At 46.0% G+C, this 72,089-nt stretch overlaps 2 protein-coding genes, 1 long non-coding RNA gene and 1 pseudogene across 6 annotated transcripts; 3 read left to right on the forward strand and 1 right to left on the reverse strand.

The window, feature by feature from the left end:
• Positions 1–8,825: 8,825 nt before the first annotated feature.
• On the forward strand, positions 8,826–13,320 carry LOC109744580 (hydroxycinnamoyltransferase 1-like). 4 transcript variants are annotated; one of them, XM_040401919.3, is made up of 4 exons: positions 8,841–8,902; positions 9,011–9,433; positions 10,651–10,738; positions 10,815–12,017. In XM_040401919.3, exons 1-4 carry the CDS (start codon positions 8,900–8,902, stop codon positions 10,913–10,915), a joined length of 615 nt encoding a protein of 204 aa, XP_040257853.1. In that variant the 5' UTR covers positions 8,841–8,899; the 3' UTR covers positions 10,916–12,017. The 4 variants fall into 4 exon arrangements, with proteins under 4 accessions (XP_040257820.1, XP_020159333.1, XP_040257853.1 ...); XM_040401886.3 differs by lacking the exons at positions 10,651–10,738; positions 10,815–12,017 and adding an exon at positions 12,269–13,320 and having other exon boundaries at positions 8,826–8,902; positions 9,007–9,433; XM_040401865.3 differs by lacking the exons at positions 10,651–10,738; positions 10,815–12,017 and adding an exon at positions 12,269–13,320.
• A 4,406-nt stretch (positions 13,321–17,726) lies between these two features.
• LOC120975412 (uncharacterized) lies at positions 17,727–19,247 on the forward strand. The gene is made up of 2 exons (XR_005771192.3): positions 17,727–18,243; positions 18,892–19,247. It is a non-coding gene; the product is annotated as an uncharacterized lncRNA (long non-coding RNA).
• A 3,836-nt stretch (positions 19,248–23,083) lies between these two features.
• Positions 23,084–23,791, forward strand: LOC109744578 (transcription factor Y1-like). Its single transcript, XM_020303742.4, has one exon. It carries the CDS (start codon positions 23,084–23,086, stop codon positions 23,789–23,791), a length of 708 nt encoding a protein of 235 aa, XP_020159331.1.
• A 21,243-nt stretch (positions 23,792–45,034) lies between these two features.
• Positions 45,035–72,089, reverse strand: part of LOC109744576 (disease resistance protein PIK6-NP-like) — a 27,865-nt pseudogene continuing 810 nt past the window's right edge.

Here is a 72,089-nt window from a genome sequence, read left to right on the forward strand (position 1 = left end):
AATTCCTTGTAGCTGCAGCAAGAATGACCACGCAGACAACACACAAAGTTCAAATTCTCCAAAAGCGAAGCCTCCAAGAAGGAAACAGTGCACACGCATTGACATCGCCCGATCCTAGATTTTCGCTTTTCACCCTGGAGACGATCCACGCTCTCAAAAAATGCTTTCAAGAAGGTCACTACCAGACACACCGAATTAAAGCCAGGCCTTGTGTTTTCACCCTGAAAGCTTAGACAATGTACTCGCATGTCATGCCGCCCCCACTTGCCGATGCCACTGCTACGAGTCACAAATGACCAAGCAAAGTCCTCATCGCCACGAAGACTCGATCCGCCATCACAAGGCCTTATACCTCAGCCAACATTACGTTCTCCGTAACTGTCTTCACCATGAAAATCGAACTACCGACGTGTCCCATAATTTTAAAAGATACCCAAGCTTCATGTCACACCCTCTTGAAGCCACCCAGGCTGAAATAGGGGCACCCACGACCGAATCCCATCTGATCTAGCAATCTGAAGGCGTCAAGGACCCAATGAAGACCTCTGGCGGAACAGTCCAATACTCGTCAACGGCTAGATCCATGAGGGCCGACAACCAACAGAACACCATCTTAGAGCAAAAAGAACCCAAGAACACTATGTGATGAAATCTATTCAAATTCGCAGATTTTTTTTTCAAAATCGATGATTTTTTTTCAAATTCATTGAAAAAATTCAAGTTTGATGAACCTTTTTCAAATTCCATGATTAACCTTTTTTCGAAATTGAAGATTTTTTCTCAAATTTGATAAAAAAATAAATTGGATGAACCTTTTTTTTTCAAAATTGATGAGTTTTTTCAAATTTGATGTTCTTTTTTCATATTTGATGTTTTTTTAAAAGATGAACTTGTTTCGAAATAGGTGAACTTTTTCAAATTCGTTGAACTTTTCTAAAATTGATGATCTTTTTTCAAAATTTTAAACTTTTTTTCAATTTTGTGAACTGTTTTGAAAAATTAATGTACATTTTTAGTTAACAGATTTTTTGTGAATTTGTTTTGCTTTGTTTTAAAGTGAACGGTCGATCGGTTAACCTGACAACTCAGCAGCGTACCAAGGCGACCAGTCAACGCCGAAGCGACGTGATGAGCCAGCGAATGCGCGTGTTTTGTTATGGGCCCACGAGTGTGCCTACGTGGGCGCTGTAACCCCTAGTTGGCGCCAAAGACACTGACTAGGAGGTCTCCGGAATTTGTGACTAACCTCCAGGTGAGTCAATATTGGGCGAACAAGCTAGCTCTATCTATGTCATCTCACAACCCAGCCCTCCCCTTTCTCCCTTTGTCTTTTTAATAAGTGTGTAAATACATTAGTGTGACGAAATTGCACTATTATATGCATATTATTTGTATATTACAAAAAGTGCAATTTCAATGCAAAGTTGTGTGCAACTTTATATATATATATATATATATATATATATATATATATATATATATATATATATATATATATATATATATATATATATATATATATATATATATATACATTTTGTTTCTTTTTTTAGGGAAAACCTATGTTACTCTTTCATTCTTACTTAGAAAAATCATTATTTTACTTTTTTTAGTTTTTATTTCATTTTATTTATTCTTTAAGGTTAATATCAATTCCTTATTTTTAGAAAATTTCCTTCTCGCAAAAAATCCATTATTACATCCTTATTCTTGCATACTATAGAAAAGCTCAATTTGTGTCTGAATTGTGTAAATTTTGTTATTATGTTCCTTTATTATTTTTCTTTTTCTTAAACGATAATACCAATGCCACTAATTCATTTTTCTTTAAAAACTCCATTATATTGTCACTATTAAACGATATTACACCTTTCTTTTTATTTTTATTTTATCCTTTTAAAGGGTGATACCATTGTCACTATTCACTTTACTTAGTTAATTTTTGTATTTTTAGTTTTTAGTTTTTATTTCATTTTCTTTCTTTGCACGAGGTAATACTGATGCCTTATTTGTGAATTTTTATGTATTATATGTTTAGTCTTGCATATTATTGTGTTTATATGGGACAAATTTTATCTACCACTGGTGGTAGTTACCACCACTTGAGTTTTGTATATTGTATGTAGTATCTTTCAAATTGGAGAATGTACGTGTAATATATAGTATATAAGATTGTTTAGGTAGTATGCATCGTATTTTGAGTATCATTTTTTTACGTACAAATATATACGTATTTCGCAAATATAATAAAAACCATAGGACAACTTGCAATTTTTTCATCTAATTCACTTTGGAGTATGTTATATATAATATATGAACATATTTATAATGATAAAGTAGTATATATAATACTCTATGATAGTATATGAGACATGTGGGGTAACTACCCCTGGGTGGATAGACATGCCGGGCAATGTTAGTATATATATTATTGACAAAATTTGAACATAATAAAACTTTATTACTTTCTTAAAGGATAATATCAAAGCCACTAATTCATTCTTCCTTATAAAACTTTATTATGTTACGTTTTTAATTTATATTTCTTCTTAAAAGGGCACTAACATTGCCCCTAATTAAATCTTCCCTAGAAAATTTCATTAATTTGATTTTTTAGTTTTAATTTCATTTTCCTTCTTCTTAATGGGCAATACCAATGCCACTAATCCATTCATTCCGAGAAAAGTTCATTATTTTGATTTACCTTTACTTTTAATTTTTAAGTTTTTTCTTGTTTAAGGGTAATACCAATGCCACTGATTCATTCCTTCTTAGAAATTTTCTTTTTGCTGAAAATTACACTATTATATTCTCGTTCTTCCATATTACAAAAATTCACAATTTATGTGTAAATTGTGTGGAAAATTTGTCATCATCATTATAATAATAATAATAATAATAATAATAATAATTATTATTATTATTATTATTATTATTATTATTATTATTATTATTATTATGTTTCTTCTTGAAGGGTAATGCCAATGTGAATAATTCATTTCTTCTTAGGAAACTTCATTATTTTGGTTTCGATTTTATTTTATATTATATATTTTTCTTCTTGAAGGGTATGCCAATGCCACTAATTCATTCTTTCTTAGGACTTTTTTGTTAGTTCCACTGTTAAATGCTTATTGTTGCGTATTATGAAAAATTGAAGTTTCTATGGAAATCGTGTGTACCTTTTGTCATTATTTTGTTTTAGATTTTAACATATTATTTTTCTTAAAGGGTAATACCAATGCCACTAATCAAACCGTTCTTACAAAACTTCATTATTTTGTTTTTCGTTTTGGTTTTATTTCATTATGTTCATTATTTAAGGGCAACACTCAGTTTGTTGGCACATAGTTTATAACCGGAAGGAACACAACTAAATTATTTAACGCCACCTAATCATGATATATGTTATTTGTTTAGGACTCCCTCCGTGAAGAGTGAGTAGTTTTCAAACAAGGAGCACACCAAGAAACCTTAGAAACCAATGTTTTGGTTACCAAATGACACATTTTTACCAAGGGGAACTGGTAAACGTGGTTACCACGGTTACCGAGAAATACCGAGAATATTTCGAACAAACTTTATAGTTGAATTTTGAATTCAAATTAGTGAATTAACGAACATTTGAACCAGAGACCTCTCAAAACAGGAATTAGGTTGCTACAGACATGCCAGAACCAACTCTCATGGCATTAATTAAATACTACGTATGTACTTTACTATAAATCGAGTGTTTAAATTCGAAAAATTCAAAAAACTTGTTATTTTTTGCTCGGTATGGGGATTTACCGAGGTGCACGGAAATACACGGTAACCATGGGAAATCTCAAAATTTTGACCAGTAACCAAAACCTTGGAAGAAACGTTCTCAGGGTTGGATATTGCTACACCGAGCCTAAGAATGGTTTTATCGATGTTCTTTCATGTAATTTAACAGTGGACCTGTTACGTTTTATTCCAGTGATCTTTTCTCACATTCAAGCGATCTTAGAAGTAGACAGTAGCTATCCTGCCGTGTTGTGCAGGTTAGTTGTACGATCAGCTAGCCCAGTAGACACAGGCGAGCTTAATTAGCATGGCTGTCCCGATCCACGTACGCACAAGTGCTTATCTTATGCTTCCTTCGTTTCTAAAATAAGTGTTTTTAGACATTCCAATATGGACTATATACGCAGCAAAATGAGTGAAGCTACACTTTAAAATATGTCTATATACATCCATATATAGTCCATACTGAAATCTCTAAAAAGACTTATATTTAGGAACGAAGTGAGTAGAACATGTGCATGCATAGGCTAGACATGCATGCATGGTTGGTGTTGTTCCAGGTCTCCAGCTCGACCCGCAACCGTCTTCATCACAATTAACAACTGGCATCATGCCCCGCACGCTGCTACCGGAATCTTAGTAAAATAGATGCATAAATAGATGTTAAAAACCTAAAGCTATTACAAAAATAAATTTAAGAATGCTCTCGGAAATATTTTGAAAACAATAAAGTATTTGAAGCATGTCTCAAAATGTTGTTTAAAAAGAGAAATCTATCGGATGAAAGTCAAACTAGGTACCAATTTTAACAAAAAATGTTCAACATGACCTACAAATATTTGCTTCAAGGGTCAAACCTACAAACATTTATAGGTCATGCTACAAAAATGTGTAACATGACAGTCTATACTACAAACACAAAAAAGCGAAACAAATCCATGCATGATTGCTGAGGTGGCATAGTTGCATGAAGAGATTAATGCATAAACTGTATCTTATGACCACATGCATGCCTTGATTATCGGAGCTATCATTTACTTACCCCGCAAAAAAGGAGCGGTATCATTTACTTTATATGCTCTAGGGCTTCTCTACTACACTACTAAATGTCTAAACCAGTTACGTTGAATGCTGCTATGTCCATTGATTCTTATTCATTTTTTCTTTGGGTTTATCTCTGCTATAAGCTTGCTCCCCAAACAAATGATCGATGCATATGAATCAAGGACAAGGAGAAATAAGCTATGCTCGCAACTTCACTATTCAGGTATATTTTCTCTTCTCGGTTAATTCACAAGGAATTAAGAGTGAAGAAGTGGATATTTCCGCTTGGTGTGCATAATCTATGTCGAACTGCTAGAATATCAATGACCCGTTGCAACGCACAGATCCTTTTGTTAGTCCTGAAGAATCAAAACAACTATCACTGTCACTCGTAACCTTGAAGTTCCTCACTACTCTCACTGACATACCTTGTAATTTTCTAGGTCGGAAAGAGTAACACGTCATCGCGTAGTAGTACATGGAGGATTTATCCTCCATCTCAATCGATTGACGTAGCATGCTACCATAGTAGTGCAAGTACGTGCCGTAAGTCCGTGTCTATCAGATTTATGGGGATATCTGAAAAGGATGGCTCCTCCATGTGTTTTCTAAATCATTCGTGTCATCTTCCTTGGCACGATGAACAATAGAGCAAGAGGAGGCGTTTGGCGTGTGGTCTGATGTAGATCTGTCATCAACCACCACTTGACAGGGGCTGTCCGAGCATCTCGTATCTGAGATTTTGGCACTACCAGTAACTTTCCTCCCTCGTTAAAGACTTTGTCGTTATGGCAAGCTTTTACCATGCGTGTACGCAACTTCTTGTAATTGCAGTGGTTGGAGCTAATGGTCATTGTTCCACTACGTCAATCACTGTTAACATTGGCGGAGCTCCCCTTAGGGTAAGGTAGGGCAGCCGCCCTACCTTGAGTTTCAACCGATGCCTACATAAGCGTAGTCTGTTAATCGCTTCATTTTTTTTTTCTTTATATTTTCTTCTAATATTTTCGTATGAGCGGCCTCGCTGTTTTGAGATCGTGTCGTTGCAGATGACGGGTGTACTAAAATCAACCTGATATTAATATATCGCCCTTTATCAAAAATAATATACTAGATGCATAGCATAGTGGGCTATCAATCAAGCTCAGCCAAATTCTTAGAAATTCTAATGCTGGTCATGTATAACAGGATTTGTTCGTGTGTACACATACGTTCTTCAAATTGCATCTTCAGCCAAGTAGAAAAAAATTGTATTACAAAATCATGGTATATGGCTTTCATCATTTACATGTCGCAGGCAAGTGGCAACTTTCTATAAGCTCATCATCTACGGACACAAACTTTTGGGACATTATTCAAGTGAGGATGGTAGTTGGTTTACATTTTGAGGTATGCGGTTAATATAGTGTTTGAACAAATACCGTGACAAATACATTAGGGATAACTAGTAAGTAAAGTATAAAGTATGTTTTTGGTCCACCATGTTTACCAAATGTATTTATCTGGTCCCTAAATATTATTTGGGCGACACTTAGTCATTCATGTCTCCATACCAGACAAGCCCAGTCCAAAACCAGATAAGAGAGGAAAACTGGCCACGTGCCATTGTTTTTCTCTCTCCTCTCTTGACACATCAGACTAGCATTTTTTTTGAGCTCTATCTCCTTAGACCTCTTCCAATGCAAAGGTGCTTAGATGAGGTGCTAAGTGCATTAAATACCTTAGCAACTCAACTCCCCAATGCATAGGTGCTTAACTTGTTGTTGCTAAGCACACTTTATTTAATGAGTTAGCACCTAAAGTCTTTCATGCATTGGTCAAATTGTTTTATTTAAGTGGTTTGCCTAGGTTCTCGCGCTTGGCAATGGTTCTTCCTGGGGTCACCAAAGTACTCTCTCCCCACCTTAAATGTTATGCCATGTCATTTTTTCGCTTATGTAGCATGCTTAGCACCTATCCACGGTGGAGCACGGGGAAGGGCCTTAGAGCCGCACGTCGCTTCACCACTGCAGTGGCCCCACCTCCCTGAGTTCACCCCACTCGTGCCACTCCTTGCCTCTGGCCGCCACACACTTCTCGTGCTCACCTCACCCAAGCTCACCTCACCGCTAGTCGTCGCCCCGTCTCTCACATCGCACCCATCCTGGACGACGATGGAAACTGCACTTGTGGCATCGTAGCCAGCCGTGAGGCCAATTGTTTCACTTTGAGCCATGTTCTTACTCTCACATCAGAATCAACATCACTTAAATGACCCTGGGCGAGCTGGAGTGGCATGGAACATCGATGTATAGGCTGTAGCTTAGCTCATGTTTGAGCAAGCATGGGGAGACAAACATGGTGGCCGTCATAGTTGGCATGGATAGAGGCTGATCCATCCAAAACATGGGGCAACACCCTACATGTGTGCCCCTCGAGCATCCCATCGGGTTGGCGTTGACAAGATCGTCCAGGTCGTCGCTGGAGGTGCAAAAGAAGATCCCCTCGAGCAGGGCTATCAATGCCAGCAGTGCCTGCCACCCTAGTACCACCCGTCGCCCGCGATCCCCATTTGTATGGTGAGGAAGGAAGGAGAGGTAGACGGCCGTGGGATGCCGGCTCGGATCCAACAACCTGACGGTGGATACGCTGTGCAAGGAGCCAAGATGACGTGGTGGCCATGTTGGATGCTAGGCGGGAGGGATTGCAGTGAGGAGTAACGGCAACACGAGGAGGCAAAGCATCTCTCCCTACCATGGTCGAGCTACGGTGGCACGACGGTCGGGACAATGAAGCACGGGTGGAGGATTTGGGGGTGCGGCCTCCAGTAGGGAGAGAGAGAGAGAAAGAGAAAGAGGTGACTTTGATCGCCACGTGGTAAGTCGAAATCCAAAACCAGTGGCACATCATCCCGATACAGATTTGATCTGGTTTTGGAAGATTCATGCCGATTTAAATATATGATAGACTAAATATCGCCCAAAATATCTTGACGGACTAAACTTAATCTTATGGTAAAATATAGGGACCAAAATTATACTTCTCAAACGAGTGGGCCAGGGCACTTTAATGCTCTTCTCAAACGAGTGCATTGCTTTGAGCTATCCTATGTACCACGTTCAAGGTGGGTGCTGTCAAAAGCTATTTTTTGGAGTGACTAATTTTATTTTATTTTCTAAAACAGGTGCAATTTTTTGGCCTCGTCTGTTAAGTAAAAAGAAAAGAGTTGCATGGTTTAACGGGAAACTGGCAAGAATCGGCACAAGCCATAAAATGACACAAACAATATACCCCACGCACACCGCTGCAAAGAAATCCTCATCAAAGTAACACACTGGCACTTCTCCCCGAGCAAGCGTCATCATGACCCCTTCTTCCTGAGCAAGCGACTCTCACTTTTTCGCAGATTCGGCCCCTATTGTAAAGGCCATGTCAGTGAATTACATCCCTGGTGGGAACCATGTCCCAAGGAGCACCTTTGCAATACCCATCTACTGTTTCGATCACATCTAAGGATGCATATAGTATGTTTTTTCTTGGTTGCTTCTTAGGTGTCACAAATTCTTTTAAATAGAGCATCAATATTCGTTTGGCATCACGCTGAAACAGATGTATCTAGACGTATTTCAGTGTTAAATACATCCATTTGAGCGTCAGCTTATTCCGGACAGCACTAGTACGTTTTCTCCGTTGTAAGATGCCGGTGTTCATAAAACTTGCAGGTGGAACCTTCTAATCCTGAGAAATGGGAACACCTGTAACTGACAACCTTGAAGTTTCTCGCTGACATGTATGGCGGGTAGAGCAACACGTTGTCACATAAGAGTACATTTTAGCGCAGGACGATGTACGATGGAGCTAGCTATAGGGGCCTGGTCTAAGCGTCCGTCTGTGTCTCCATAATTTATGGTGCAAGCAGTGCCCCACGCGGAGCATGTGGACAAGGTACAGAGCGCCATTGACGATTGAGCCTCTTTCTTCTATCTATATATAAAGACTATTGCGCACCAAGGCGTACGTACCAGCTGTTGTGGCCCAACCGTCACCACAGTTTTGCTCCCTCTTCCAAGATCAGCCTTTGCCCTACCTTTTCATCTGGTTCCTGCATATGGTGCTCTTTTCCTTGTCTTCTGTTGCAACTTTACAGTGCCCGTGAGCACACTTGTTCCCATTCAATTTTAGGGGATCATTGACAAACTTTGCTGTTTGGGTCAGATAGATGGCGATCATGGTGCGACAGTCAACGATGGTGAGGCCGGCGAGGGAGACGATGCCGACTCGGCTATGGAACTCCCACCTCGACCTACTGGTACCGCGCTTCCACACGCCCAGCGTCTACTTCTACCGCCGCCCCGAGGGGGCAGCGGCCACAGAAGGCTTCTTCGACGGCGAGCGGATGCGGCAAGCGCTGGCGGAGGCACTCGTGACCTTCTACCCGATGGCTGGCCGCCTCGCCCGCGACAAGGACGGGAGGGTCGAGATCGACTGCAATGGTGAGGGCGTGCTCTTCGTCGAGGCCGACGCACCGGACACCACTGTCGCTGACTATGGCGACTTCGCGCCCACCATGGAGCTCAATCGCCTCATCCCGGCCATTGACTACACCCAGGAAATTTCATCCTTCCCACTCGTCGTGCTCCAGGTGCGCTCTTCTTTTAGAAGCAATTTACAGTTACAGTGAGCTCTAGTTGGTCCTCAGTCCATTATTGGGAGCTTAGAGGCCACACAACACAACTACCTTATGCTGTTGCAAGTCGCCTTTATTAAAAAAATTTTGCGGGTGCCTTTATTAGCTAACGACATGAGTTTGCCTTGGTTGTGTTTGATTACTGTAGTCGATGACCTCATTAGCAGATACCCCCTCTAAGAATATAGTGCATAATATTTTTGTCCCAAGTCCGACTTCATAAACTCTGACAAAGTTTCTAGAAAAAAAATCGATATCTACAATACCGATGAAATATATTTCCATCTTTTATTATTTTCTTGTCTAAAAATATATAGTATTGTAAGTATTTATAATCTTTCTTGTAAAACATTTTTTTTAATATGCACTATATATTGAGACAGTGGGAGTCAATGGAGTATATATTGTCCCCACAAAAAAAGGAGTATATATTGAAATCAGGGGAGTATACAAATGGAAATTCGACAATAAATCCTAACCCTAACATGTGATTCACCAATGTCTGTTTGACTCTTTCGATATACAGTTTAATTACTAGTATGCATGCACGCGCAATGCGCGTCTTTACGTTACATAGTGATTTTGACCAAAATAAGTCATGAAAATGATGGAGAAATGATTCAAGATGAATGCCCATTGTGGATGTACTCGGAATTAGCATAAGAAAGCTTCTCGTGTTCTTACGTGGTCACCATCACATGAATATGTACTTTGCACAAAAATTGGGATACTTATTGTGGAAAACACATTTGGAAAAAAAAAGTACACATAGAAAGTTTCACGGGAAAACAAAACTTTTTTGCATGTGCAAAAAAGACAAAAGAAATACCATGAAACACTATTAGAAGCACTAAAATCTATCTTTTATGCGGAGAGAATATAGAAATATATTTTTTCGTAAAACTTTATTCCCGGCACATATTTTGCGAAGATGCATGGGTGAAATTTTGCTTTGTAATTTTTGACATTTCAAAATATGTTTAAAATATTTTTTTTTCAAAAGTTGTTTCATATATACCTCAGGTAGTGCCTACCCTACCTATTGCTTTGTTTTATTGTACTTTCCAGCCAGAAATGCATGCGAGGCAGTGAGCCCATTGTTTGCGCGATGCATTCATTTGATTTGTCTACTCTCTATTTTTATATTGTTCTACTTTTTCACATCGTGTCAGACTTGGTGGTACGGATCACACTTGTTTGCCATAGCTCTGCTGGCGTCTGCTTCCGAAAAACAATTTGTACCGCTCCAGAAGATGCGAGGTGACTTCCTTTGCTCCAACGAACTGACACGCAGTGGGGTCCCTTACCCGGCGCTAACCCATAGATGTTTCTGTAGTGACCCAGATAACACTGAACGCTACTGTAGCAGCGAATCCCTGCCCTGTAAGCCGTCGGATGGAGCCCAATGGACGGTCAGAAATGCATTTCAGTGCCTGAATTCAAAGATTCAAAACTCATACAATATATAGTAGTATAGAATTTTATGCTGTTGGCGGATGGTAGTACAATAGCTGCCTGTAAGATACGAAGAAGTTACAGTTACAGTGAGCTCCAGGTGGTCCTCGGTCAATTATTGGTGTAGGCCAAACAACCACGTTGGAGGTTGCCTTTATTATATACTCCTTCCGTCCCATGATATACACTTTTAGCTTGCAAAACGATCTTATACTATGGAACGGATGGGATAATAGTTTTGTCAGGTTTATCATAAGATTTTTTAGCCTAACTTGACTACAAGCTAATAGTACGAGTTGGTACATACTACTGTTTTCATGTTTTCAATTAATTGGTTGGTACATACTACAATTTATTGATTACATCATTGGTAGATACACCCTCCATGTAAAAATATAGTGCATACTTACTTATGTCCCAAATCAAACTTTGTATACTTTGGAAAAGGTTATTAAACAAATATTGACATCTACAACACCGATGAAATATATTCATGTCTCTTAGGTATTGGGTATTGAAAGTATCTAATATGTATTGTACATTGAAAAAAGGGAGCATAAAATTGGATATTCGAGAAAGACACCCTAACATTAAATGTGTGATTCGTCAATATTTGTTTGACTCTTTCGATATAAAATTGGCCAGTTTTTTTGGTGTCAGCGGATAGTAATACAACAGCTAGCACTCCTACATTATCTGTGAACATGTGTGCTACCACAACAGAATGTTGTCTTATAGCGACTATGTGCACTGATTGTAATTAACCTTAGTGAAATCAAGGCGCTAAATTCTTCAATGTTTTGGATAGAAGATGATGATTAATTATTACGTGATCCTCACTGATCAAATATATTTCTCACAAAGGCTATAGAGCAATAAAGAAATACAAAAGCCAAGCATAAAGAATACTATGCAGCTGGACGAAGAAAAAAAAAATAACAGCTAAACACTGACATAACTAAGGTCTAAGGATGGTGGAGAATTTCATATATTACTTTGTGTACTTATATATAGGGTAACGCTATTCTAAGCGTGAGTGTAGAATAGCTTATTCTACACCCCCTAGTAAACGCTATATACAAAATCTAGTAAAACGGAGAACCAAATGTAGCAATTTGGAAAATAATTTTTTTATTACCCAAGTTTGTAATTTACTACATTTTTATGAAAATTACTATAATTTACATATTGTCTTACTATATTTTGTATGTACCATTACTATATTGTGTTACTATATTTACATATATATATATATATATATATATATATATATATATATATATATTGAAACTAATGCGGCTTGTGTTTTGACCCTTGCATTTTTCTGTACACCAGGTGACCTACTTCAAGTGTGGAGGTGTCTCCCTCGGTGTTGCCACACAACACCATCTCGCTGATGGCATGTCCGGCTTGCATTTCATTAATTCATGGTCTGATATCTGCCGTGGAGCTAAAATTGCAGTCATGCCCTTCATCAACCGCACCCTTGTCCGCGCTCGAGACCCCCCAACTCCATGTTACCCACATGTTGAGTACCATCCATCCCCAGCCATGTTGTCATCCATACCCCAGGATCTCTCTTCAGTGCAAACACTGCCAACCACCACCGTTGACATCTTCCAGCTCACCAGATCAGACATTTGCCGCTTGCGCTCGCAGCTTCCCAAAGCCCACGATATGCCACGGTTCAGCACATACACATTGCTATCTGCACATGTCTGGCGTTGTGTCTCCCTTGCGCGTGGCTTGCCATCTGAACAGCCCACCAAGCTGTATTGTGCCATTGATGGGCGGAAACGACTGAATCCTCCACTACCAGAAGGTTTCTTAGGCAATGTGTTGTTCACTGCCACTCCAATTTTGGAGGCAGGCAAGGTGGTATGTGGGCTAGCAGATGCAGCAAAGATAATCCAAATGGAGCTAGATAGGGTGGATAATGACTACTGCCGCTCAGCATTGGACTACCTTGAGCTGCAACCTGATTTGTCGGCATTGGTCCGAGGAGCACAAACCTACCATTGTCCTAACCTTGGAATCACCAGCTGGGTGAACTTGCCCATCCACAACGCGGATTTTGGATGGGGACAGCCGGTGTTCATGGGTCCCGGCGGCATCGCATTCGAGGGGCTCGCCTATGTCCTCCCAAGCGTACAAAATGATGGGAGCTTGTACATCGCAATCTCGTTGGAGGCTGACCACATGAAGAAGTTCCGAAATTTGATCTTCGAACTTTAAGAGAATTGGCTTTACTTGCCCCATGCCAAAATTAAGTTAAGAAAATTGATTTTGGATCTGTAAGCTATTATTTTGAACTTCCCTCTTCATATGCCAAATATGTTACGCAGGACCTCTTGCACAATAAAATACCCATGTTGTTGGCTAGAAAACATATGTCTACACCCTATTTGGGCCTTCTTTTGAGAAGTTGCCTAATATGCACCGTTTGTCCAATCATTGCCAATTTTAGCTACAAATAATGAAAATATTCCTCTGGTAGCCATTAATTATAGTCGACTACATGTAACAGAAAAAATATGTTTTATGTTTCATTGCATGGCTAATGGCAAAGCAAATTAATAAAATCATCTCACCAAAGATTTGCCGGTTATAACACTTAGAAAATGTATGTATGTTGGGAGCTAGACACTCGACAACTGGTAACTCTTTGGGGTATTTGTCGGGCGCCACCCTGCCAGACTCAGTAAAAGCCGCCACATGCGGCTCTCTAGTACCATACCAGCCAAAAAATAGGCCTAGGTTTGGAACTTGGCAGAGTGACTGTGTGTTTGGTCGGTGACGGGGATATACCTCGCGGCGTAAACCGGCCAGAAGTATAACCCGGCCGGACTTGGCGGTTTACTTGAGACCCGGCTGAAACTTAACGATTCACTGGCGACCCGTTTGGACCTGGCGGTTTATGATTCATTGGTAATCCGGCAGGCGGGTCAGAGGAGCGACAAGACCCGGTGTCCCAACGGGCGGTTCATACTATGGTGGGCCGGTTTAAGAGGAAAGGCGTTAGGAATATTTGTCTTACAAGGAGTTAAGACCTGGACTTGTATCCGGTTTGTATTAGAGATATACTAGTCCTAATCCTAATATGACTCCACATGTAACCCGCCCCTTCATCATATATAAGGAGGGGCAGGGCTCCCCAAAGAGGGACAAGAAACAAGCAAGAAGAAACAATCTCTAGGGCTAGACACAAAGAGCCGGTTTACGGCGACTCCCTCGTGATCATAATGAGACCTAGCCTCAAACAGCATGTAGGGTTGTTACCAGATGATGTTTCCCGGGGCCCGAAGCTGTCTAAATCCTTGTCTTGTGTTGCGTCTCTCGATTCCGCTCAACCCCTCTCAAGCTACCACATAGATGCGTTGGCCTCGCGACTAAGTCCTGACACTAAGGACATCTGCCGTGACAAAACCACGACAGTCGGTGTCCGCACTCGGCAAAGAGGGGATGTGGCTTTGTCGAGTGTCAGCGCTCGTCGAACGGGATGGACAGGTTTCGCTCTCATTTTAGGCTACACGGTCGACTTCCTATTGACTCTCTATATATATTCTTCGGCCAAGATATTGTAACATATGTACTCTTTTCTTCAGAATAAGTTATTTTTTCCGTTGGTAAGGTGCACGCAAATAAATAATGCTTGATAAAAGTTTTTACGCAAATCCAATTTATACTTCGTCAATTCCAATGATGTGCTACGTTCCGATCCCCTTGCGTGTTATAAATGCCCGAGACAATCGAAATCCCCTACAGTGTAAACTTATTCGCTACAGGGTAAACTAGTCTATAGTTTCCCATTAAACCATACAGAAAAGTTAACTGGTGTAACACAGGTCATAATCCAATCAATCCACACATGCACAAAGCCTAATGCCCCAAGCATACTCCTAAAAAAATTTCAATCCACCCGATCATACACTTTAGTAAGATCAAGTTTGTGTGCACAGAATCCTCCCCCCCCCCCCACCCCCTCCATGATCTCTCAATGTACTTCACAAGTGGATACATTCAAAACCTATGAGAGCATTATGAGACATTAATCTGCCTGGAATAAATGCACTTTGGGTATGGGAGATCATACCATCTAGGAGAGGTATCAAACTGTTGCAAGACACATGGACATAAGCTTGTAGATAACATTGCATAGACTAATTGGCCGAAAATCTTTAATTGACTAGGGATTCCTCTCTTCAGGAATAAGAAATATAATCATATTTTTACCACATTCCAGATATGAAAAACTGTTGAACTGCCCAAACAATATCATCTTTGATGAAACCCCAATTCCGTAGGAAAAACCTAGCTGGAAAGCCACCCGACTCTGAAGCTTTTAACAAACCAATTTGGAAAAGAGCAAAAATACACAAGGACAAAGGCAAAAAAATCAAATATTGTTGGATTTAATACGACGAAAGGTCTATGGAGATACATAATTGTTGGTTCATCGTCATCTAATTAAGCATTTTGCTTTCATGATATCTATTCCCTTCGTCCGTGTTTATTAGGCCCAAAGACCACTTTGATAGGACCAAGACAGTGCTAGAAAAAAGACGCTTGAAAATTAGAGCTGGAATCGGCCAATTAGCAGGCTCACTTCTAGCTTAAAGTAGATCCTAAATTAATCAGCCGCAGCAGCCTCCACGCGCATGCAAACGCCGATGCGGGAAACAAGGCACTGCATGGGGCGGCTTGCAGGCAAAGGATGTCATGTCCAGGTCTCGGGTACTAGGGGGAATCACATCTATAGGCACAGTGACGTACTAGACCCAGGTTCATTTGAATTACAACAGACCGCCTGCGTTTAGCGATCAGTAGCCTTGCTAATCGTCTGCTAGCTACAGTTTATGGCACGTATCCCTATGAGCTGGATTCTGGACCAACGGTGAGATAAGGGGGTGCCTAGGCCCCCGGGTGCTAAAAATCCATTCTCCGTCAAACAATCGCAGTCGTCTCCAAGGTCGACGCGCTGGGATCACATTTGCTTCAGTCAAATTAAAGAGCCATTGCACATAGACTATGAACTACATGGCATTTGAAGTCAGCATTTCAATGCTCAAACTTTTGTTCTTCAAGCTTGACGTTTTTTATCACTTCTCTAAAAAATTGTCAAGTTATCCCATGGGGAAAGCATCTGCATCATCTAGTCAGTAGTTAATGGTTTAAATAATAGAATACGGTAGATTTTAAATAAGTGGAGTAGCAGATGTACTCAATCTGAACTATCATTTGGCTATAGAACTTTAATATCAAATCCAATGAATTGGAACTAAAGAAATACAGTAGAAAATAGCTTATAGCTCAATTTGACCTCTCCATTCAGCTTAAGAAATAAGTGCCAAATCAGACTTCGATGCATCTATTAACATATCTTATAGATACAATCAACACTATTAGAAAGAGAAAGAAGAAAAAAGCACGTTGGTGGTGGTCGTGTTTCAAATTGACTCACCTTTTATTTCCTAGGCTGTACCGCAGAACCTCTTTGAGCTGAATAGAAAATTGAAGATAAAATCATGTGAGTTGATGGTGCTCCTCCTCAACCCCTGGTGGTGAAAGAAGAGAAGGGTGGGCTGACGAATCTCGACGGGGCTTGTTGAGGTCGAGGCGGTTGGGCCGGAGCACGTCGTGCTCATCAATGGTAGGGATCATGTTATCGTCGTCGCCGGCCTGGACCGCCGGAGTCGAGCTCGATGGAAGGGCTACAACACCTCTCATCCCCACCATGGTGCGTGGTGGTACCACGTACGTGGTGCCCCTCATCGCCGCGGCATTCTCCAATCTCCACCTCGTCCCACAGGGCTCCGCTCCATGGTTGATGTCGTCCCCCCGCGTTGGGATCACGTAGGCCGGTCAGGGAGGAGGGGAGACGATGGTGATGGCCTGAGGAGGAGGACGGCGTGGGCGTGAGGAGGAGCACCATTTGGATGGTCAGAGCGCAGCGGAGGAGGGCTGCGGGCGTGCGGCGGCGGCGGTTGTGGGTGGAGAAGGGGAGAGGAGCTAGGGATTGGGGAGGGATGTGTTTTTTTTGGTTTTTTGTCCACTCGTACGGCGGGGGATCGATGGGCTTCGCTCGATCGATGCGATGGGAAGTGGTGGACGGAATAAAAAAAACCTAGGAAAAAACCGGACGAAAGTGGTGGGACGAAAATTGATCGGCGGAGACTACCAACTGCTCCATTAGGAGTAAAGATACCTGGCTAGGCGCGACCCTAATTATGGTTCGGTACACTAGCTTGTACAGGATTGTCAGACATAAATTTATCATGATCAAACAAGTTTTGGGACTAGAAAATCCTGATATCTTTTTTCGTAGGGATCTCTTTGGCCCTCGCCTAGCAGCATGGAATAAATTACTCTCTCATTTGGAGGACATTCAATTATCAAGCGAACTGAACAAGTTTCGATGGAGGCTGCATCAGAAAGCCAGTTTCTCAGTCAGTACTTGTACGATGCAATGGTTCATATTGATGTTCCCGCTGATAACAAAAATAGTGGAAGCTAAGAATACCTCTAAGAGTGATGATATTACCATCATTTTTAAGCAGAGGGGTCATTTTAACTAGAAATAACCTAGCATGATGTAACTGGCAAGGTAGTAAAACATGTGTTTTTTGCCAACATAACGAGCCTATTAAACACTTAGGGCGTGTTTGCTTTCTTGTACTGCACCTGGCTCGCACCCACGATGCAGTTATCTCGTTGTTTGGTGTGCTGCATGTCCAGCTGGGCCTGGCCTGACGGATGCAAAAAGGGCCTCCCAGCCAGGCTGAGCTGAAACGCAAGTTCCGGCCGTTTCCGCGAGCCTGCACCCACGCGTGCAGTTTCACGTAGGGGGTCGCGATCCCCCTCGCATTAACCCCGTCCGCCCATCGCTCCTCCTCCCATCCCCTCCGCGGCTCTGCCTGGCCTCAGATTCGCCACCGCCGACGGCTCCTCGTCCTCGTCGCCGCCGCCGCAGATGCCGGATCCTCGTCCTCGCCGCCGCCGCCGCAGACGCCGGATCCTCGTCCTCGCCGCCGCCGCCGGCTCCTCGTCTTTGCTGCCGCCGCCTCCTCGTCCTGGCCGCCGCCGTTCCTTTTTGCAGGATCCCACGTCGAGCGACTACTGGAGGCTCGCCGCGACTGGATATCGCGACGGTGGGGGACGCTGGTCCGCGAGTAGACGAGGTCATGACGAGCGCCGCGCGACCTGGATCTCGTGGCATCGGTTGGAGCAAGATCAAGGAATGGCAGCAGAATCCAGATCGGCCATGCCCATTGTTGGTTTCTTCTGTTCGTCTGGTCCCTGTCAACATCCTTGTGAGCAATAATCCATTCAGTTTGCTTGGAATTTATTTGTTGTGTATGGAGTAGTATATATTGATAATCTAGTATTCCAATTATGTGTGGAATGATTTAAGGAATTGATTCCATATATATGTGTGTATGTTGTTGTATTCGTAAACAAAGATTGCCTGTTGATTTTATCTGAAAGAGACATGCTTCTCTTGTTTGCATCAAACAATATGACCAGTTTATCAAACAACATTTTCACTCAGCACGTGACACCTCATGCAACCTACCAAACACATATTCACCTTGGCCAGTCTCAGCCCACACAAGCAACCAAACACACATCTCAATATACCATTGCATTAGCCCAGCCAGGCCACACTCAGCCAGCATGCTAGATGCAATGCAGCCAAATGTGACCCGGGCAACCAAACACGCCCTTATCTTTTGACTGTAAGTTAGCTCGTGCAGTATGGGCCATACCGCCATAATTTAAGTAGTTTCAAATTTATATCTTCCACGTAGTACACGTAACATGTTCGGCAATTGGTTGTGCAGTATTGATAAATATTTTTCTACACATATTCTTGTGGGGCAGCTGCTTAATTTTGGGCATTGTGGCTTACCAGGAATGATGTGGTTTTTAATAATAAATGTGTTTCTTCTCCTGTATAGGTTTTTCATGCATATACGCGATGGCTCTGTACTTGGTCTACCCTGCCGAGGCCGGAGGACAGAGACTTTTTATGATGGTTTCTACCTGACTGGAGCGTACGGCCAGAAAGCTTTTCTCCCACCATGGATGACGGTGTAATGTCCGGATAGGATCTACCCCATCCTAGGCTGGATTGATTTATTTTTACTGTAAAACAATGTTTATTTTTGTGTTAAGCTCATCGTCAAGCTCCATGCCACCCTTGGCAACAGGTACGGCTCTTAGATTACTCCACTTTTAAAACAGTAATATACATGTAACGCAAGCGTTGTTGCACTCGCAAGAAGATATGTTAACCAATTAGTTTCTGTCGAAACTTTATGTGTGCGGTTCTATTGTCAGACAACTTCCGAGAGTGGATTTTTGGATCCCAAGCCCCACGGGGCTTGAAATTTTCAAAAGTTCAAAAACCAAATTTTGAAGTTTCAAGAAATTGTGAAAAGATGTACACACATATATAGTGATGTATACTTTATATCTGTAAATTTTCATGATGAAATTAGTTTTATGTGGTCTACAAAGAAACCATGAACTTTTTATAGTGAATGGTACATGTGGTAGATAGTCGTGGTTTTTTTTTTGTGTGTAGCTCACGTCATAATGTATTTTTTAATGAAAATTTACAAACATGTAGTATGCTCCCTCCCTCCCGGTTTTCGTACATGGTGAGTAGTGAAACAGTTTTCGTAGTTTGCAAAAGTACATAATTAATGGAGTCATTTTTCTTGACAAATTGCATTTACCAATGTATTAATTGCAATGCATGCGTGCATGCATGACAAAAAAAAGGCCAAAACCTTTTACATGCATTGATGAGTTTTTTCTTAATCCTTGCATGCAACGATTTAATGCCCCATAAAACCTGAACGTGTGAATTGGAGCAATAAAATTGAGACTTATAAAATGGGAAAACAATTTCTTTTGAGATAAACCCTATAAACCGGAAGGGATGGAGTACATAACTATATACGTGTGTAACTTTGTCAGAATTTGGGAGCTTGAAAAGTTGATTTTGATTTTTTTTTTCTGAAATCATGCTCCATGGAGCCCAAGCTGTATTTGCAATTTCCGGCAACTTTCATGGTATGTACATATAAGGCCATGACAAGCAAAAATGGCCATCTCGCAATACAAACCTTGACTCATTGTGCTCAAATAATTTCAAAATAGTGTACCGCTTTCACATGTTATATTGATTTAGTAAATGACGAATCGATCTAGTTGATGTTCAAACTTCAATCTATGTAATGTTAGAACATACAAACCCATAGTCCACACGGTGATCTAAACTTCAATCTCACGTGATGATATAATACCATCTAAAAAACCTTTTGGTTGTCCCACGATTCCATCTAATCTCACAATATTGATTTAATATCATGTATTCTCAATATGAAATGCCAGCTGACTCCCCTCCAAAGTTTAGTTCCATGCCATTGTTATCATGTATAATTATGCATGTAAATATTTGCATTACATAAATTGTGATTACTTTTCTACAGAAAAATGTCTGAAACTGTGTGTCAAAGATGGACATTGGAGAATGTATGAGTATATAAAACAACTTCTACTTACAAACAACGAGACTTCATTCTTGTTATGACTGAAAATTTGAAGTCGATAATGTATTATCTTTCGAAAATAATCCACCCCATCATGATCTTCCAACAGGACCAAGGCAAAATTAAGCATGCCAAGAACAAACACATATATATGCATTAATGTTGCATTCTTGTATTATTTTGCTGATTTTGCAAGAAAGCAATTAAGTTATAGATAGTTACATTCAAATTTTAGGGACTGATCTTAGTCAATGTATATGTGTTAATCCATTACCGATCTTGTATATTAATATACAATTTTAATGTTGTCCGATGCTATATTCATTTCACACCAAGAAATACTGCATATGCTTCATATCTAGTATTTGACTGAAAGTAACAATAAATATAAATTAGCGATCCCATCTTTCACTCCCTTTCACATTTAGTGGTGGCGTAATGTTCTTGCGCTATTGGTTAAAGGCTATTTCTCTCAACTATACAATTTTATGGCCGACATTAATATACGAAAATAGACATGCTATTTCCTAACCAACTTATTTCTCAAGTCTTACGCGACCAGACTTAGCCATTTTTCCTTGGGTTTTGTGTGTTTTATCTTTGCCATGTATTCATTTTATTACTATATTTTCTCTTAACTATGCGGCAAAATTCCAACAACACACACATCAACCAAGGTTGCGCTTTCACGTCAACCGAGCTTTTATTAAATCTCTCTTACTGGGGTAATAGACAGACACTTCGTTAAAATGGTAAACTCTCTCACTGTCTTTCGTAAATGCGACTCACATATTTTATTTCTGAAAAAGAGGAGTGTATGGATCCAATCGCATCTAACATTTGCACCTGTGAAGTTGATCATTGTTCAAAATCAGTATTCCATCCGATCTATATTAATTGTGGCTGGAACAGATGTATTTGGACTTATTTCAATGTTAGATACATCCGTTTGTGTGACAACTAATTGAGTCGGAGGGAATATTTTATTTTCTTTTATGTTTTGTCCATTAATTAGTTATCTTGACCCCACAAATGATATAACTCCCCTCCTCATGTACGCAAGATAGGATTTAATGTAACAGTTTGTAGTTCGCGACATATAAAAGGCAACACACACAGAAGGAAGGGTATGACGACTCCTTTCCTTCCGTAAACTAATTGATGTATCATACTGGGTGTACGTGAGATTTTCTTTTAGGAGCCGCGTTGTTGGTCTGTGCATGTGTACGTGGGATTATTTTTTAGGTCCACCCGTTTCATTGGGTTCGCATAGTTATACATGTATTTTTCTTTTCTAGGCTGTCCACACATTATAAATTGTTAGCTATATATGATTCTAAAACAACAATAATTATAAGTTAGAACAAGAATGAAAAATATAAATTGGAGTATTCATGATTGTGATGTGTCTTAGATTGAACAAGAGCGGGTCCACTAAACCAATAATTTTTAATATTTGTGGGACAGTACACCATCTGAGGTGCCGTGTTGAAGACGCTATCACTCACTCAGAAAGCTGCTCAGTGTTCACTAGAGAGGGGCGGCTGCTAGTAGTCTAGTATTGGTCCTGTACACTAGACAGCTCAGTGTACACTAGAGAGGGGCGGCGGCTCACGCCCTGGACCTCAGTTTTCAACCTCAGTATTTATTTCTCAATCTACATGGTGGGGCTGTGGACCTTGCGAAGTGCACTAAGAGCAAGTACGACAAGTGGGGCTACACTGTTAACCATTCTCTTACAAGATGAGATTGCTGTCACCTCCAGCAGCAGCTGAGGAGATTGATGCTAACCCCGCTGATGTTAGAATGCGTACTGGTCCGGTTAAAAAAAATGCGTACTGGTCCTTGTAAAGAAAATAAATCATACTGGTCCTCTCCAATGGTTCATAATCATGTGCCCATGTCCATATGATGATGGTCCCAACATTTGTGTTGGTCATATTAACTGTTTCTGGAGAAGTGGTCATATTAACCGTACCAGCCAAGAAACATGAGGGACAATAAAGTAAAGAGCTTAAAAATTAGTTCGGGCATGCACATGCAAAATGGCACTATCAGTGCCAGAGACAAACCATCTGATCCTGGAGACCTAGGATATCTTCGCTGAATTATTGCATGGTAGAATGGCGCCGGGTTCCTGTCTCCGATTAGTTCAGACACTTAAGTAGAATGGCACGTACATGATCAATGGTAGCGGCAGTTATGGGGTACAAGCACGGCGAGAGTTGGACGGGCTCTAGCTAGGATATCTTCGCCAAATTGCGTGTGAAGAGGAACACCTACAGACCTACTGTTATGCTTGAGAGTTTGAGGAACAATGAAGAACAATATGCTAGTTATACTATTGCGACTGCACATTGTCCAGTACGTGTTAGGGTCGGATCGGACGTGCAATGGTCGGTCTCTCTGTCAGCACCTGATCGGGTCCTTTCATTCCACACAATAAACACTCAATATAGTCGAGGATATATCCATATCCTAAGCTATGCTCTCTAATTAGTCTGCCCGGTCCGGTGTTTCGAGTTAGTACTATCTTAGCTCGTAGAACATTGCCTTCCCATGTAGATTTAAATATCTCTCACTAACGAGCATGCACCTTCTTGAACTGGCTGACAGATGGTCGCTGATCGCCAGTCACCTACCAGGCCGGACTGACAACGAGATCAAGAATTACTGGAACGCGCATCTCAGCCGGCGGAGCCACAGCTTCCGGCACACGCACACCGCCGGCAAGGAAACCACCATAACCATCGACATCAACAAGATTTCCGCCACTTCGAAGCGGCGAGGCGGTCGGGCACCCAGGAGCAGCATGAAGAAGCAGCCGGTGCCTGAACCCACCAAGTCAACGGAAAGCTCTAGCCCGGTCCCTGCCATATCATCATCAACATCAAGCCTACCTCAGGGCTACTCGGACAAGAACCAGCCCATCAACAGCATCCCTAACGATATGCCCTGCAGCGACCATGTAGATCTGAATGGTGGTGTCCTGAAGCCCAACTATGCGAAGGACTCAATGAATCAGATTGGGATTTTGGAGGAGGAAAGTGAGATTGAGGGCCTGCTATCAAGCATGGACGACATGCCGGCTAGTGGGCTTAATGGCCTTCAACATGGAGGCCACCTTCCTCTGGTGGAGGATCTCCTGGACATGGACTGGGAGGGTTTTGCGACCCACCTATGGGACCAGCCAGCCCAGAGTGATCAGCTCCAGCCTGCTGAGCCGCAGGCAACAATGGGCTCCGTGTCGGACGAGCTCGAGTCATTTGTCCATTGGCTCCTCTCCGACACGTGCTAAGAGAATCAATCGCAGAATAGTAGAGACGAGTAGCCATAAACCATAGAGGAAGAAGATAAAGGTGACATGTGTGCTAGTCCTCCAAGCCTCCGTGCGGCATAGTCACATCTTCAGCAGCCAGAGAAGAAGACAATGGTTGTTAGCACTACTCTTGTCATGATGTATCTGCATATTTAGTTTTGAGTTTTTGCATGTAGTTAGGTGTTCAGGTTTATTGGATTGCATGTCAGAGTTTTTAGCTTGGACCAAGGGTTTTTTTCCGTTACTTAATATAAATTGTCTGTGCCTTGTTTTAACATAGCGATGTGCCTGCTCTATTGGCCAGCCCATCTTGTTTTAGGAGCTCGCGTGTTTGAATCACGCTCCCTGCGTTAGGATACTTTGCTTTTCTAATTTTGGTAGAATTTTTTTTAAAAATTAAGTTGGCAAAACTAGGGTTTGACCCTGCAACCCATAGGGCCATGCATGTGACTCAAAACATCGTACTACAAAATACAAACACTATTGTGTTTAGAATTTCATACGGTGTCTATTTGACATATATTAGCCGTATAAATTCAAATAATTCAATTTTTTCAGGCGATATTTGAATATTTCGCTGGGAAACAGAAGGGCCGGTTTTCGACCGGTTTCCAAAAATCTCGGCCGAGAAAAAAAAACCCTGGCTTGGGCCAAACTTTCTTGATGCTTGAGAGCGATGCTAGCCCCTCAGGCTTAGAACATCTCTAGCCAATCCCCTAAATAATAGAGAATTAAATGTCCGAGTAAACCTTAGTGGAGTATCTTTACTAAGTTTTTTTTTGATAAACGGGGGATCGCCCCCGGCTCCATTTCATATAGGAAGAAACCACAGCAGGACAAAGTCTTACAAATCCAGGACTCATACCGCCTGAATTTACTGGGGTATAAGTTATGTTTGGTTCATACCGCCGTTCACACCGCAGAAGAGCTCACCCATGGCGCTGCACCCAGTTGCACCAGTCGATAAGGTGGATGTAGTCGGTGAGCACAGCGCGTAAAAGGAACGCCGACGCGGCGGCGGTGAGGATGCGGCTGCCGAGGCCACGGTTGTAGACGGAGATCACATACTTGCAGTCGGCGTCGACGGCGCTCATCTCCTGGGTGGCTCGGACGTACGCGTCGTCGCTGTCGGGCCGCACCGCCACTGGAGCTTGCCGCGGAAACATATGGTTGTTCCTCATGTCCAGGAACCCACCAGCAGCACCAAACACTGCTAGAGGAGGTCCGAGGTTAGAGAGAAGAATCCCGGCCTCACCTTGGCCCTGTGAGAGGGGCAGCGCTGCTGCGAGGACGGCCAACGAGAGGAGCAGCACCTGTGGCTTCATGGTTGCTTGCAAGGACGGGGACAGGGATGGTTTGGACTTGGACTTTGGAGGGAGGGAACTCGTGCTTTGGCTTGGCTATCTGAATGTACGCAGGAGCTGAGGCAGACGAGAGCAAATGTAAAATACACACAGTAGATAAAAAACCAACTAGTCCTAGAAAAAACACTTGAGCTTCCGTCCTCTCATGTCTATGTCGGTACTTGGCAATGCTCATCACCGTGGTCGCCTCCATTGACAAGCTTAATTGGTGGTTGGTTTAATTGCGTGGATGTCGAGAGCAGAATTTTATCCCAGGTATTTGGTATTTGCACATCGATTTCCGCACAAGATATAACCTCGGGAAATTGGTGTCTTCAATTAGGAGAGCATGGAAACACTAAGAAATATAAGAATATGAGCTGAGAATATGTTGGGACACGACAGTTACAAGTAAATTGAAGCTTCCCTGCTCTGCTGAAGTTCAGACTTGGGAGTTTTTACTACTAACTGCACAAGACTGTAACCTTCATCGGACATCCCTCCTTCCCTGCTCTTGGATGAGAGCATCTGAGATATTACTCTCCGCCAAGGGCGACTCAATTGGATCGCCAAACGACTCATTTCACTTGTCAGCCTAGAAAGATTATTAACAGTCCATGACAGAGAGATGTCCAGTTATGTGGACATACTGATACTGATTAGCAACAAATTCCAATCTATCCAGTTCTGTGGATAGCAATTTCTGAATTTGCACTGCAGTATGTACACCCTTAATTAGTTGTTCGTACTACACAGTTACCACAGAGCTGACATGATCCTAGAAGATAAACACTAAGGCAGTAAGCAGCAGACGCCAGAAGCAATTCAGATACATGCATTAAAGTTGTATTTTTTATCGGTACAAATATCAGCATCATTAAAGTTGTACTATTATTGGCAACAAGTACCCAGCAAAAACAGAAACGCATCGACTAGTTACTGCTGCAAGCAAATGGAAACAGGGAATTTACTAGTACAAGACTACCCCTGTAGCTTGGCCTTGAAATAACATGCCCGATTGACTCTATATCGAGATCAGACCCTCTTCACCATGGGTCGATTTGGATTCTTGGCAAGCTCGGTCCTCAAGTATTCCATTTCAGAGTCATCATATTCCACTTGCGGCACAACTTCCTTGAGGTCCGAGAGAGATGGTAGCCCTGAAAGTGTCTCACTGTTAACTCCCACCCAAATAAACATAAGCACCTCAAGCGTAGGGATTGCTCCTTGCTCAAACTTCACGGATACATAGCTACCAAGTTCCAGCAACACCAGGCATGGCCGCATGGGAATGCCCCCTCTTCGAAACTGAACACTTTATCCTCGCGGATTGTGTTAGAGAAAATCACGATTAGGCACCTGAGTCCGAGCCCAGGCCGAGTCGGCTGTGTATAGGTAGATAGGTAGTGCTATATATACCTGTACGTGGTTCCTCCTGTAATCATCAGATCGCAAAGTAATAAAAATCAGCAGGACCGATACGGCCCTGTAGCCATCAAGTCGCCGCTCGATCCATTCCGGCAGTTTCACTAGGTTGCCAAACAGCTTGAGGCTCTGCAGTTTCTCCGGAAATGAGAACTCTCCATCCAAGCAGCCACATAAACCTGCCTCCCCCTCTGACCGGATTGACAATGACTCGAGGCAGCTCAGGCCAACAATTGCTGAACATAACTCTTGGCCATTTTCCTTATTGACGCTAGTCACTCCCAACTTACGCAATTGGGTGAGCCTTCTTATATCCTGCAGAACGACCTTCCCTCGTCGTCCGATGTTCACAACACCCAGTCACTACTGGAATTTTCACGTACACCGGGTGTAATGCTCTTCGCCGAGTGCTAAAACACGGACACTCGGCAAAGCAAACTTTGCCGAGTGTCACTCTCGGCAAACCCAGCTTCACGGCAAACTGCCATCTTTGCCGTCACTGCCTCACGGCAAAGAGGCACCGCACGGCAAACCCTGCAGACGCCGAGAGCCACTCAGGGCAAAGAGGAGCCACGTGGTATGCCCGTCCGCAACAAACGGCTCCGTCAGTTACTGCGTACTTTACCGAGAGCCGCAGCACGATGGAGGCGACTGCGGGCGCCCCAGGCGCTGACGGTGGCGATCTCGCTCCTGGCCTTGCTCCCGGCGGCTCTGTTGCTCTGGCCTTGGAGGGAGGCTGGTCGGTGGCTGTCTCGCCGGCGGTCAGGCGGGCGGTCGTGCCTGCTCAGGGCGCGGCCAAGCGGCCGGGGAGTCGTTTCTGGGCTCTGGCAGATGAGGTTTCTCACGACGAAGAGGAGGTGGAGTCGAGTGGCGAGGCGGGGTCAGGGGCAGGCGGCCGTGCGCCTTGCTCCTTTGGCGACTTCGTGTCGCGCGCGGAGGAGCTCGGGGGCTCCTTCAAGGCCGGACGCCGGCGCGCTTTTGCGCCCGGAGGCCATGGCCCAAGGCGGGCCGCGCTGCCCGGGGGCAGGGCGCCGCGCGCATCTCCGCGGGGTGAGGGCCGAGGCAGCCCTGACGCTTCCGCAGCGGGGCTGCTCCTGCAGCCTGTGCAGCCGCTGCGCTGCACGGTGCGGGCGGCCCCCGCGGCCACGGTGGCGGCGGCGGTGGATCCGGGCGGAGCGCAGGCTAGGGTTGGGGACGACACGCCCGGGGCGTTGGCGGGCCAGGCCCATCGGGTCGCATGCGGCCCAAGTGCGGGACAAACGCGTGCGGCGGCCCAGCCTCGGGTAGAGACTGTGGCGCAGGGAGCCTCGCCCGCCCTCAGGACACAGCCTGGCCCACTGGTGGAGGCCCAGCCCAGGCCCTCCCGATCCGCGCAGCCATATAAATGGCTCTGGTTACCCCGGGAACCCTGAACACTGCGTTAGGGTTTCCAGCCTCCAAATCGGAGGTGCGGCGCTTCGGCCACTCTGCTCGTTTTCTCTCCCCCACTCCCTCACCCTCTCCTTCCCCACCTCCTCTGGTGAGATCTTTCGCGGAAGTGGTGGCGATGGGATCCAAGCAAGACCGCCGGGGGGAGAAGCCGCCCATGGAACCGCCGCGGGATCGCAACATCGGGCGGGCCGACGATGAGCGCGGATGGGGTCCGCCTCCCGCCCGGTGGCTCAAGGAGCAGGAACGTAAGAAGAAGAAGAAGGAAGAGTACAAGAAGCGCGTCCTCGAGCTCAAGCGCAAGGGGCAGCAGTCCGCTGCGGGCGGCGACCGCGTCGGCGACCCCTTTGTGAAGAAACAGAAGTTCAAGCCTGCGGGGGCGGCGGCTCCCAAACCGCCCCTCCCACCCAGATCTGAGGCACCTGGCTCGTCCAAGGGCACGGAGGAGGAGCCGATCCCCATCGAAGAAGTCGACGGCCCGGAGTGCTTCAAATGTGGACGCACGGGCCACTTCCAGAATCTCTGCACCTTCAAGCCGCTGTGTGTGTGCACCAAGGACGGGCACACATCGGCGCAGTGCCCGACCCGCGGCAAGCCCCTGCTCCTCCAAACCATGGGCCACGCCATCTCTGGCGAGGGCTTCTTCTGCCTCCAGTTCCCGGAAGAGACGTCGGAGGAGCCGCAGATTCTGCTGGGGGCCAACACGGCGGTGCTCTCCGTGCCTTCCGGTGAGCTCACGCAAGAGATCCTAGAAGTGGAGCTGCCGCACCTTTTTGAGGGAGCCTGGGACTGGCAGATTTCTCCTATCCAAGGGGGCGCGTTCATGGTGGTGTTCCCAGATCCCGCAATGCTCAGGATGGCTACGCGGAGCGGCATGCTTTTCCTCTCCCTCAACAACCTCATGGTGGACATCCGTGATGCGGTCCTCGACGCGCCCAAGGGACTGGCCATGCCGGAGGTGTGGGACAAGCTGGGTGGCGTCCCACCCAAGCACCGCCGCTCCGACCGGCTCATGGCGGCTACCACTATGCTCGGCCGTCCTCTGCTGGTCGAGGAGGAGTCTTTGATCCGTCCGGGGCCGGTCCGCATGCGTTTTGCCTGCCGCAATCCAAGCAAGCTCCGTGGTCAGGTCCAGATTTGGTTTAACGGCGAAGGCTTCAACATCTCCATCGAGCCCGAGCTTCCCCCGGCGCAACTCGCGGCACCAGCCCTCCCTTCCCCTAACCCCCTCCCCCAACCGTGGCCAGGATCCGGATGGGCCGGGGCGTGACGGTGACAAGGACCTTGATGCTAGTATGGAGGACGACTCCATCGATACGGCGGCGTGGGAGAAGTTGGGCATTACCGACAAAGGAGGGGCGGCGGACCATGTGCAGATGCCTATGATGGAGCAGCCTCTGGTGGGGGGGTCCGTGGAGTTGGAGCTCTCGATCCTGAACCAGTACGGCTCCAACCTGGGGTCGGTCATGTCCCCTCCGGCGAGGATGGCGGCTGCGGTGGTTTCGTACATGATGGTGGAGCCGCAGGCCGATGCCCGCACCCCTGGTGCGACGTCGGTAGTCTCGCTGCCTCTCTCCTCGCGTTCCCCGACCCAAGGCGGCCGCAGCAGCAACAAGCTTGGCGCGGTGAAGCAGCTCAAGAAGGTGGCGGTTCGCAAGGTCACCGCGGAGGCCGGGCGTGCAGCGGAGCTCTTAGGGGCGCCGGCGACGCCACGCCAGGCGGTGATGGCTCTGGCGGTGCCTGTCCCCGACCCGCTCGCTCAGGAGGCGTCCAAGACGGCGTCCTTCCCGAAGGCCAAGCGTTCCAAGGCCGTGGTGGAGGGGCAGGCGGCCCCTGTGCGGGTCAGCGCTCGGGCCAAGGGTGCCAAAGGGAATCTTCCGTCACTCCAACGCGCCCAACTCCTACAAGCACAGAAGAACCTAGAAACCTCAGGTAATCCCTTGCCTCGTTTTACGACTCTCGACTCCTTTTCGGATGATCATTTGAGCGAGGTCTTGGGAGAGAGTGGGGTTGAACCGATGGGTGAGGGTGGGATGAGTGAACTCATCTCGCTGGTGCGTGCGAAGGAGATGGCGCAGGCGGCGCTGGCAGCGGCGGCTGCTCAACACGCGGATCGACTGGCACTTGAGGCTGAGCCCTCGACGTCGCTAGCGATCCGGCCCGAAGGGGAGACAGCAACAGGGGTTGCTGCTCCTTCCTCGCCTCGCTGCGGCAAGGTGAGGCGTGTGGCCAAGGTGATCACCTCAAGGGGGGTGCGCCTGCATAACCGCGTCATCTAGATGCGTGCGCTTCTTTGGAACATCCGTGGCTTCGGCCACGCAGGTCGGCGCACCCAACTTAAAGAATACATTAGGAAAGAAGCCATTGATATCGTAGGTCTCCAGGAAACGATTAGACCAGAGTTTAGACACCATGATATCCTAGCCATAGACCCCCTTGAGGGCTTTGTTTGGCACCATAAGTCGGCAACGGGCCATTCGGGTGGTATGCTGCTCGGTTTCTGCAGCGCCACGTTCGAGGTGCTGACCTGGGAGGTCGGCACCTTTTTCATTGCTTCCAACATCCGCGTGCGAGCGTCGCTTCGCGAGCTTGTGATCGTGCAAGTCTATGGACCAGCAGATCACTCACGCTCGGCCGAGTTCTTGGGAGAACTTGAAGCCAAGGTGAGGGAGGTTTCGGTAGCTCAACTCCCGTTAATGGTGGGAGGTGATTTTAACTTGATCCGGTCAGGAGCAGACAAAAACAACGACAATATCAACTGGCCAAGGGTAGCTATGTTCAATAATGCTATTGCATCTATGGCACTTAGGGAAGTGGCCAGAACTGGGGCAAGGTATACTTGGACTAACAAGCAACTAGCCCCGGTGCGATCCGTCTTGGATCGGGTTTTCATGTCTCCGGACTGGGAAGTGGTGTTTCCACTCTGTTCGCTCCTTGCAGAAACAAGGATTGGTTCGGATCATGTGCCCCTCATCTTATCCTCAGGGGAGGATAGGATTCGCCGCAGCCCGCGGTTCTTCTTCGAAACCGCGTGGTTTGAGGCCCCTGATTTCGACTCCATCTTTAGGGAGAGATGGTTGCGAAGCTTCCAACTCGCAGGCCAGCAACGCGGCCCTATGGAGTTTTGGATCGCTGTCGGGGGTCGCCTCCGCGCAAGCCTAAAGGGATGGGGTGCGAACCAGGGGCGTGCTGACAAGATCCTCAGGGAGAGGCTTCTGGCTGAAATAACCCTCCTTGACAATCAAGCGGACACACGTCCTTTTTCGGAGCAAGAATGGGCACATTGATACGCCTTGGAAGGGCAAGTCGAAGCTCCGCTGAGTGCTGAGGAGGAATATTGGAGGCGTAGGGGTGGCCTCAAGTGGACGCTCAAAGGAGACGCGAACACTCAGTATTTCCACGCATACGCGAATGGCAGACGCAGGAAATGCTCAATTCTTAGGTTGCAGTCGGAGCAGGGGCTTCTTCTACAACATTCGGACATAACCCAACATATCTACGACTTCTACATAAGTCTGATGGGGACCGACGAGGCACAACAAGCACGTCTCAGCACGGATGTGTGGCTCCCGTACCAAAAGGTCCTCCATAGTGAGAACGAAGAGTTGGGGCTCGCGTTTCTCCCTAAGGAGATTGACGACGCTCTCCTTAGCATGAGAGCAGACACGGCTCCGGGGCCGGACGGGTGGCCGGTGGCGATGTTTAAGCACTTTTGGCCATTGCTGCGCGATCCCATTTACGAGGTGTGTAATGGCTTCATGCGTGGCTTCGTGGATATTGCTAGGTTAAACTACGGCGTACTCTCGCTGATCCCAAAAGTGCCAGGGGCGGACAACATACGCCAGTACAGACCAATCGCGCTTATTAACGTTCCGTTTAAAATCTGCGCCAAAAGTTGTGCACTCGGCTCTCGCCGATCGCCCATCGCACCATTAGTCGTGCTCAGTCGGCGTTCATACGGGGTAGAAACATTTTGGAGGGACCACTAGCGCTGCAAGAGACCCTTCATGAGCTTAAGTGCACGCACGAACCAGCGATCCTCCCTAAACTAGATTTCGAGAAGGCCTATGACCGAGTTAATTGGGTTTTCCTCAGGCAGATCCTCACCAGTCGAGGATTCTCGCCGTTATGGGTGCACCGAGTCATGCAATTGGTCCCGGGGGGGGCCAAATTGCGGTCTCGGTGAATGGAGAAGTAGGTCACTTCTTCAGGAACAAGCATGGCTTACGCCAAGGCGACCCCATGTCACCGCTCTTGTTCAACTTTGTCGCTGATGCGTTGGCAGCTATGCTGCGGAAGGCAACGGAGGCAGGCCACATAAAAAGGGGTGTTGGGACATCTCATCCCTGGGGGGATTTCGCACTTGCAATATGCAGACGATACACTATTGTTGTTCCAGCCCGACCTCCATAGTGTGGCTACGGTCAAAGCCTTACTGATTAGCTTCGAGCTTATGTCAGGGCTTCAGATCAACTTTCACAACTGTGAAGTGATGCCCATGGGATTGGAGGCGGATGAAGGTAGACGTATCGCGGACCTGCTCAATTGCAAACTTGGCAATATGCCGTTTACCTACCTAGGTCTCCCGTTGGATGCCAAATGCATCAAGATCGATGGGTGGGCTCCGCTCTGGACCAAGGTGGGAGAGCGGGTCTGCCAGTGGAGGGGGAAGTTCCTCTCCTCTGCAGCTAGGCTGGTGCTCACGAATGCGAGCCTCTCCTCGCTGCCGCAATTCGCTATGGGTCTGTTCCTCCTGGCGGAAGGGGTACACGTCAAGATGGACACACCGCGGTCCCGTTTCTTTTGGGAAGGAACGGGACCAAAACGCAAGTACCACATGATTAAGTGGGCTGCGGTGTGCTGTCCTAAGGACCCGAGAGGGCTTGGGATCACAAACACCAGAATCCAGAACATTGCACTTATGTGCAAATGGATTTGGAAACTCTCGCAGGGAGCGACGGGTCTATGGGTTGACCTGCTGCGGGCCAAGTACTTCCCGAACGGGAACTTTGTCGAGGGCGTGGTGAGGGGATCTCCTTTCTGGAACGATCTCCAAGCGGTCCGGCCAGCCTTCGCTCAGGGAGCCAAGTTCTCCATTGGCAATGGACGCTCAGCTCGCTTCTGGCTAGATCACTGGGTGGGAGCCCAACCCCTATGGGCCGATTTCCAGAACCTCTATACTCTGGCTGTCAACCCGGAGATTACAGTTGCCATGGCTCTTGCCTCTTCCCCACTGGCATTACATTTCCGGAGAGAGTTATCGCAAGTAGAACAAGCACGCCTAACGGAATTTCTTGATACCATTGCGCCGGTTTCGCTGTCGTCGACGGAGGACACAGTCACCTAGGCCCTCACCCCGTCTGGCAGGTTTTCGGTCAAGTCTCTTTACCGTAAGCTGTGTCAGGGCCCATCCTTCCAGATGCCAAATGGCTTGTGGAGCGCGCGCCTTCCGCTTAAGATTAAGGTGGTTTTCTGGCAACTGTTCCGTAATAGACTGCCCACTTCGGCTAACGTCGCCAAACGCAATGGGCCGTCGACCGGCCTGTGTGCGATCTGTAACGTCCTGGAGGACGCGACCCATGTTTTCTTCCGTTGTCCTCTGGCACGTTTTGCCTGGAGCGCCGTTCGTGCAGCGGCCAACACCTCCTGGGATCCCCGGTCAGCGTCCGACCTCGCTACCATAGTAGACTCGATTCATGGTGGCAACAACCGAGTGCTCTGGAGCTGTATCGGCGCCTTGACCTGGGCAGTCTGGCTCACTAGGAACAAACTAGCTATCGAGGGTATCTTCCCATCTCACCCTGCTAACATAATCTACAAATGCAACCTTCTTCTGCAGCAGTGGAGTCCGTTGGCGAAGCGCAAGGATGCTGAAAAACTGAAACATGCCCAAGATCGCCTCCGTCAGATCTACGTTTTGGCTAGGGAGCCATCTGCCACCTCTGCGCCGTGAAGTGGCCCTTTTGTCTTGCGAGCGAGCCTGCGTGCTCTATGCTCTGCCTCCGGGCCTGTATTTTGCATTGCTGCGTGCTTCTGTTGGCCTAGTCTAAACTTGTGAGCCTTTGCGTCGTCGTGGTCTGAGCCTCCGTGCTCCTGTTCGAAACATATGTCTGAGCCTCCGTGCTCGTGTTCGAGGTCCTAACAATGTCCTGTTACGCTGCCTATGTTGTGGGCTTTATTAAATTAAAGCCGGACGCTCCTAGCGTCTTCGTTCTAAAAATATATGCAACATCCTATTTTCTTTTTTTGTGTGTGTTCTTTCTAACTGACATGTGGTCCCACTGGTCACATTTATCAGTAAAAGTTTTAAATAACTTCCTAAATATTCTTGAAAAAAATGACGATATCTTTGCCGAGAGCAGCTCTCGGCAATCCTCCTGACTAGTAGGACAGCGTGGCCCACATGGGAGCTGACAGTTTACATAGCTTTGCCGAGAGCTAGTCTCGGCAATGTCGCCTTCTTTTCCGAGAGCTGCCCTCGAAAAGATGTGGCACAACAGTAGGTCTCCCAGACGACCATGTTTTCGAGAGGAGCTCTCGGTAATATATAGTTTTCCGAGTGTTGCTATCGGAAATCTTTCCCATCCATTCTGCTGTTTAAGCTATTTCTTTTCTGATCCCTGCAGATAAAAACAACTACTTGGCAGAAGGATCATATATAGGCATAATTTGATCTAGTCCACACATATATAGGCATAATTTGACCATATATAGGCATAATTTGATATAGTCCACGTATATATGCATAATTAAGGATAGTCCACATATTGTGACACACAAGTCGAATGTATTATCCTAGTAGACGTCACACACAAGTCGCAAATTCATACATATTGTCACTACTTGCAAAACACGTACACGTCACAATAGCAGTACACTTGTTCATATATAGATCATCTTGAGGAGGAGAGGCCATCGGGTTAACATTCCGGAGGAAGAGGAGGGGCATCACTTGCACTGCTTCGAGATTGCATAAGAACCTATAAGGGTAGAGTCACGTGAGGGTGGTTCATCCCTATGTAATGAATCTTCTACTCTAGTTTAGATAATGTTCTACCTGTAGTTGATCCTCAGGCAGCTTCAACCTCTTATTCGTGTCTTCCCGTTCCTTTTCTCTGGACTCCTGCTCAGCCTGCCGCCTTTGCTACTCTTCAACAGCCCGCTGCGCAATTAAATCCTGTAACATGGCATTAGGCTCATATAGGTTGGAACGGTGCTATTTCGAGGCATGGACATAAATGAAAGGTTAGGATGCTAACCTTGAGACGCGCTATCTCACGTGATGCGGCGGTTGGGAGACTCCGTATGGACGGAGTTGAGTTGGTGCTCGACGCGCGTATCTCATGCAGCTTGCGATGCGAGGAGGTGGCAATAGCCCCATTGCAAAGGAGGTGGCGTCCATGGCCCTTCCCCTCGCCAGCAATGATGAGAAGCTCAGGATCAAGGGGCTTGGACGTAGGTTCGGCTTCCTGCCCGTGCACCTCCTAGAAGACCTCTTTGAAGGTCCCCCCCCACTTCTCCTCCGCCGACTCGCTGCAGAACTCGGCGCCATCCTTCCCCTTGTGGCCTTTTTTCCAGGCTTCCAGGATGTGGACCGGGCGAGTTAACCATCAAGTTTAATGAACCAAGATGCACCGTGCGAAAAAGTTAACATCTTAATCCACATACCATGTGTTGCTTGAGAGCGGTTAGATTCCGGTCCCCTGGACATGAGCCGAGCCTGTCATTTTGGCTCGATCGTTTCCCTTCTCCACATGTTGCGCCTGCAATGCTGGGTTACACCACATGTCAACCAGGGCCTCCCAACAATCGTCCTTCATCCAGTGTTCCTTCACCTAGTTAGACAAAATCAAATAATTGAGGAACAAGAGGGATGAATCAAAGTACTAGCAACCGATGTAGTCACTTACCACTGACAGGTATTCTTCTCACGACATGTTGGTCTGGCAAGCAGTCTTCCTTGTCATCTTCTCTCCCTTCTCATCGAGCGGCCGACACTGCATCAAGGCTTTGTACCGCAGCGTGTGCTTGAGGTCAGAGAGTATCTTTCGGGCAGATTTCACGATGCCTTTGTTCGCCTTCTGCTGCTCACCATCCATGCAAGCAAATGTTTCCTACAAGAAAGCATATGGCATCTTCTCACCATCCACGCAAGCAAGGATTTGGATATGGAAAAATGCAGTAGTCGGAGCGAAGATACTTACAAAAAAGCATTGATGACCCGAGTGGCCATGGTGACATCGTGCTCATCCTTGTTGTGTAGGTAATGCTCCCAGGTTAACCTGGCGACGGCGGATCGTCATCACCAGGCTTTGACAATCCAGGGAAGTGCTTCCTCAAGAGGGAGCCGAGACGTGGTTCGGCGGGCGTGCCCCCTTAGGTTGTGTCAGGATAAATGCCCACTGACTGCATGATATAAAAGACAAGCATATGTGAGTGTCAAAGTTGTGGCATCCAAAATTGATGCAAATAAAATGCTTGCTTACCCCTCTCCTGTCGGGCAAATGACAGGACGGTTGCTGGCAGTAGTTGGTTCCGGGACCTTCCCCGGACCACGCCCGGAATTCTTCCTCTTGGTAGTGTTGCTCGAGGTATACCCCGAGCCGTCCGAGGCCTCCATGTCGCCCGACTCGGTAGTGAGCAGATCTAGTGCATCGAAGTCCACTCCGACATCGCCATCCGATGATGACGATGCCTCGGTTGTGGCCTGATGGGAGGCGGACGACTCGGTCCTACCAGTCGGGACTCTCCGGTACTTACTACCAGTGCTCCCATCAGAATCTGAAAAACAAAATATATATGGTTACGCTCAGTTCCAAAGAAAAATCTTTCTAATCTAAGTGTCATATCATATATGGCAAAAAATAACACAAATAGCTCAATCAAGTCTCAGATATATAGTTCCATTTACTAATGCCATAGAACTGACAAAGAAACAAGCACAAGTATATAGTTTCATTGATCTACTCTAGTGTTTATCTAAAAAAGCACAAGCATAGAGGTGCTGATCCTTCACAAGATGCCGAATTCTTCAGAGAAGGTGTCGATCTCTTCATGTATGTTCAGAGACAGGAAGTTCAGACAACTAGTGTACTGACGCATAGTCTCACCAAAATTTGAGTGCTCATTCGGCAAAAACAAAGCATCCACGGCCTTATCCCCACGCCAAACCACTTATCGACGACAAGCATTAGTTCAGAGACAAGAAGTTCAGAGAACTAGCTTCAACTGAAACTAAATACTTCGAGCACTCATTCGGTTTAACTCAAACTAAACCAGTCAAAACCAAAGCATCCACAACCTTATTCTGAATCTGTTCTGTATATATTGGCCATAGCACATTACTGGTATTTACAATGATCATCAGAACCAGTAGCAACTAGTCAGAACAGTAGCAACTAAACCAAACCAGTCAGAACAGTAACAACTAAACTCTTATTACTCGTTTAGTTAAACTAAAATTCAAACAAACACTCTAGGCATTACTCCAAACTTCCAAACTTCCATACTACTCTAGGCATTACTAAACAGGAGCATCTTCCTCTACTACTTTTAATCACATTTGTGCATACTTCCTACATTTGTGCAAAATATCCTACTCTAGGCATAGAATCTGATACTAACCTGAGGGCATCTCTAGCTGTCGCGCTACCGGAGGAGCTCCGCTGCGGCTGCCGTCCTTGGGCCGCATCGAAGAACCACCGCGCCGGCTGCCGGCCATGAAGCTTGGGGGCGGTGGCCGCAGTTGGGGGCGGTGGAGGAGGGGGTGGCGGTGGCCGCAGTGGGGAGCGGTGGAGGAGGGGTAGCGGCCGCAGGTGGTGGCGGTGGAGGGCGGTGGAGGAGGGGGTGGCGGTGGCCGCAGTTGGGGGTAGTGGAGGAGGGGGTGGCGGTGGCCGCGGTTGGGAGCGGTGGAGGAGGGGTGGCGGCCACAGTTGGTGGCGGTGGAGGGCGGCAGTTGGTGGCGGTGGCGATTTCGGCGGCGGCGGTGGCGCAGTCAACGGAGGAGAAGGAGAAGAATGAACAGAGAAAGAAAGCGGAACGGTTAAGATCTAGGTTAGATTCTTTACCGAGAGAACCTCTCGGAAAAGGTGGCCATTACCGAGAGCCGATAAACGACCCTCGATAACCACTGCTCTAATTTTTTTCCCTTCTCTTTTTGTATTTGTTTTGCACTATCTTTTTTGTATCTCATATCTCATATGTTTTTACGACCAAAGTTTGGAAATTCCATGAATTTTGGTGAATTTTTTTGATAAAAGACTTTTGATGCACTCAACTTTAAATATATATGCTTTTTGGGTTAGATTTGTTCAAAACTCAACTTTAAAGAGTGTAAAGTAAAAAAACATGAGAAGAAGCAGTTGTTGACCGTGGCCTACCCCCTCTCTCGGTGCCGGTCAACTTTCTAGACCGGCACCGAGAGAGAACTTTAAAGAGTGTAAAGTAAAAAACATGAGAAGAGGCAGTTGTTGACCGTGGCCTACCCCCTCTCTCGGTGCCGGCCAACTTCCTTGAACGGCACCGAGAGAGAACTTTAAAGAGTGTAAAGTAAAAAACATGAGAAGAAGCAGTTGTTGACCGTGGCCTACCCCCTCTCTCGGTGCCGGTCAACTTTCTAGACCGACACCGAGAGAGAACTTTAAAGAGTGTAAAGTAATAAACATGAGAAGAAGCAGTTGTTGACCGCGGCCTACCCCCTCTCTCAGTGCCGGTCAACTTCCTAGACCGCAGGGGCCACCGGATAGCCCATGCATATACATGCGATGGCCTCCTTTGAGAGCACAAGAAATTTTTAGGCCAACGAAGCAACAGGACACGCACTTCCTGCACAAACCGGACACATTCCCTCTCGATACCCATAGACTATCTTGAAGAACGGGCTTGGACTTGGTCTGTCATCTCGCGATGACATGCACTAACACGGAGAAGCAGTTATTCACCGTGGACTACACCCTCTCGGTGCCGAACAACGCCCTAGACCGCCGGGGCCACCGAATGGGTGCTCGATATAGAGAGCGCCCGGGGGGGAGGGCACCCCTACATGCGTGTGGCCCATGCATATGCATGCAGGGGTGGTGTGCTATTTCAATAAGAAACGCACGTCCTTGACGTGACACGTGCCTCACAAACCACACACACGGGCGGGAACGTCGAGGACCGGCTGCGTCCGTCCCCGAGACAGAGTCTTCGGTGGGTGATCCCATGACAGAACGAGCCTAGACTTGGTATGTCATCTCGCGATGACATGCACTAACACGGAGAAGCAGTTATTCACCGTGGACTACACCCTCTTGGTGCCGAATAACGCCCTAGACCGCCGGGGCCACCGGATGGGTGCTCGATATGGAGACCGCCCGAGGGGGGGGAGGGCACCCCTACATGCGTGTGGCCCATGCATATGCATGCAGGGGTGGTGTGCTATTTGAATAAGCAATGCACGTCCTTGATGTGGCACTTGCCTCACAAATAACACACACGGGCGGGAACGTCGAGGAGCGGCTGCGTTCCTCCCCGAGACAGAGTCTTCGGTGGGTGATCCCGTGACAGAACGGGCCTAGACTTGGTCTGTCATCTCGTGATGACAGGCACTAACACGAAGAAGCAGTTATTCCCCGTGGCCTACCCCCTCTAGGTGCCGAACAACGCCCTAGACTGTCGGGGCCACCGGAGGGGTGCCGGTCTCTAGAACCGGGCGAGGCCCATCTGTAGAAGAAAACACAAGACAGTAATTATGATGTGCTAAGGTTGTTTGCCAAGCATGGAATAAAACAACAAAAAAAGTATAATATATATTATCGAGAATGCACAAGAAGGAAAGAGATCTAGGTTAGATTCTTTACCGAGAACGCCTCTCGGGAAAGGTGGCCATTACCGAGAGCCGATAATCGACCCTCGGTAACCACTGCTCTAATTTTTCCCTTCTCTTTTTGTTTTTGTTTTGCACTATCTTTTTGTATCTCATATTTCCTATGTTTTTACGACCAAAGTTTGGAAATTCCATGACTTTTGATGAATTTTTTCGATAAAAGACTTTTGAGGCACTCATATATATATATATATATATATATATGTGTGTGTGTGTGTGTGTGTGTGTGTGTGTGTGTGTGTGTGTGTGTGTGCTTTTTGGGTTAGATTGTTCAAAACTCAACTTTAAAGAGTGTAAAGTAAAAAACATGAGAAGAAGCAGTTGTTGACCGTGGCCTACCCCCTCTCTCGGTGCCGGTCAACTTTCTAGACCAGCACCGAGAGAGAACTTTAAAGAGTGTAAAGTAATAAACATGAGAAGAAGCAGTTGTTGACCGTGGCCTACTCCCTCTCTCGGTTCCGGTCAACTTCCTAGACCGTAGGGGCCACCGGATAGCCCATGCATATACATGTGATGGCCTCCTTTGGGAGCACAAGAAGTTTCGAGGCCAACGGAGCTACAGGACCCGCACTTCCTGCACAAACCGGACACAATCCCTCTCGATACCCATAGACTAGCTCGAAGAACGGGCCTAGACTTGGTCTGTCATCTCGCGATGACATGCATTAACACGGAGAAACATTTATTCACCGTGGACAACACCCTCTCGGTGCCGAACAACGCCCTAGACCGCTGGGGCCACCGGATGGGTGCTCGACCGCCCGAGGGGGGGAAGGGCACCCCTACATGCGTGTGGCCCATGCATATGCATGCAGGTGTGGTGTGCTATTTGAATAAGCAACGCACATCCTTGACGTGACACGTGCCTCACAAACCACACACACAGGCGGGAACGTCGAGAACCGGTTGCGTCCATCCCCGAGACAGAGTCTTCGGTGGGTGATCCCGTGGCAGAACGAGCCTAGACTTGGTCTGTCATCTCGTGATGACATGCACTAACACGGAGAAGCAGTTATTCACCGTGGACTACACCCTCTCGGTGCCGAGTAACGCCCTAGACCGCTGGGGCCACCGGATGGGTGCTCGATATGGAGACCGCCCGAGGGGGGGGATGGGGAGGGCACCCCTACACGCGGGTGGCCCATGCATATGCATGCAGGGGTGGTGTGCTATTTGAATAAGCAACGCACGTCCTCGACATGGCACGTGCCTCATAAACCATACACACGGGCGGGAACGTCGAGGACCGGCTGCGTTCGTCCCCGAGACAGAGTCTTCGGTGGGTGATCCCGTGATAGAACGGGCGAGACTTGGTCTGTCATCTCGCGATGACACGCACTAACACGAAGAAGCAGTTATTCCCCGTGGCCTACCCCGTCTAGGTGCCGAACAACACCCTAGACCGTCGGGGCCACCGGAGGGGTGCTGGTCTGTAGAACCGGGCGACGCCCATCTGAAGAAGAAAACACTAGACGGTAATTATGATGTGCTAAGGTTGTTTGCCAAGCATGGAAGAAAACAACAAAAAAGTATAATTTATATTATCGAGAATGCACAATAAGGAAAGAGATCTAGGTTAGATTATTTACCGAGAGCGCCTCTCGGAAAAGGTGGCCATTGCCGAGAGCCGATAATCGACCCTCGGTAACCACTGCTCTAAAATTTTTCCCTTCTCTTTTTGTTTTTGTTTTGCACTATCTTTTTTGTATCTGATATTTCATATGTTTTTACGACCAAAGTTTGGAAATTCCATGACTTTGCCAAGAGGTTCGACTATCAGCACTACTTCCAGAGGGAAAGTGTGGCTGCGTGGTCCTTCAAAGCTTCCAAGACGTCCATATGTGCATAGAGACCTATTGATTAAACCAATGGGAGAGAAGTAAGTGGTTATCTCGACTCATGCCATATAAATTGTACCTTTTGTCATTTCCTCACATATAATATGACTTCACTCTTCGTAAAGCAGAAGCTTAGTAAAAGATGGTGAGAGGCATCTGCCACGGTCGCCGAGTGGCATCATTGGGGGTCTTTGTAGGTTAAATTATCCTGGACTGGTCACTTTGCGGAACAGTATCATTGAGCCAGCTTGGTCATGGGATCACTACAAGCTTGCACCGGATTTCCTGGATATGCGTAAGAGGGTTTATGATAACAGAGCCATGCGAGTGGTCAACGATTTCTGGGTAAGTCCTTTCAAACACCTAAATGTCAATACCAAAAGGTTTAAATTTTCCATAGTCATGATTTAACCCTTCTCACATGTATGCATGTTTGTAGGATTTCTATACATGCGTTGAGGGTCAGAAGGATCGTGCAAATGTGGTGGTTGAGAATATTGCCAAGAAACTAGTCCACGACATGCACTATGAGGAGCACGTCCGGTTAGTGGCCAAGTATCACGCGGACTATCCCAACCAGAGGATTTCCAAACAGGAGGCTCGAGGGACGCATCTTTCACGGGACAATTACTTCAAGGAAAGTGACGATGGATGCTTGCTATTCCCTGCATTACCGCAAAATTAGAATACCTACTAAGATGTATTTGTTTAATTTACAGATGATTCCTCGGTGGTGCGCTAACAAACGTTCGTGCTGGGAGAAGATCGTCGAATGGTGGACAGATCCAGGGTGCCAGGATGAACACAATGCAATATCTGAACGGCGTAAGTTGATGGGGGGTCGAGGACACCGTCAAGGCAACCTCACCATCCCAGGTGTCGTCTCAAAACATGTAGGCAACCACATCCTTTTCTTTTCATCATGTTCTCTTTCTTTTGTGAGCATTCCCTTCATTGTTTGGATCGCTTTCTTTTGCAGAAAGAAGACACTGGCAAGGATATCACTTACTTCGAGGCATGGACCAACAAATGTACCAAAGACGACAAGGACAAGGACCCTCTCCACCCGGAGAGGGACTGGATCAGCTCTAAAGCCCGGTCAGATGGAGAGAACTACACCAAAAAATTGAAGGAGACGTACGGGCCTGACGCTGATCCTCACGTGCTACCGTTTGACCCTCTTGTGGCCATTGCCGTGGCAGGCGGTAGACCGAATGGCCGGATGGCGGTTCACCTCGATTCTATCATAACCTCCTCCCTTCCGAGAGTCAACACGCTCTGTGCTATGAGTACTGGCTCTACTCCTACCGTAGAGCGTCACGTACCACATTCCGTGAGCATTATTGAGGATATTCAGGTCAGTGCTTCTTCATTGATCCATCATGGTCCTGTATATTTGCATTTCAACATGAATGACATTTGCATTGCCATATTGTAGACTCGACTGATTGACACCGAGAAAGAAAGAGATGAAAACCAGGCCAAGCTGAAGGCACAAGATGATCTAGTGAAGTCTTTACAACATATGGTGGCCAATATTTATTCCATGCAAGGCCACCCAGTGCCAGAGATGCCACCGACGCCAGAGTGGAACATTGTGAGTTTCGTTCAAAACATTTCTATCACCATTTTTGGCATTACCATATGCATTCATTTCTCTATTGGGTCAATCCATCACAGCTCAACCCATCACAAGGGTCGAACAATGTTCCGGTAGTTCCACCTCAAGTTGGTGGAGTTGGGGTAGCAAACGGAATGATGCCTTCTAATGTTGATGTTATCACTCCGGTTGGTGGAGTTGGGGAGCAAACAGAATGATGCCTTCTAATGTTGATGTTATCACTTCGATCTCCAAAATCGCATGAACTTCATGTTATGTTATGTTTGAAACTGTTCCTTGTATGTTGAGAACTCTTGAATCTTGAGACTTGTAAACTTGTGGTAGTCGAGTGTCTTCACTACTACTTCACCTTTTATGCACTATTGCTTTTATGTGGATTGTTTTTCAGAATCATTGCTTCTTTTGTTCAATGATGCGTATATGTGACATGTTCTATGTGTGATGAACTATATGCTCCTGGGCACACCATTACCGAGGGTGGCTCTCGGTAATGATTGTGAAACTGGACCAGAATGCACTCTTTACCGAGAGGCCTCTCGGTAAACGTGTACCAACCAGTAGAACCTGACACCTTTACCGAGAGGTCTCTCGGTAAACGATAATAACCTGTGGTGCCCCTGAAAACTTTACCGAGAGGGCTCTCGGTAAAGGGAAAAGGATTGCTGAGGGTGGCTCTCGGCAAAGTTGGCCCTCGGCCTGCTCTCATGGTCCCACAAGTCAGGAGGTGACACGTGTCAGCCTCCTACTGGTTCTCTTTGCCGAGAGGGGCTCTCGGTAAAATTGGCCCTCGGCCTGTTCCCGTGGTCCCACATGTCAGGAGGTGACACGTGTCAGCCACCTATTGGTTCTCTTTGCCGAGAGGGCCTCTCGGCAAAGTTGGCCCTCGGCCTGTTCTCGTGGTCCCAGATGTCAGGAGGTGACACGTGTCAGCGTCCTACTGGTTCTCTTTGCCGAGAGGGCCTCTCGGCAAAGTTGGCCCTCGGCCTGTTCTCGTGGTCCCACATGTCAGGAGGTGACACGTGTCAGCCTCCTACTGGTTCTCTGTGCCGAGAGTGGCTCTCGGCAAAGTTGGCCCTCGGCCTATTGTTGTGGACCCACATGTCAGGAGGTGACACGTGTCACCCTCCTACTGGTTTTCTTTGACGAGAGTTGCTCTCAGCAAAGTTGTCCCTCGGCCTGTTGTCGTGGGCCCACATGTCAGGAGGCGACATGTGTCAACCTCCTACTGGTTCCCTTTGCCGAGAGTGGCTCTCGGCAAAGTCGGGCATCGGCCTGTTGTCGTGGACCCACATGTTAGGACACGACACGTGTCAGCCTCCTAGTATTTCTTTTTGCCGAGAGTGGCTCTTGGCAAAGTTTACGTGGTCCCACATGTCAGGACTTATCCGTTAGCTGCTTTATTTTGCCGAGACGGGCTGTTTACGTGTTATGGCTCTCGGCAAATTCCTGTTTGCCGAAGAGGTGTACGCCGGGTGGCTTTTGCCGAAGGTGACACTCGGCAAAGGCGTTGCCGGCGGTTTTTGGGCCTTTGCCGAGTGTCCGTGGCACTCGGCGTATAGGGCGATTCCAGTAGTGAGTGTGTGCAGGTTTTTAAGTTTTCTCATCCCTCTTGGCACTAGCACACCATAGAAGTCCAGGCGCATAACCAAACCAGAAAAGGCATAGCAGCAAAAGGAAGTGCATACATCATAGCTGTTTTCATTAACACTATCAATACAGTCAGTTGCACATCACAGTAAGCAAAACAGCCCCGTCAGGAGACACAAACGGCATGGCAAGTTCTTCATTACCTCAGGGAAGCCTAAAACGTCTTCATACGAGACATCCTCATGAGTCGGTTTTCTGCTAGCTCGAAGATAGTTTAGCTTCCAAAGCATGATGATGCTCTTTGGCAACTTGACAATCCTAGTATCTCTGACATCTAGGGTCTCGAGTTGCCTCAGGTTACCCAGTGAATCTGGCAGGTAATAAATATCATCACATCCTCTCAGAGAAAGGTATTTTAGGTGAAGAAACTTCCCAATATGCTTAAGGTGATGATCATATAGATCTGTTGTGTCTTCCAGGTCCAGCACTCGTAGCAACCTCATCTTGTCAGAAATGAAAAATGACTTCCACTCTCCAAAACATGTAACTGACCGTAGACGGGACATGTTCACTATGCTCTCAAACTCGCTCTTATCTCCCGTCCAATTGCTATTTATAGCAAGATGGCGCACTGTGACCTGGCTGTTTGAGCTGCAACCTTCCTCCAGTGTATAAACAAGATTTTCTTCCTTTGACTTTAAGATACCAATTTCACGGATAAGATCGTGCACTTGGCATGAGACAATTCCTTTTGAACTATGAATTGATTGTTGAGGTGGTAGGATCATACTCCTGCCTATAAGTTCCATGAAGTAGATGTCCGCTATTTCCTCTGCAGACCTACCGCGCACCTCCCTTGAGTAACCCTCTGCAGTCCACCTACGCGTCAAACGTCCCCGCCCAACCTTGTAATCTTCAGGAAAGATTGGCATATATAGGAAACATGACTTGAGGTGATAAGGTAAACCATCATAGCTTCTCATAAGGACAGTTCTTAGAGCATCTCCACCCGTTGGCCCCCCAGGGGGCGCCTAAAATCGCCGCCTGGGGGTGACCCGGCGAAAAAAATGGGCCTGGGGCGAGTTGGCCCCCAGCCGCCGCCCCCAGGGCCGGCCCCAGGCGCGGGGAAAAAAATTTGTGTAGCAAATTTACGCAAAGTTCGGCTAAACCACGCCAAATTTCGGCAAACTTGGGCTTATATTCGCGGATTTAAGTCGAGTAGTCGCCATTACATATAAAAACTAATCAAAAAAAACTTGCTGAAGGCGAGAAGTCGCCGTCGTCGCCGCCATCGTCGGCCTTCTCCTCCTTGACTCGGGCGCCCCTGCTGGACCCCTCCCCGGCTGGTGGCGGCGGCGGCGCGTCATCGTCGTTGTCGCTGTCATCGATGATGACGACTCCTCCTTCGCCGCGGCCTCGGCGGCGCTGCTCGAAGCGCCGCAGGGCGGCGCGCTGGCGCTCCGTCGCCATCTTGATGGAGTCCTGGCGTGCCCATTCAACGGCCGCGTCGTCGTCGAGCTCGACCTCGCCGTGCTCCGTCTTCACCGGCGCGAGCCCCGGCTCCGTCTTCACCGGCGCGAGCCCCGGCTTCGTCTTTGGCTTGACGAAGCGCGGAGGAGGAGCTGACGAGGAGGCGCGCCGGCCGCCCTTGTTGATGGCGATGCCGGGCTCGGCCTTGACGCCGAGCAGCGTCGGAGTGCCGTAGGAGTGGGAGGAGGAGCGGGAGGAGGAAGAGGAGGAGGACGCGCCGAACCTCTCCTTGGCGCCCATTGCCCGTCGCGTCGGCGGTGCGCCGGGGCGGCCGCCCTCGCCGGGGGGTACGCCAACGGCGGGTTGTTGCCGCCCTCGAGGTGCGTCAGCACGCCCTCAAGTGTGCGGCCGGGGGCGCCTCACCACAGGTGGTGCCCCTCGCTGTTCTTCACGCCGCCGACCAACGGCTGCTGCTGGCCGCGCTCGAAGTACGCCACCCAAGCCGCGTGGTTGTCGGTGGTGTACTGGGGGAGGGAAAGCTCGGCGTCAGTGAGGGAGGCGCGCACGGTCTTGACCTCGTCGGCGAAGTAGGATGGTTTGGCCACGGCGTCGGGCAACGGGGGAATGGGCACTCCCCCATTGCTGAGCCTCCAGCCCGTCGGCCCGGCGCGCATGTCCGGCGGCGCCGGGATATTCGCCTGGAACAGGAGCCAGGACTCCTGTTCGCGGAGCGAACGGCGGCCGAAGCCGTTGGCCGCCGCCTCGTCTCCGGGGAAACGCTCGGCCATCGGGGAGATGGAGTGGCCGGGGAGAAGAGATCAGCGGTGGCGCTCAGGAGATGGAGTGGCTGGGGGAAAGAGATCGGCGGTGGCGCTCGGGAGAGGGATGGCTGGGGGAGAAGAGCTCGGCGGCGGCGCTCGGGAGAGGTGGAGAGGTGGCACTCATCACAGGCGAGCGAGGCCATATATAGCCGCGCAGCGTCCGTGTGTACGCGTCCGAGGGAGGGGAGGCGTCGCGCGCCGCCCCGTGAACGCGCCGCCCATGAGGAATCAATGGCAAAGCTGACCGGCGGCAGCCTTGCCATTGATTCCCCGCGGGAAACCGAGGCGTCGGGAGAAGACGAGGGGGGCAGTGTCGCTGACGCGGCTGGCCCGCGGCGCTTTCGTGCCAAAAACGATTCGCCCGGCGCCCCCGAGCGCTCCCCAGCGCGCCGGGTTCGGGTTGGGTCCGCCGGCGCCAATTTCGGCCCGAGCCGGCGAAAAAAGGGCCCCTGGGGGCGTGACTGGGCCGATTTTTTGGCGCCGGCGGCAGAAAAATCGCCTCGGGGGCCTTGTTGGGGGCGCGGCTGGAGATGGTCATTCAATTTCCTCCATTCCAAAGAGCTTTTAGGTTGGTTCGACAAGAAGCCACCTATGGTGACTATTGCAAGTGGAAGTCCACTGCATTTCTTTAGAACCAGATTTGCTTGTTCAGCAGTTCAGGATATTGCATATTCAAATCTATGGTCTTCTTGAATACCTGTAATTTGTGTGGTCAATCTATTTAGTTCTGTGAAGATTAGATCAGGTTGGGAACAGTATTTCAATATACTTATTGGAATGGATGTATCTCATACAGATAAAAAAAATGTTGTGTGATAGGCAACAGAGATTAATAAGTTTATACTAGAATTATATATTAAACGCTGTGTGATAGGCAACAGAGGAACTATAGCTCCCTGGGGACACACAAGATGCTGGTGGGTGGACCAACGACTAATTAGTACGATTTGGCAGGAACGGCTGGGATTTACAAAACATGAAGAGGGCATATATGTTGTTCAATGTGACTTGTCAATTGGAACAACCAAATGGTAGGCATATATGTGGTTGCACATCATATCACTAATGTTGGAGGCACACTTTTTAAATAATGTTGACAGTCATGACTACAATACTGTTGCAACACCTGAATTACTCCTAGTATCATTAGTAGAAAAAGGGTCATCTGTCCCGGTTGGTAAGGGCCTTTTGTCCCGGTTTTTGAACCGGGACTAAAGGGTCGTTACTACTGCCCTAGCCCTTTAGTCCCGGTTCTTACACGAACCGGGACAGATGGGCCTCCATGTGGCCGGTGCAGCGAGCCCAGGCAGGAGGGCCTTTGCTCCCGGTTGGTGGCACTAACCGGGACCAATAGGCATCCACGCGTCAGCATTTCAGGGGCTGGGGTTTTTGTTTTTTTTGAAAGGGGGTTGGGGGTTTTGGGGGGTTAATTTAGGTGTTTCATATATTGTGCTAGCTAGCTAATTAATAAAGAGAAGTGTCCTCTCTTATCTCCATGCTTGGTCGAAGCTACGTACTATATACGTATAAAGAGGACTAGACACGCTAGCTAGTAAGCAAATGAAGGAAACAGAAGATCGTCATGAACATATGCATACAGAGAGAAGTGATATCGACCACCTCTCCATCTCCGAGAGATTGGTCGAACAACAAGTTCTCGTATATCTATCCGACACTACCGGCTACATATATACAATAATTATCTCTTACAATATAATCTCCTAATTATATATGAACACAGGGTCTACATAGTATTCTCCGTTTTCAGCGATCACGTGGTGAAGGAAGAATGCCGCCAATTCCACTTGAATTGCTCGCATACGATCTGGTGCTAGGAGTTCATCCCGCATCTGAAAGATCTAATTTGAAGAAGGGGGTCAATACATATATATATATGAATAAATGAAACTCAACACAAATGATGGTAATAAAATAAAATTGTAAATATTATTGCTTACGCACTTCATATTGTTCGTCAGAGTAGCCCCGCTCACAGGTCGTGTGCCGGATGGACTCACAAACGTAGTATCCACAGAAATCATTCCCTTGTTCCTGCCACAACCACTTTACAAGAAATAGAGGTCAATCAAACTGATAAGCAAAGCATGCTAAATGGTATTGATGAAACTAGCGCTTGGATCACTAGGAGATGCGTGGAACATGCTACTATAGTACTTACTTTCGGGTGTCTAAATTGCAGCTTCTTCGGCAGTCCCGGAGCTTTTTTGGTGAATTTTCTCCAAACCCTGCCAGACAAAGAAAACAATTACTTGATATCAGGAAATGAACAAAGTTGCTGATATGGTGGATAATGATCGATTTAACTTACTTCTCGAGCATTTGAGTCATGTCCGCATAGTCCTGGGGATCTTTTCGTCTCGAGTCTAAGACGGTTACTACTCCCTGCTCAAGCTTAATCTCTAGGAGAATATAGTGGAAGCTGCGCACGCATGCATAAGTCATCAATTACATTACTATAACCTGGACTAATAAGGGAAACCGAATATGCACAAGACAGTAACACTCACTTGAAGTTGTAAGGAAAGAGTATTATATCTTTGTTTTCATTTATTACCAACGATCGTAGCAAGTTGGCCTCGGTATTTTCGGCATGATATTTAACCTCAGTTGCATCTATGAGATTTGTGTTAATGAATCCAATATCATTTGTCTTTTCTTCAATTCGGCGATCTTCAATCTGCATAATATAGTGAGGATAAATATAAATACATTTAATGAAAGAGCTGACCTATATAGAGAGACTTAATGACAGAAGTAGTACTACTTACAGACAGTAGCAAGTGACCGTTGATTTATCAAGGGCCTTTTGATTGAAAAACTGGAAGAACTCCTCAAATGAAACATTCAACATTTCAATTCCAACGAGGTCATGCTCCTTTTTAACTCTTAGCGTCAAAGTATCCCTCCCCCTGACTCTCTGCAGGTTTTCATGTACCAATCATGTAATCTTCGCATCATCGTTGTTAGAGATCTTTCATCTTTGATGAGAGGCTTCCCGTAATGGTATTTGTGTTCGTCCACCTCCAAGAAATCATAATGTACATCGTCGGGCAGGTAATCTCCAAGATTGATATAACTGGGCACCATCCTCGGATCATTAGCGACGATGTCGCTAGACAACTTGAGCGGGGGGCACGATTGGTTCACTTGTTCGCCGAGCTGGGCAATTTTTTCCCAGCTCGTCGTTCTTTTAACCTTTGATCACTGACAGTACTTCCCGACTGCTCCGCTTCGACAAATGTCTTTACAATAATGCGCTCATAGTTGCCTTTCGGCGGAGACTTTGGTGGTTTTGTCAGGGCAGCCAGAGTGCGCTTCGCTTTCACCGGATCTATCTTCTCCTCCGGAGGTGGATGTTTCTTTGCTTTCACCCCTTCAAAGAAGTTTGTCACTTCGGCTCGCACGATCTTCGTGGTTTCCTCCTCGGTCCTCTCGTATGGTAACTTCTCTGGAGTCTTCAGAGAAGGACCGAATATGTATTGCCTCCCGCCTCTGGCTGTACTGCTAGACGCCGGTAGAGCAGACAGAGCAGCTGTGGCTGTCTTCTTTCCTTGCTTACGAGGCGGAGGAGAAGGACTACGACGCGCCGGAGCAGCCGGAGCGACGGCGAGTCTCTTCCGCCCTTGCTGCCGAGGCGGAGAAGGAGGAGGCTGGCTGCTCGGGCGCGCCGGCGCAGGCGGAGTGCCGCCACGCGCCGGAGAAGGAGGCTGAGTGCCCTGATCACTCGCCGGAGGAGGAGGCGGAGGAGGAGGCGGAGTGCCACCACACGCCGGAGAAGGAGGCTGAGTGCCCTGATCACTCACCGAAGGAGGAGGCGGAGTGCCCTTACTCGCCGGAGGCGTCCAGTTCGGAAGGTTGATGAGCTCCTTCCGCCATAGGCATGGAGTCTTTAGAGCAGAACCCAGCCGAGTCTCCCCTTCACCGGTAGGGTGGTCAAGCTGGAGGTCCTCAAATCCCTCCGTTATTTCGTCCACCGTCACCCTAGCATATCCTTCTGGAATCGGACGACAGTCAAAAGTTGCGCCGGGTTCAGGAGGTCGAACAGAGCCGACAGCCGCCTTGACTTTGAAGTTCTCCCATTGCGTCATAAGGTGGCCATGTTGAGACTCCGTGATAGCATCCACGGGGTAGCTAGCAGGAGCCGTCAAGACATGCTCCGGCTGAAGCAGCGCGGTGGAAGCCACGCTGCTTCTCCGCTGAGATGGCCGGGTAGCTTCGGGGGTAGTTTCGGCAGGTCGATTGGTGCGAGCTACGTCTCGTTCCTCTAGCGCTTGAACCCTTTCGTGCAGCTTCTGAATTTGGGTCTGCTCCACTTTTTTCCTCCTCTCCTGGCATCTGTAACCGCCTGCGTCCGGGAAACCAGCCTTCCACGGAACGGAGCCTGGCGTGCCTCGTGTCCGTCCAGGGTGCTCAGGATTCCCGAGGGCCATTGTGAGCTCGTCGTTCTCTCTGTCTGGAAAGAACATCCGTTGGTGCGCTGCATCGATATAGTGCTGAAGCCTCTTGACTGGTATTCTCATTTGCTCGTCCGTCTAAACGCACTTCCCTGATACAGGGTCCAAGGTTCCGCCAGCCCTGAAGAACCAAGTCCGGCAATGGTCTGGCCAGTTCATTGTCTCTGGTTCGATCCCTTTATCAAGCAGATCATTCTCAGCCTTGGCCCACTTAGGCCGGGCTTTGAGGTAGCCACCTGACCCCGTGCGATGGTGAAGCTTCTTCTTCCCAGCATTTTTCTTGTTTGTCGCTGACAACTTTTTACTCTTTTCCGATGTCTTATGGGCCACAAATGCGGGCCAGTGGTCTCTGATCATCTCATATTTGCCGATGAATTCTGGTGGCTCTTCTTTGTCGACAAACGTTTTCAGCTCATTCTTCCACCTCCTGAATAGGTCTGCCATCTTCTTAAGAGCATGAGACTTGATTAATTGCTCTTTAACTGGCTTCTCCGGATCCTCCTCTGGCGGTAGGGTGAAATTTACCTTCAGCTCAGTCCAAAGATCATCTTTCTGCATATCATTGACATAAGACACCTCAGGGTCTTCCTTCTTAGGCTTATACCATTGGTGGATGCTGATCGGAATCTTGTCCCTAACAAGAACCCCGCACTGAGCAGCAAATGCTTCCTTTGTCCGGATGGGTTCAATCGGTTGGCCGTCGCGCGCGATTGCTGTGATCTCAAACCTTTCATCCGAGCGCAATTTTCTCTTCGGGCCTCGTCTCTTTTCCGAAGTTGTGCTCGATCCGAAGGGCTAGAAAAAAGAAGAAAGACGAGAGTTAATTAATATGTCTACATACCAAAACAATGAATGCATCAATTAGCTAGTCAGCACAGGCTTAACTAATATATTTACCTGGCCGGACTCTGTTCGGTCACCGGAGCCGTCACCACGAGCTCCTTCTTGCACCAGCATTGGGTCACCAGAGCCATCATAGTCATGTCTTTCCTCCTCCACTCTTCGATCACCGTAGCCTGCTTCTTCACCCTGTTCTTCCAGACCATCATTGTCGTTAATATACGACAAGACATCACCTCCGGCTAAGATTATGTCCCCCAACACCTCTTCTGCTTCCTCGTCTCGTCCGTGCTCCATTGTTTCTGCAAATATTACAACATGGCAATTATTACACAAACATGACAGCAGGTGGATATACTAGTGCAAACGTAGACCTAGCTTATTCCGGGTTTGGGGTGGCCTCGGCAACGCTTCAAGGGTAGGGGCGCGGCAGGAGAGGGTAAGAGACCGACTTCGTTTTTTTCTAGGGTTTGGGTGTCCTCGAGAGTTTTGGTCGAGCGAGAGGGCCGGGGGGGGGGGTGCTCCCGTGGTATAAGTTATCACGGTCGAAGTTATCCGGGAGGGGGTTATATCGACAACGACGACATACATACATGGGAAAATAATGTTATCAGGGAGGGGGTAGGTCGACCCCCCCTCGTGTTGAAGTTATCGGGACACGGGGTATATCGACAACGACATATCCGATAAAAAATAAGAAGACGAAGAAGAAATAAAAAGTGAAGAAGAAGATATTAATAGAGGAGAAGATTGAAGAAAAAAAAAGAAGAAAAAAAAGAGGAGAAGAAGAAAGGAATAGAGGAGAAGAAGAGAAAATAGAATATTATATTTTCTCTTCTTCTCCTCTATTCCTTTCTTCTTCTCCACTTCTTTTTCTTCTTTTTTCTTCTTCTTATTTATTTCTCATCTTCTTCCTCTCCTCTTCTTCTCCTTTCTTCTTCTTCTTATTTTCCTTTTTTCTCTCATTCTTTTTCTTCTTCTTCCTTTCCTAGCTAGATATATAAAACTTTTCTAAAAATATAACTTTTGCATATATAAAACTTTTTCTTCTTCCTTCTTCTTCCTTCTATTCTTCCTTCCTAAATATATAAAACTTTTCTAAAAATGAAACTAACCTAAAATGTACTAAATCAGAGAACATATATAGATAAAACTTTTCTAAAAATCTAACCTTTGCATATATGTATTTTAAAAACATCATTACAATTGAAAAAATACATACATACATACAAAAAACATGTAAAAAATACATACATACATATATGAACATACATAAAAAATACATATATCTAAAAAATACATACATACATATATGAAAATCTAAAAACATGTAAAAAAAATAGCACGGCGGCGGGGCCGGCAGAGGCGCGGTGCTCACAGAGGGAGGAGTGCGCGGTGGGCGGCGTCGGGGCAAGCAGGGGCGCGGGGAGTGGCGCGGAGACGGCATCGGGGCAGGAGCGGCGCACGGCGGGGCAGGGGCGGCATGCGTCGGGGCAGGGATGGCGCGCGGCGACGACGTCGGGCAAGGGCGCGGCGACGGCGAGGGCGCGGGCGACGGCGACGACGACGGCGGGGCGGGGCGACGACAAGGGCGCGGCGACGGCAAGGGCGCGGCGACGATGTAAGAACTACTATGGCCTGAAAGACTAGCTAGAAATGAGGTTAAGGTATACACATGGAACATAGTAAATGTTACTATACCTTCCATCGGTGTATTGCCGTCTGTATTTATTTTCATAATTCATTTAGAGTTTTACAAACTCTATCCCATTGCATAAGGCATCTTGCAAGAAGGTTGTTCATAAGAGAACTTTTTATGTTCGATGTTATGAATAACACAAGGGCCATACTTTCATTATGAATGAGATGTATGTTATGAATATTGATAATAATACAATACCTCTGGGTTTACTTTTCATAATTCATTTTAGAGTTTCATACACTCTAGCCCATTGCACAATGTTTGTTGCAAAAGAGTTGTTCATAAAAACAACAATTGTTGTTAAGTATTATGAATAACATAAGGGCCATACTTCCATCATCGATGGGACGTATGTTATGAATATTGAGGGTAATATGATACATCCATAACACTGACGCTAAATGTCGCAAGACTAAAAGAATACCACACAAGTGTGGCACTACATTTGGTCACATTGGAGAAACCCGCATGGAAAATTCCATTATGATGGATTTTGAAGTCTTTTTGATTTTGAATCATCTGACACTTGCAACTTTCCTCCGAAAAGTGAAGTGACTAAAATACCGTTCACAGGCCATAAGGAACGAACAACAAACTTATTAGTGATCATACATTTGATGTGTGTAGTCCGATAAGTGTTGTTAGTGGTGGATTTATTTATCTTCAGAAATGACTCAAGTAGATATATGGATATTTACTTGATGAGACGTAAGTCTGGATCTTTTGAAATCATTCGAAAGGTTCTCAAAAATGAAGTAGAAGTTATTGTAACAAGAAAATTATGTTTCTGCAATTTGATTGCACAAAGGAATATTTGAGTTACATGTTTAGCGAATGTCTGATGAGTTGTGAAAGGGGTTTCATAAACTTGCACCTCCCGGAATACCACTGCAAGTGGAAAGTCCGTGGAGATGTAATGAAACCATTTATGACATGGTAAGGTCAAAGATGACATAAATAAATTTGCCATTATCCCTTTTAAAGTGATGCTTTAGAGACTGCGGCTTTTACACTGAAAAGAGCTACATCGGGTCTGTTGAAATGAAGCCATGGTATGGTACGCCCAACCATGTTATATCTTTTCTTAACATTTGGAATATGGGGCTTGTGTAAAAGGTTACAAACCTATTCCAAATCAGACAAGTGCTACTTTGTAGGTTATACCAAAATGTTGGGTATTCCTCCCTCACTATACCGAGGCAAATAGTTTTGCCGTGAAACGGTGTGCTTTTAAAGAGAATGGTTCTTTCTAAAAGGTGAGTGGGAGAATAGTGCAACTCGACGAGATAAAAAGTATCTTCATCAGATCAAAGGAAAGAGACCTTGGAATAAATTCCAGAGTTTCCTACTGCGACTGATACAGAAGTCTCTACAATAAAATGTATGAACTTCGGTCGAACTTGCAGCTGAACCACGTAGGCAAGGCTCGTGCAAACCTCTCAGGTGCGCAAACGAGATATTGTTGTTAGACAACATTATACCTACGATACACAAGGAAGCGTTGATGGGCCCTGACTCCGGAATTGGCTAAATGCCAATACAACCCGAGTTAGTTTCCATATAAGTGATTCAAGATTAAAACCTTGATACACCTTTCGGAAGACTTAGAGTCTAACGAATATTTATGGAACTTAAAACTGATACGGATAAAATGTTTTATCCATAAAGCTCGACTTGTTGAAATAATACGATGAGGTTGTTTTGATCGTAGCGATGCTTAAAGTCGGTTCGGGTTGAACTAGCAATTAATACATATTTCAATCATGAGATATGAAACATGGATGATAAAAGGATTTCCATCTGATGGAAATGAAATCTAGGACTTGTATATGATATAGTCCAAAGTAATTTGTCGATCCAGAGGATGCTAGTAGGTATGCAAACTTCAGAGTTCCAGCAATGGACAGAAGAGAGCAAAATGGAGTTGGAATCTTCGTGTTTTGATGAAATGGTCAAAGGGGTTTTGACTTCATCAATGGGTAACGAAGATGCTTGTAATTCAAGAAAGTAAGTGGGAGCGTAATAGTATTTCTAAAAACCATATGTGCTTGGCACATTGGTAATTGGAAATAAATTTCTTGACACAAATTAGGACTTCATTTGAAAATAGTTTTTCGATGAAGTGCTTAGGCTAAATAGCCTCAATATTAGGCATGATGATCTATGGAGATAGATTTACCTAATGGGGCTAAGCAATGAATACATATTGACAAGATGCTAAAACCTTTTAGCATTTAAAACGCCAAGGAGTGATTCTTGCCAAAGTCACATGGAAGGAGTTTTTGCAAGACTCGGTGTCCCAAAACACTGATGAGTAAAATACATGATGCAGATTCCACACACTTTTGTGTTTGGATTAATCATGTATTCCATGGTATGTAAAACAACCAGATATGTCCAATACTCCCAAGGTGTTGCGAGTATGGATACTAAAGTGATCAAAGTACTGATCGTGGGACAACAGTGAAAGATGTCATTGAGTACTAGAGTAAGTACTGATGATATGTTTTCTTGCAAGCGGAGATCATGAAGAGTTCGTTGTAAAATGTTACATCGATAGTCTTCATCTTTTCACCGTGCGATTTTCGATTTAAGTTAAGGGTTTTGTGTAACACACAATGTGGTGGCACAGTTAGTTGGAATTTGTTCAAACTAGTTACTGTGGCGAATTCTATAACAAGGGCTAAGTATGTTGACGCTTTAGAAGCGACAAAGAAGATGTTGAATCATATAGTTCATTCATGAACTTAGTATAGTTCCCAGATGGCTTTTGACAATGGGACACTACTGCAGGTAGTTGCTCCATAACTCAGTCTGAGGAATCCAGGTTCGACCTGTGATTCACATACATACAAAGCCAAGTCCACACAAAATATGAATTTTGTGAAAACGTGAAAACGCGAGGACATACAAAGATACACACGGAACTGAAGTCGTCAGATCCGTTGGACATCAGGCTATACCACAAGCGAAGCATATTTACACCGGTGTTCCACAGGTGTGAAGTGCATTAGCATAAGCTAGATTATTGACTCTAGTGCAAGTGGGAGTCTGTACGAGATATGCCCTATAGGCAATAATAAATGTTATTGATTATCTCCCTGTTCATAATTATGTTTATGTTCCATGCTATAACTGCTGTGGTTCCCGAGCCCGTATATCCACGAGGCTCGGAGGAAGACTCAAATGCACGTGTGGAATAATAAACGGTAAAAAGTATTCCTAGTCTGGCCTCTAAGACTAGCTCAAGTGTTGCATGATGATTCTGTTTTCCTGGTCATGGGCATGTCTATGCCAGCAACTTTGAGGGCACAATGTTAAGAGAACATTTGTGTTGAATCGACCCGGATTGATGTTATGCTATGAGATTCATTCGTCACAAGTTTATTGGTTTATAACACAGAGATAGTTAATGTTTGCATAATTCCTTAGACCATGAGAGTATCGAGTTTCTTCATGCTTGCTTCATGAACTTTGGGGTTTGTTAAACGTCATCCGTAACTGGATGGCTATTACGGCGGCTTACGGGTTCATGGGAAAGTATGTTAAGTGACTTGATAGCTCGAGATTGGGATTTGCTCCTCCGACGATGGAGAGATATACTCGGGCCCTCTCGGTGTTACGGTGTCCATCATCGTCTGGCCAGACACTTTGTGATTTGATCACGGGGATGCCGGAACACGAAACGAGAAAAGAGAACAAAACCGGTAACGAGGTAACTAGCATAGTGGACAAGTTATTGATCCACGGGAATGCCAACATGTCTCACCTCGGGTATTTGTAACATATCGCGAAGCAACAGGAATAGCACACGGCAACTGGAGGTTCACTCGAATATTTATTCGTGTGGGTATAGGGGTCAATATGGGTGTCCACGGCTCCGATGTTGATCATTGATCGGAAGGGGTTCCGGGTCATGTCTATACTTCACCGAACCTATAGGGTCACACGCTTAAGGGTCATCTATCTGCTGAATACTAGACAGGGAGTCTGAGAGAAAATCACCGAAAAAGTTTCGGACACCGAAAAGTTTCGGACAGCGGAATCGTACCGCAGAGAGAGGTCATCGGATAAGTTTCGATGATACCGAAAAGTTGTTTCGGGATACACCATTAAGTCAAATTGGTTTCGGCACATGCCTGATAATTCTTGGAGGATGCCAGAATCATTCTGGAAGCTTTTTGGAATTTTCTGAGATAAAAACCGGAAATGTTCCGGAGATGCCGGAGCCACTTCAGATGCGTTTCGCAGATGAAAATCACTAAAACCGGAATTGTTTCGGAACGCGTTGAAAATCATTTTAGTGGGTACTGGAAATGTTCTTATCCCACATAAATATTTTCAGTTCGATCAGACGCTGAAAAATGTCGTCGTGAATAGTGAAAATCAGCTTTATGGTTACTTTATGGAAAGGCACCTTTTGGGGCTTTGCTCCAAAAGATCTTGGGGATGACATGGATGGATAGGAGCCATTTTTTGGGCCCCTCATGGGGGTGTGGCCGGCCACATGGGGTATCCCCCCTTGGGGACCCTCTTGTTCCTTGGTTTCACTCCTAGGTCCTTGTGGAAGGACTTCATTCATGTGCATTTTGGGTTTTTTGTGAAACTACCCTACCCCCTTGGGATTTCCTATAAATAGAGGTGGAGGGGCAGCCCTCCACACTCATCCCTTGCTCTCATACACATGCCATGCATTATCTGGCTTCTTCTCTCCCTCCCACGAAAAGAGTTTCGTAGAGCCGTAAGGCTGTCTGGGTTCCGGCAGGAACTAGTTCTGGACGGCGAAGCCCTGCTGGATAGATGACACCGTATGTGTGCAACTCTGTAGAGAGATCGTAGTTTCGGTCTTAGTTCGTGAGTGCCTCCCGAAGGGCTGTCCGTGTGACCGTCCGAGTTTCGAAGGTCCTCCCGAAGGGCTGTCCGAGTGACCGTTCGAGTTTCGAAGGTCCTCCCGAAGGGCTGTCCGCGACACCGTCCGGGGGGGGGGGGGCTGTTCGACCGCCTCCCGGAGGGCTGTCTGAGGAGCAGATGAGGGTACACATCCTCGCGGTTGGGAGGTTGTAAATCCTAGCTGCGGGATCTGCACCGCCGATCGTCATCGACTCTACTTCCCGCTGCGCTACGAGTCGGTAACGAAAAAAGATCAAACCATGTATGCAGTCTCCATAGTGGTCCTGGGCTGGTGCGTAGGTCGGAAATTTTTTGTTTTCTGCTGCGTTCCCCTACAGTGGCATCAAGAGCCGTGCTATGCGTAGATGCAGGTTTCGATCTAGAATACATGGAGATGTATGCATATTGCATAATATAATTAGGTAGTAGATGAGATCTATTGCTGAAAATTATTTATGCGGGTGACAGATGAAATCTGTTACCCGAGGTTCTTGTAGCTTCCCTAGAATTTGCGTTTGCTCAATCTCAAGACAGCATGGTGGAATTTGACAAAGTTCTGGCAATCCGTGATCCTGATTGATCATGGAAGTGCTATCAGTTCTTTGGGTTCTGCCGTAGTCAAAAGAAAGATGAAATTCGCAGATGAAAGGGCATTGCAGATATTATCTGCACGGGGGTCATGCGTATGACGAAGTTTAGTATGGGGCTCGAGATTTAATTATCCCGTGTTTCATACACCCCGAGATGTTAATCTAGCAACTTGAATAATCATACTTGATGATAAAACGTTGGTCGCTGCGGTTTAAGTCAAAACCTTAGAAGCCACGTAAAATAAATTTTGCATAAACCGATTAGAGGCGTCTAACTTGGTTTTGCAGGATGTGCATATGATGTGGTATAGCAGTGCTCATACTAATTCGATTATGTATGAGATGACTATATGATGTAATTTGATTAACATGACTTGCGTGTCATGATTCGGCATGATGGTTGGAGCCATATGATTGCACTTTAATGACCTGCGTGTCAACCTTGTTGTAATGCATTATTTTGTTAGCTATAGAGATAGCAATATTATCTGGTGCATCGACAAGGTGGTGGCAATCTTCGCGAAGGTGAACACCGACGTGAATGCCGAAGACGAAGAAATGAAAGACTTCTCCGTCAGAAAGGGCTATACCATATCATGCTATTATGAATTGCCTGAGATGTTTATCCCTTATGATGCACCCTTCTTGATTGTGCGGTAGTCGCTTTTATTAGGGTGATCTCTCACTTAAAATACCAAGTAGTTAGTGTTCTCCCAAGTGTAGCACCGTCACGGCACCTATCTTTTCGGGGTGCGCCATGGATGCATGGGTACGAACGACTAGCGAAGTGTGAGGCGGGTGAGGTCAGACCTCGCAGCAAGATCACTTGGTTGTCTTGACGTTCATGGCAGGATCGTCCTGAGCTCGGAACACATGCATCGAAAGATGAGCAAGAGTCACATAGAGATGTGATCGGCAAGTTGGCCTACCGATTAAAATTCCCGTTATGAGATGATGATTCTATGGCGATGAATTGAAGTCTGGATCTTGTATCACTCAAAATTAATTGTGAGAGATATTGATTTGAGTGGGAGCGCACTGTTGAATTAACATGTTTAATTCTCAGTGCAATTAATTATGAACAGTGTCTAAGTGTTTCTTGCAAAATAGTTGTAGAATAATGGCTCGCGTTTCCACCTTCCCTATTAAAATTGAATAACTGTTAAATATCTGGTTAAAACTTTACGATTGGTAACGTAATATGAGGATTGTCCTCAAAAGTGCCGAGAAGGACTTTGTCCTATCGCATGCTTTCCGTATCCTCCCGCTAAAGCTATGGATCATGTGACTCTCGTCCTTTGATCCAAAAGCTATAATTCCGTTTCAGTCAAGTGCAATATGTTTGCTTCCATGAAACCCAAACTTCGAAAGTTGGGATAGTTATATGATATTCATGGAACTGAAAATTATTTTCAGATACAAACAAAGCAATGTTTGTTTGCAAGTATTAGTAAAAGTGTTTACTATGCATTTGACTGTTGGGAAAGGGATCCAGAAGAACGCATGTCATATAATGAAAGGTGAATAAAACAACAACTTAAAGAGAAAGGAAGTGTCCAAAGGGTGTTAGTATGACTTACACGCCTAGGAAGTCCGGGGCTAATGCCACTCTTAAGTTGGGTGCTTCTTCTGAGAGTAGGAGAAATACTAAAAGTTAAACTGCTAGAAGTATAAAGGCAAAAGGAAAGAAGACTGGAATATCCAGCTCATGTATGAATGTCATACAAGTTTGTGATGTATAGAAGGCTGGTCAAAGATATAGTTCTTGCGAATTATGGTTAAACATGTTAATCACTAATTCTTGGGTATTGTGAGTTCATCACAAAAATGCCCGCTCGATTGCATTCTGTTGCAACTCGATGTAAGAACTACTATGGCCTGAAAGACTAGCTAGAAATGAGGTTAAGGTATACACATGGAACATAGTAAATGTTACTATACCTTCCATCGGTGTATTGCCGTCTGTATTTATTTTCATAATTCATTTAGAGTTTTACAAACTCTATCCCATTGCATAAGGCATCTTGCAAGAAGGTTGTTCATAAGAGAACTTTTTATGTTCGATGTTATGAATAACACAAGGGCCATACTTTCATTATGAATGAGATGTATGTTATGAATATTGATAATAATACAATACCTCTGGGTTTACTTTTCATAATTCATTTTAGAGTTTCATACACTCTAGCCCATTGCACAATGTTTGTTGCAAAAGAGTTGTTCATAAAAACAACAATTGTTGTTAAGTATTATGAATAACATAAGGGCCATACTTCCATCATCGATGGGACGTATGTTATGAATATTGAGGGTAATATGATACATCCATAACACTGACGCTAAATGTCGCAAGACTAAAAGAATACTACACAAGTGTGGCACTACATTTGGTCACATTGGAGAAACCCGCATGGAAAATTCCATTATGATGGATTTTGAAGTCTTTTTGATTTTGAATCATCTGACACTTGCAACTTTCCTCCGAAAAGTGAAGTGACTAAAATACCGTTCACAGGCCATAAGGAACGAACAAAAAACTTATTAGTGATCATACATTTGATGTGTGTAGTCCGATAAGTGTTGTTAGTGGTGGATTTATTTATCTTCAGAAATGACTCAAGTAGATATATGGATATTTACTTGATGAGACGTAAGTCTGGATCTTTTGAAATCATTCGAAAGGTTCTCAAAAATGAAGTAGAAGTTATTGTAACAAGAAAATTATGTTTCTGCAATTTGATTGCACAAAGGAATATTTGAGTTACATGTTTAGCGAATGTCTGATGAGTTGTGAAAGGGGTTTCATAAACTTGCACCTCCCGGAATACCACTGCAAGTGGAAAGTCCGTGGAGATGTAATGAAACCATTTATGACATGGTAAGGTCAAAGATGACATAAATAAATTTGCCATTATCCCTTTTAAAGTGATGCTTTAGAGACTGCGGCTTTTACACTGAAAAGAGCTACATCGGGTCTGTTGAAATGAAGCCATGGTATGGTACGCCCAACCATGTTATATCTTTTCTTAACATTTGGAATATGGGGCTTGTGTAAAAGGTTACAAACCTATTCCAAATCAGACAAGTGCTACTTTGTAGGTTATACCAAAATGTTGGGTATTCCTCCCTCACTATACCGAGGCAAATAGTTTTGCCGTGAAACGGTGTGCTTTTAAAGAGAATGGTTCTTTCTAAAAGGTGAGTGGGAGAATAGTGCAACTCGACGAGATAAACAGTATCTTCATCAGATCAAAGGAAAGAGACCTTGGAATAAATTCCAGAGTTTCCTACTGCGACTGATACAGAAGTCTCTACAATAAAATGTATGAACTTCGGTCGAACTTGCAGCTGAACCACGTAGGCAAGGCTCGTGCAAACCTCTCAGGTGCGCAAACGAGATATTGTTGTTAGACAACATTATACCTACGATACACAAGGAAGCGTTGATGGGCCCTGACTCCGGAATTGGCTAAATGCCAATACAACCCGAGTTAGTTTCCATATAAGTGATTCAAGATTAAAACCTTGATACACCTTTCGGAAGACTTAGAGTCTAACGAATATTTATGGAACTTAAAACTGATACGGATAAAATGTTTTATCCATAAAGCTCGACTTGTTGAAATAATACGATGAGATTGTTTTGATCGTAGCGATGCTTAAAGTCGGTTCGGGTTGAACTAGCAATTAATACATATTTCAATCATGAGATATGAAACATGGATGATAAAAGGATTTCCATCTGATGGAAATGAAAGCTAGGACTTGTATATGATATAGTCCAAAGTAATTTGTCGATCCAGAGGATGCTAGTAGGTATGCAAACTTCAGAGTTCCAGCAATGGACAGAAGAGAGCAAAATGGAGTTGGAATCTTCGTGTTTTGATGAAATGGTCAAAGGGGTTTTGACTTCATCAATGGGTAACGAAGATGCTTGTAATTCAAGAAAGTAAGTGGGAGCGTAATAATATTTCTAAAAACCATATGTGCTTGGCACATTGGTAATTGAAAATAAATTTCTTGACACAAATTAGGACTTCATTTGAAAATAGTTTTTCGATGAAGTGCTTAGGCTAAATAGCCTCAATATTAGGCATGATGATCTATGGAGATAGATTTACCTAATGGGGCTAAGCAATGAATACATATTGACAAGATGCTAAAACCTTTTAGCATTTAAAACGCCAAGGAGTGATTCTTGCCAAAGTCACATGGAAGGAGTTTTTGCAAGACTCGGTGTCCCAAAACACTGATGAGTAAAATACATGATGCAGATTCCACACACTTTTGTGTTTGGATTAATCATGTATTCCATGGTATGTAAAACAACCAGATATGTCCAATACTCCCAAGGTGTTGCGAGTATGGATACTAAAGTGATCAAAGTACTGATCGTGGGACAACAGTGAAAGATGTCATTGAGTACTAGAGTAAGTACTGATGATATGTTTTCTTGCAAGCGGAGATCATGAAGAGTTCGTTGTAAAATGTTACATCGATAGTCTTCATCTTTTCACCGTGCGATTTTCGATTTAAGTTAAGGGTTTTGTGTAACACACAATGTGGTGGCACAGTTAGTTGGAATTTGTTCAAACTAGTTACTGTGGCGAATTCTATAACAAGGGCTAAGTATGTTGACGCTTTAGAAGCGACAAAGAAGATGTTGAATCATATAGTTCATTCATGAACTTAGTATAGTTCCCAGATGGCTTTTGACAATGGGACACTACTGCAGGTAGTTGCTCCATAACTCAGTCTGAGGAATCCAGGTTCGACCTGTGATTCACATACATACAAAGCCAAGTCCACACAAAATATGAATTTTGTGAAAACGTGAAAACGCGAGGACATACAAAGATACACACGGAACTGAAGTCGTCAGATCCGTTGGACATCAGGCTATACCACAAGCGAAGCATATTTACACCGGTGTTCCACAGGTGTGAAGTGCATTAGCATAAGCTAGATTATTGACTCTAGTGCAAGTGGGAGTCTGTACGAGATATGCCCTATAGGCAATAATAAATGTTATTGATTATCTCCCTGTTCATAATTATGTTTATGTTCCATGCTATAACTGCTGTGGTTCCCGAGCCCGTATATCCACGAGGCTCGGAGGAAGACTCAAATGCACGTGTGGAATAATAAACGGTAAAAAGTATTCCTAGTCTGGCCTCTAAGACTAGCTCAAGTGTTGCATGATGATTCTGTTTTCCTGGTCATGGGCATGTCTATGCCAGCAACTTTGAGGGCACAATGTTAAGAGAACATTTGTGTTGAATCGACCCGGATTGATGTTATGCTATGAGATTCATTCGTCACAAGTTTATTGGTTTATAACACAGAGATAGTTAATGTTTGCATAATTCCTTAGACCATGAGAGTATCGAGTTTCTTCATGCTTGCTTCATGAACTTTGGGGTTTGTTAAACGTCATCCGTAACTGGATGGCTATTACGGCGGCTTACGGGTTCATGGGAAAGTATGTTAAGTGACTTGATAGCTCGAGATTGGGATTTGCTCCTCCGACGATGGAGAGATATACTCGGGCCCTCTCGGTGTTACGGTGTCCATCATCGTCTGGCCAGACACTTTGTGATTTGATCACGGGGATGCCGGAACACGAAACGAGAAAAGAGAACAAAACCGGTAACGAGGTAACTAGCATAGTGGACAAGTTATTGATCCACGGGAATGCCAACATGTCTCACCTCGGGTATTTGTAACATATCGCGAAGCAACAGGAATAGCACACGGCAACTGGAGGTTCACTCGAATATTTATTCGTGTGGGTATAGGGGTCAATATGGGTGTCCACGGCTCCGATGTTGATCATTGATCGGAAGGGGTTCCGGGTCATGTCTATACTTCACCGAACCTATAGGGTCACACGCTTAAGGGTCATCTATCTGCTGAATACTAGACAGGGAGTCTGAGAGAAAATCACCGAAAAAGTTTCGGACACCGAAAAGTTTCGGACAGCGGAATCGTACCGCAGAGAGAGGTCATCGGATAAGTTTCGATGATACCGAAAAGTTGTTTCGGGATACACCATTAAGTCAAATTGGTTTCGGCACATGCCTGATAATTCTTGGAGGATGCCAGAATCATTCTGGAAGCTTTTTGGAATTTTCTGAGATAAAAACCGGAAATGTTCCGGAGATGCCGGAGCCACTTCAGATGCGTTTCGCAGATGAAAATCACTAAAACCGGAATTGTTTCGGAACGCGTTGAAAATCATTTTAGTGGGTACTGGAAATGTTCTTATCCCACATAAATATTTTCAGTTCGATCAGACGCTGAAAAATGTCGTCGTGAATAGTGAAAATCAGCTTTATGGTTACTTTATGGAAAGGCACCTTTTGGGGCTTTGCTCCAAAAGATCTTGGGGATGACATGGATGGATAGGAGCCATTTTTTGGGCCCCTCATGGGGGTGTGGCCGGCCACATGGGGTATCCCCCCTTGGGGACCCTCTTGTTCCTTGGTTTCACTCCTAGGTCCTTGTGGAAGGACTTCATTCATGTGCATTTTGGGTTTTTTGTGAAACTACCCTACCCCCTTGGGATTTCCTATAAATAGAGGTGGAGGGGCAGCCCTCCACACTCATCCCTTGCTCTCATACACATGCCATGCATTATCTGGCTTCTTCTCTCCCTCCCACGAAAAGAGTTTCGTAGAGCCGTAAGGCTGTCTGGGTTCCGGCAGGAACTAGTTCTGGACGGCGAAGCCCTGCTGGATAGATGACACCGTATGTGTGCAACTCTGTAGAGAGATCGTAGTTTCGGTCTTAGTTCGTGAGTGCCTCCCGAAGGGCTGTCCGTGTGACCGTCCGAGTTTCGAAGGTCCTCCCGAAGGGCTGTCCGAGTGACCGTTCGAGTTTCGAAGGTCCTCCCGAAGGGCTGTCCGCGACACCGTCCGGGGGGGGCTGTTCGACCGCCTCCCGGAGGGCTGTCTGAGGAGCAGATGAGGGTACACATCCTCGCGGTTGGGAGGTTGTAAATCCTAGCTGCGGGGATCTGCACCGCCGATCGTCATCGACTCTACTTCCCGCTGCGCTACGAGTCGGTAATGAAAAAAGATCAAACCATGTATGCAGTCTCCATAGTGGTCCTGGGCTGGTGCGTAGGTCGGAATTTTTTTGTTTTCTGCTGCGTTCCCCTACATATGTTCCATGCTATAACTGCAATGATTCTCGAGTCTGCAATATCCACGAGGCTCAGAGGAAGACTCATATGCATGTGTGGAATAATAAACGGTAAGAAGTATTCCTAGTCTGGCCTCTAAGACTAGCTCAAGTGTTGCATGATGGTTCTGTTTTCCTGATCATGGGCATGTCTATGCCAGCAATTTTGAGGGCACAATGTTAAGAGAACATTTGTGTTGAATCGACCCGGATTGATGTTATGCTAAGAGATTCATTCGTCACAAGTTAATGGTTCATAACACAGAGATGGTTAACGTTTGCATGATTCCTTAGACCATGAGAGTATCGAGTTTCTTCATGCTTGCTTCATCAACTTTGGGGTTTGTTAAATGTCATCCGTAAATGGGTGGCTATTACGGCGGCTTACGGGTTCATGGAAAAGTGTGTCAAGTAACTTGATAGCTCAAGATTGGGATTTGCTCCTCCGACAATGGAGAGATATTCTCGGGCCCTCTCGGTATTACGGTATCCATCATCGTCTGGCCAGACACTTTGTGATTTGATCACGGGGATGCCGGAACACGAAACGAGAGAAGAGAACAAAACCGGTCAGGAGGTAACTTGCATAGTGGACAAAGTGTTGGCCCACGGGGATGCAATAAATCTCACCTCAGGTGTTTGTGATATATCGTGAAGCAACAGGAAAGCTCACCTCAACTGGAGGTTCACTCGAATAATCATTCGTGTGGGTATAGGGGTCAATATGGGTGTCCACGGCTCCGATGTTGATCATTGATCGGAAGGGGTTCCAGGTCATGTCTATACTTCACCGAACCTATAGGGTCACACGCTTAAGGGTCATCTATCTGCTGAATACTAGATAGGGAGTCTGAGAGAAAATCACCGAAAAAGTTTCGGACACCGAAAAGTTTCGGACAGCGGAATCGTACCGCAGAGAGAGGTCACCGGATGAGTTTCGGTGAAACCAAAAAAGTTGTTTCGGGGTATGCCATTAAGTCAAAATGGTTTCGGCACATGCCTGATAATTCTTGGAGGGTGCCAGAATCATTCTGGAAACTTTTTGGAATTTCCAGAAATAAAAACCGAAAATGTTTCGGAGCTGCCGGTACCGCTTCGGCTGTTTTTCGCAGATGAAATTCACTAATCTGAAATTGTTTCAGAACGAATCCAAAATCATTTTAGTGGGTACTGGAATTATTCTAAGACCAACAAAAATATTTTCGGATTTAGTGGACGCGAAAAATTGTCTTCATGAATAGTGAAAACGCATTCTTGTTTGCTTTTCGCAGATGAAAATCACTAAACCGAAATTGTTTTGGAACGCGTTGAAAATTATTTTTAGTGGGTACTGGAAATGTTCTGAGCCCACATAAATATTTTCAGTTCGAACGGACGCTGAAAAATGTCGTCATGAATAGTGAAAGTGCTTTTTGCTTGGCTTCTTGGAGAAGCCACCTTGAGGGCCTTTTTGGTATTTCCCCCCTTAGCTTCTTGGAGAAGCCACCCTTGGGCTTGGCCTATAAATAGGGGTGGAGGGGGCTGCCTAAAGGATCATCCCTTCTCACATACAAGTGCCATGCATGATCTGGCTTCTCTCTCCCTCCGAGCGAAATAGTTTCGTAGAGCCGAAAGGCTGTCTGGGTCCGGTGGGAACTAGTTCTGGACGGCGAAGCCCTGCCGGATAGATGACACCGTATGTGTGCAACTCTGTAGAGAGATCGTAGTTTCGGTCTTAGTTCATGAGTGCCTCCCGAAGGGCTGTCTGTGTGACCGTCCGAGTTTCGAAGGTCTTCCCGAAGGGCTGTCCGAGTGACCGTTCGAGTTTCGAAGGTCCTCCCGAAGGGCTGTCCGCGACACCGTCCGGGGGGCTGTTCGACCGCCTCCCGAAGGGCTGTCTGAGGAGCAGATGAGGGTATACATCCTCGCGGTTGGGAGGTTGTAAATCCTAGCTGCGGGGATCTGCACCGCCGATCGTCATCGACTCTACTTCCCGCTGCGCTACGAGTCGGTAACGAAAAAGATCAAACCTTGTATGCAGTCTCCATAGTGGTCCTGGGCTGGTGCGTAGGTTAGGAAATTTTTGCTTTCTGCTGCGTTCCCCTACATGTCCGCACCGCGGTAGAGGATGCAGTCATTAGGGCATGCATGTATCTTCTGCACCTCCAATCCTAGAGGGCATACGACCTTCTTTGGTGCGTATGTAGTGTCGGGCAATTCGTTATCCTTTGGAAGCTTCTTCTTCAATATTTTCAATAGCTTCTCAAATCCTTTGTCAGGCACAGCATTCTCTGCATTCCACTGCAGCAATTCCAGTACGGTACCGAGCTTTGTCTTGCCATCTTCACAATTGGGGTACAACCCTTTTTTGTGATCCTCTAACATGCGATTGAACTTCAGCTTCTCCTTTTGACTTTCGCATTGCGTGCTTGCATCGACAATGACCCGGCGGAGATCATCATCATCGGGCACTGGTTCCTCTTGATCTTCAGCAGCTTCCCCGTTGCAGCATCATTGGGCACATCGTCTGGTTCCTCTTGATCTTCAGCAGCTTCCCCCGTTGCAGCATCACCGTATTCAGGGGGCACATAGTTGTCATCATCCTCTTCTTCTTCGCCGTCTTCCATCATAACCCCTATTTCTCCGTGCCGGGTCCAAACATTATAGTGTGGCATGAAACCCTTGTAAAGCAGGTGGGTGTGAAGGATTTTCCGGTCAGAGTAAGACTTTGTATTCCCACATTTAGGGCATGGACAACACATAAAACCATTCTGCTTGTTTGCCTCAGCCCCTTCGAGAAAATCATGCACGCCCTTAATGTACTCAGAGGTGTGTCTGTCACCGTATATCCATTGCCGGTTCATCTGCGTGCATTATAAATAATTAGGTATGTCAAAAACCATTATAGAAAATCATGAATAGATAACTAAGTGACCAAATTAATAGAAGTTCATCATCACATTAAAACCAAAGTACATACATAGTTCTCATCTAACAACATATAGCTCTCTAGAGCATCTAATTAATTAAACCATACATTGAAACTATGTAAAACATTTCAATGCGAAAACAAATGCGATCATAATCTCAACCAAGGTAACAATTGATCCAACGGCATAATGATACCAAGCCTCGGTATGAATGGCGTATTTTCTAATCTTTCTAATCTTCAAGCGCATTGCATCCATCTTGATCTTGTGATCATCGACGACATCCGCAACATGCAACTCCAATATCATCTTCTCCTCCTCAATTTTTTTTTATTTTTTCCTTCAAGAAATTGTTTTCTTCTTCAACTAAATTTAACCTATCGATAATAGGGTCGGTTGGAATTTCCGGTTCACATACCTCCTAGATAAATAAAATCTATGTCACGTTGGTCGGCATAATTTTCATAAACAATAAATGAACCGATAATTATAAAGATAATATATACCACATCCGAATCATAGACAGGACGAGGGTCGACGGGGGCGGATACCAAAACCATCGCACTATATAATAACAAGCAATAAAATAGTAAGAAAATTAGACAAGTATCTATCTAAAGTGAGAATTTTTTCTTTCAGAAAGAAGATAACAACAAGAGGCTCACCACGGTGGTGCCGGCGACGAGATCGGCGCGGGCGATCGACGACGGTGAACACGGAAATGGGACGTGACGGGCCGCTAAACCTAGACAAATCTCGAGGAAAATGGAGCTTTGAGGTCGAGCTTCGAGACGAGAAAGCTTAACTAGTGTGGCTCGGGCATTCCATCGAACACCTCATTTGCGTAGGAGGTGAGGTAGAGCACCACAAAGCCCTCCCCTCGCCGCCCAGAGAAAAACAGAGCACTGGAGTGCTTTGCTCGCGGGCGAGGGGTATATATAGGCACCTCATTTGTCCCGGTTCGTGGCATGAACCGGGACTAAAGGGCAGCCTGTGGTCCTGGTTCAAGCCACCAACCGGGGCCAATGGTGGTGGGCCAGGAGCGAGGCCCATTGGTCCCGATTCGTCCCACCAACCGGGACCAAAGGAGCCAGACGAACCGGGACTAATGCCCCCACGAGGCCCGGCAGGCCCCTGGCCTCACGAACCGGGACCAGTGCCCCATGGGTCCCGGTTCTGGACTGAACCGGGACTAATGGGCTGACCCGGCCTGAACCAAGGCCCTCTTTTCTAGTAGTGTATGGATCAAAACTACAGAGAAAGGACATGTTATAGATCAAGTTACACTCAAAATAGAGTTGACCATTTTGGTTGAACAGCCAAGTCGGTGGGCAAAAACCTATGAATGACACGTAAAAATAAGCACGATAATACTTAAGTAGGAGTACCTTTTTAGTGAAGAGGTCACATGCATCACTGTGTTCTAGATCTTTGAGCATATATATGTTTTCTTGTCTCCCTGAACAAATTTTAGCAATACTTTCTTCCCTTGTGGTGACAATGATCCGGCTTGTATATTCCATTCCATGGAAAATTGCTATCATCATGTTCCACTCTGCATTAGATGATACATTATCAACAATAATTAAGCACCTCTTTCTTTCTCTAAGCCTTGCCAACTCCTTCATTAATTCTGCAAGTGGCATCAATAACAATGTGTTCTTCTTGTTGCCCAGCAAACCCACCGTGTCCTTCTTTTCAGAAGATACTCTATCTACTTGCATAATTAAGCTCCTAAGAAGACCTTCAAGATTGAAAGGACGCATAACAGTCACGCAAGCACGCTTCTCAAACATGGCACTAAGTTCTTTGTTTTGATATATATCTTTGATTAGAGTGGTTTTTCCCAGGCCGCCCATTCCCCACACAGTGATCACCTGGAATTCTTGGGTAGGTTGATCTGAAATTAGTTTCATAATCTCAACTTTTTCTTTCTCTCGCCCAACAAGGTGAGATTCCTCCAAAGCAGTCGCCATCGTCCGAATGCGGGTGAAGCTCTTTTTTAATGTATTTTTCCCATCTGCACCCTTGGACTGATCTTCTGATATTTCACCAGCAGGCACCATAGGGTTGTTATCTGAACTGGTAATGGCACGGGTTGAGCTTGATTCCGTTTTAGCTAAATCTGTTCCATCTTGAGAGACCCGTGCACAAGTGAGCAATGTTAATCCATGTTGAGAGACTATACATGAATGAATGTAAAATAATGCTAAATAAATAGCCTATAAAAACGATTGAAATAGCTAAAATGTAACTTTCCCATTTGAACCCAAACTGTTTTTTTTCC

Source organism: Aegilops tauschii, chromosome 1 (assembly GCF_002575655.3).
Source record: "Aegilops tauschii subsp. strangulata cultivar AL8/78 chromosome 1, Aet v6.0, whole genome shotgun sequence".
In the NCBI taxonomy this organism is placed as follows: Eukaryota; Viridiplantae; Streptophyta; class Magnoliopsida; order Poales; family Poaceae; genus Aegilops; species Aegilops tauschii.

Coding starts and splice junctions, on each gene's coding strand:
- LOC109744580 (XM_040401865.3), top strand. Junction 9,434..12,268: donor TCCCACTCGTCGTGCTCCAG/GTGCGCTCTTCT, acceptor TCTGTACACCAG/GTGACCTACTTCAAGTGTGG.
- LOC109744578 (XM_020303742.4), top strand. CDS start 23,084: ATGCACCTTCTTGAACTGGCTGACAGATGGTCGCTGATCGCCAGTCAC.